The sequence below is a fragment of the Notolepis coatsorum genome, assembly GCF_963971535.1.
Source record: "Notolepis coatsorum genome assembly, contig: SCAFFOLD_416, whole genome shotgun sequence".
NCBI classification, from domain to species: Eukaryota; Metazoa; Chordata; class Actinopteri; order Aulopiformes; family Paralepididae; genus Notolepis; species Notolepis coatsorum.
The window spans coordinates 243-72,331 of record NW_028172352.1 but is presented as its reverse complement, the minus strand read 5'-3'; the positions used below and the strand labels follow the sequence as shown (position 1 = coordinate 72,331).

The window sequence follows — 72,089 nt, the reverse complement described above, 5'->3', positions numbered from 1 at the left end:
TGAACTGACGGCAGCAGCGCGAGGGTGAGTGATACTATAATGAATCGACTAGATCACAGAGAGCGCCAGTGAAGTAGAGAAACTTCTATAAAGGACACTTTCGTATTACAACCAGACGTTTGGACAATCCATTATTTGGAAAGTAGTTATTCTACACTTTGGTGTAGCGTATACAACTTGTATGGTCCGTTTTGTGACAGCGTCGCTGTCCATGGTGCTGAAGGTCGCATTTATACTAGTGTATCCATACCTGTCTGGAGTTTCTCCACCAGGTCGTTCCGGTTCATCTTCCTCAGGATGTGCGCGGTGATGACCAGAGCCCCCTCCAGGCTGTAGGTCTGGACCAGCAGGTCCACCGTGTCCATTACGTCCTTGGCCTCCTCCAGACGGCCATTGGGGATGGGCGGGTAGCCTTTTAGGTTATTCTGGTTCAGGCGCCACTTCAGCATCTTCATCTCATTCACCTTCAGCTCCATCAGAATGTCCAGGAGCCGCTGTTTACCCTGATCCATGGCTGCTCACTGAAGACAAAAGAGTAGGTCAGATGTTCTCATCCAAATATACTAGATGGCTGGGTCTGGTTTAGGGATGCACAGATACTGATACCCTGTACTGTGATGAGGGATTCACCAGGCCATAGCGCCCCACAGCAGAGAGCTGGGAGGAACAGGCAGCATAGCAATCAGCACCCATGGTGAATCAACCAGGAACTCATCAGGCCCCGTCAGCAGCCACACAAAAGGAGGCTTCTGACAGCACATGGAGAGGTTAGTCTGACTCACCTCAAGCAAGAGCTCACATGTCCTTTTTGCCCTAGACGGAGAAGACTGACGGCTGCCCACAGTGTGACGACTGCTGGGACAGCACTTTGAGCTACATGACATGTATGAAAGGTGCTTTATAAATACTTACTTACAACATGCCTGGACCGGCTGCCCCCCCCACTTTCCCTCACAGAATCCCTTGGGGTTCACCACGGGCCAGGCAAACCCCTCTAACCCTCTTCTCTCTCCCTATGGACAAGGAATATGGTGTTTTGACCCATAACTACAGTGTCTGTTGTCCCAAACGCGTCTATTCTTATCCTAACGGATTTCCAGTTCCGCGTTCGCGTTCTGCGATCTGATTGGCCACTGACGTACGCTAGTTTTGCCCCCCCCCCCTCGGTATGACGCCAAGCGGGTGTAGAAATAATGCGTGGAGAGCGAGCCGAGCCTCAACGCGCGAGCGCACACACGCACTTTGAAATGAATCATTCCAGCAAAGTAGGCTTCTATTATTCGAATTACTGTTTTAATGGGTATCACAGTAGTAAGTCCTACTGTAGAACATGACATATTAGCATGACATCTGATTTATTAATGCCAATACTAAAGATTAGGGACAAACGCAATTGGCAGAAATGTAAATCATGGATTAGTCACTCAGTTTTAACTGAATCTCATTTTGAAATCGCTACGCTGCCTATAGACACGACAGTGGCAGACAGCTTCGGAGGTGATTGCATTGCACCATGGTGATCCACTCAACAGGTAGCGATTTCAAAATGAGATTCGATTCAAATCGCTGCTGTCGGGACAAAAACCTCATAACTCCATTTTTTTAATTTTTTTTAATTATATAAATCAACTCCGTAGATCATCCTCCATATGTGTGTGTGGGTTTTACAAAGTTTAAACAATGGGAAAGCATTAAACCGATCATCTGTCTAAACCTCCTAACTCTATTCACCCTCAAATCTGTGTTAGTTTTTTTCATCTGCTGAAAAGTTGGGTTTTTGGAGTTGAGGTTTTGTCCCGACAGCAGCGAAATTTATTATATAATGTCATTATACAGCACAATACATACATATACATACACACGATCCAACCAGAGTGGATAAATTAATAAAAAAATAAAAATAAAAAAAAACTTTAACCCAGAGTGATTTGAACTTGTGACCATAGGATCCACAGCCAGCAGACTAACGAGGTGAGCTAAATGCATGGGCACCTGGGAGGTATAAGTGGGTGGGGCACCCAGCGTGCACTCTCTCTGGGCATGGGAAATGGTAGCAATGAGTCTGATACCGCAACCTGTAATGGAGAACTGTGAATAAAGACTTGCACTGAGAACTACCAACCTGCCTCGAGAGTGGTCTTATAACGTTGGAAACCACGAACGTTACAGTATCAATAGTTATTCTCCCTACCTGTGGAACAAATTACCTGCCGTCGTCAGGAGCGCCTGCTCTGTCGAAGCTTTTAAATCCTTGCTTAAGACCCATCTTTTCTCTCTCTCCTTCAACCTACCCTGATCTCACCTGGTCGGGGCCTGACCCTTAGATTAATCTGTCTAGTTTAGTTAGGATGTCTATTTGCTCCCTTGTCTGCTTTTCTGCAGACATAGGAGAACCTTTTAACATTTTATGTGCCACGGGTCCGGTGCCCCGGAACCCCGTTGCGTGCCAACACCCACTTCAATGATAGAGCTCTCATATCCGCTGTGTATAATATGGCTGTCGCTTATCAATGACTTGTTTGCAGTCAACATTGTCAAAACGGATAGTTTTCTTTAATCGGTTCATTTCCGTTTTATACCATTTTGAAAAACGCTCGTTTCTTGAACGTTTCAGAGAATTTCTGAAGATTCTGTGATAATCGCCCCTTTACTGGAATATACTGGAATACACAAAACGTTGTGATTTTTCGGCCTATTTATGAATCGTTTTCAAATAAACGCTAGATTATCGATAGTATATGTGTACTTATGCACGCTATAGAAGCGGGCTGAAAAATCGATTATCCATTTCCTGATCAGCACACACACACACACACACACGCACACACACACACACAGGGCCCACATTGATATATCTGTGAAAAAAGCTCTGATTATCCCAAGACTGGTAAAAATAGATTCCTTACCTCAGATCAGATGTTCTCCAAAAAGATTATTCCAATTCCTGTTCGCCATTCCAAATATCGATCGCGTTTATTGATCCAACGCTGGGTACTGGAAACACACATTCTCCGCTGTTCTGCGGCTCGGCAATGACTTCGATCGCCTCGGGTTACTTGTCTGACAAGTAAAATGTGGAAGCAGGACTTTTTTTCCCCCATGCGTTTCATTCAATCCAATCCAATCCAATCCGGAAAGACGATAGGGGGCGGTATTTTCCCAATGGAGCTCAGAGAGAGTTCCACTGGTAACGTGAGGCTAGATTGATGAAATATGAATGGAAATCGCTAATAAATTAAAAAAATACGATCAAAAACGAGATCTCTCGTGTCTCTGGCATGAACTAACGAGAAATCTCGTCGTTGGCACTCAAAGTGTTAACCTCTGTCTTCTTATTTCTTATTGTTACTATGATTCTACTGTCACCATGTATGCATATGCTCACTACATGTATTTATTGCTCCATCTCCGCCCACTACAAACATGGGAACTCTCTAACCCCCTCCTATTGTTAGGTTTTAGTGAGTTTTTCCTTACCTTCGCGTGGGGTATGTCTGGGAGTGTTGCATTTATTTAATATTCTTTGGACCTTATGGTGTTCTTGACTTATTGTGATGTTTCTTCTTGACTTGTTTAAAGAAGAAGTGTACGGCCCATGGGGACATTAACGTGTGTTGTCGGGCCTTACAAATAAATTTGATTTGATTTATGGTTGCCATGGTAACAATAATACACATCGCCCAGAGGAGAGCAGACCTCTAATGAACTGCAGACACTATTTCCTCAACTACTTTTCCAACTTGAGGAAAGTTGCTCTCCTCTGGATGACAGGGTTCTCTAAGAATGTGAACAACCAAACAAAAGAAATCGGATCTGAGCATTAACCCTTTCACTACCACACGACCTAATGTTAACCCTTTCACTACCACACTACAGGCGGTTAACAGTCTGTAGTGTGGTAGTGAAAGATTAACCGTCTGTAGTGTGGTAGTGAAAGGTTAACCTTCTGTAGTGTGGTAGTGAAAGCTTAACCTTCTGTAGTGTGGTAGTGAAAGGGTTAACCTTCTGTAGTGTGGCAGTGAAAGGTTAACCTTCTGTCCTCCCTCCTCACTCCCCCCCCACCCCCCCCTCCCTCATCTTTCTCTGCCGAAGACTTTGCGATCTTCTTTGAGGAAAAAGTGGAGAACATCCGCAGCTCCTTCTCCCAACCCCCACCCATTCCAAATGCTGAATCGAGAACCTCATCCTTCACTCTGTCATCTTTCTCTCCCATTACAGAAGCCGAGACCCTGACACTGGTAACGTCGAACCGTCCGACTACATGCCAGCTGGACCGGCTACCCTCCCCACTCCTCCAGACCATAGCACCAGACATCCTCCCATTCCTAACTGCAACCATCAACTCCTCACTGAACTCGGGGGTGGTCCCCACCTCCCTAAAACAAGCCAGAGTCACGCCCCTCATAGAAAAAACATCCCTGAACCCTACCGTCATAGGCAACTACCGTCCTGTCTCTCTTCTCTCCTTCCTTTCTAAAACACTTGAACGTGCTGTATCCAACCAACTTACTGCTTATCTCTTACAGAATGACCTCCTAGACCCTAATCAGTCAGGCTTCAGGACTGGTCACTCCACAGAGACAGCCCTCATTGCGGTCACAGAGGCACTTCACTTAGCAAAAGCGAAAGGCCTCTCCTCTGTCCTGATTCTCCTAGATCTATCTGCAGCCTTCGACACAGTCAACCACCAGATCCTCCTCGCGGCCCTCGCAGGAATGGGAGTGGCTGGCTCTGCGCTGACATGGCTGTCATCATACCTCAATGACCGCTCCTACAAAGTGTCATGGAGAGGGACCCTGTCGGCCACCCGCCCCCTGCGGACGGGTGTCCCCCAGGGCTCGGTTTTAGGACCCCTTCTCTTCTCCCTCTACACTAAATCACTGGGTAACATTATCACGTCTCATGGCTTCTCCTACCATTGTTATGCCGACGATACTCAACTCTTCCTCTCCTTCCCTCCCTCAGATATCCACGTCTCTGAGCGGATCTCGGCCTGTCTGTCCGACATCTCCGCCTGGATGACGACCAACCACCTCAAACTGAACCTAAGCAAAACAGAATTGCTCCACCTGCCGGCCAAATCCTCCGCCCTGACCGACCTTTCCATCACAGTCGAGAATGCAGCTGTGACCGCGTCCCTGACCGCCAAGAACCTTGGTGTTGTCCTCGACGACCAGTTGAACTTCTCTGCTCACATCGCAGAGACAACCAGAACCTGCCGATTCCTCCTGAGCAACGTCAGAAGGATCCGCCCCTTCCTGACAAAAGAAGCCACCCAACTCCTTGTCCAATCAACAGTCATCTCCCGCCTCGACTACTGCAACGCACTGCTCGCTGGCCTCCCGGCCACTGCCACTAAGCCTCTTCAACTCATTCAGAACGCAGCGGCCCGCCTGATCTCAAACCTACCGAAGTCGGCCCATGTCACCCCACTTCTTAGGGACCTGCACTGGCTCCCCATTGCTGCACGAATCCGCTTCAAGGCCCTCGACCTAACATACCGTGCGGCAAAGGGAACTGCTCCCGCCTACCTCCGGTCAATGGTCTCCAACTACACACCCTCAAGACCCCTACGCTCTGCATCTTCTGGCCGCCTCAGACCTACTCCTATCCAAGCTCCGGGAGGGTCATCAAAGAGAAGTCGCCTATTCTCAGTCCTTGCCCCACAATGGTGGAATGAACTACCCACCCCAGTTAGGACAGCCGAAACATGTCCAATCTTTCGCCGTCGACTAAAGACGCACTTCTTCAACCATTATCTGAATAAAAATAAAAAATAAAAATAAAATCTAACCCTAACTAACCGTACTGTCATGCACTTGTCCTAATAAACTAACCTACACTGTAGCACTCAACACTTTGATGAACATTGTTGCTCAGCTGATAGAGTTGTGCCCTTCCTGATGGCTTGTCGTACAGAACATGTAAGTCACTTTGGATAAAAGCGTCAGCTAAATGACTAAATGTAAATGTAGTGTGGTAGTGAAAGGTTAACCTTCTGTAGTGTGGTAGTGAAAGGTTATAACCTTCTGTCGTGTGGTTGTGAAAGGGTTAACCTTCTGTAGTGTGGTAGTGAAAGGTTAACCTTCTGTAGTGTGGTAGTAAAAGGTTAACCTTCTGTAGTGTCGTAGTGAAAGGTTAACCGTATGTACAGTAGTGTGGTAGTGAAAGGTTAACCTTCTGTAGTGTGGTAGTGAAAGGTTAACCTTCTGTAGTGTGGTAGTGAAAGGTTAACCTTCTGTAGTGTGGTAGTGAAAGGTTAACCTTCTGTAGTGTCATAGTGAAAGGTTAACCTTCTGTAGTGAAAGGTTAACCGTATGTAGTGTGGTAGTGAAAGGTTAACCGTCTGTAGTGTGGTAGTGATTGAAAGATTAACCGTAATGTAGTGTGGCAGTGAAAGGTTAAGTTTCTGTATTGTCGCAGTGAAAGGGTTAACCTTCTGTATTGTCGCAGTGAAAGGTTAACCTTCTGTATTGTCGCCGTGAAAGGGTTAACCTTCTGTAGTGTGGTAGTGAAAGGTTAACCTTCTGTAGTGTGGTAGTGAAAGGTTAACCTTCTGTAGTGTGGTAGTGAAAGGTTAACCTTCTGTAGTGTGGTAGTGAAAGGTTAACCGTCTGTCATGTGGTAGTGAAAGGTTAACCTTCTGTCATGTGGCAGTGAAAGGGTTAACATTCTGTATTGTCGCAGTGAAAGGTTAACGATAGGTTATGACTATAACCAAGTTCTGTCAATAGTGGTGACGCTCGGCGTCACTCATGCACTATCCTCGCATACGTGCACGCGCACTGAATAAAATTCCACAATGTACCTTTATCCCAGTATTCGTCTGACCACACCCCTCGTTAGCTTAGCTACATAAGCAGGTGTGTGGTCACCTGCTCTCCTCCTTCCCGAGCTTTCACCTGTGGTATAATATCTAATGTTCTCATGTAAATATAGTCCCCTCCCCTATATCCCCTTACCTGTGCCCCCCCCTCTCTGTGGAATAAGACACTCCCCTCCCCTGTGTCCCCATTACCTGTACCCCCCCCCCCCATCTGACCTATCAAATGGGACCACACCCCCCCCCTGTTAACTATATAGATCTCCTCCCGAGATCTATCCAGGTCTTCTTACCTGGGTAAATTCAGCTGATCACCTGGGGGGAAGCCCTCAGCCATTCTCTCTATGTAATCTATCTGTTTGGTTAATAAACCTTTGTTATTATCCAAACCTCGGTTGACTGAGACATTCTTCATCAGGATATCCACAAATATCCCACAATTGGCGTCTACGAACTTGTGACGGACTTTTGCGTCCTCCCGGCGTGCTGTATCATTCAACTATACAGAGAAAAGTGAGTATAATAGGATGGTCGACAAAATGTATGGAAAGGAATTGAAACCTTCCCGCTTTTCTCTGTGCCAGGTGAATATTACAGAATGTTGTCAAATATTGAGATCATGGCTGAGTGAGAATAATGTGCATTAATATATCTGATCTGTATTGAGAATCGTACCGGGGAAACGCGTGTACCTGGGTCCTTATCTGGACAGATGTTCTGAAAGGATGGGTTGTCTGTGCTATTCCCGGATTTGGCTGTTGCCAAACCGAAAGTTAGGGCACAAAATAATCGGTTGTTGGTTTGCTAACCCAAGTCTAGCTGATGCAGGCTAAAATATAGGCAACAAGGCAAGAAGCGTGGGCTTATTATGATGTGATATCCATGGAAAACGCTACTCTATTGGAACCTATTAATTACCAGAGTAGCGTCATAATATTCATTGTTTCAACCTCAAACTAAACCCACAATATCTTCCATTCCTGAAAACGATGTATTTGGATTGAATTCCAATTGATTATACAGATAGCGGGAAGATGACCTGTCTCGGGAGTACGTGAATGTACATTTAACGAGTCGCAGGTCGAAGGGACCGTGAGTGTGATTAAAAGGTATATATAATCTAATATATCGCTGGTAAATTTCGAAGTCAGGTTCGGTCGTTATGATTTTAATAACGATGTGTAGTTATATATCAAGGGTATGAATGCCTTGTCGCAACAGATGTTGGACGACTAAACGTACAGCGATCCAATACAGTCAGATATACACACACGTTAACTTATATGTATTAATGTTTGTTTGTCTGTTTTAAGTCTCGTTTGTATGTGCACAAGTATTATAGGACCCGTCGCGTTGCTTTATTGAGTCAAGAACCGGCTGCGGATAGCGCGACGAGCATTGAGAGACGAGTCACCGTTATACAAAGAATAACATTGAAGTGCAGTTCACGGGAACAAACTAGGATAGTAATTTCCGGATTCCGCAGAACACCGGCCCACGGGAACGGCCATTTGGGGAAGTATAGTTTTATCGTTTCAGTTTGTTTACGTTTCACATATGCACAGGCGCGTTCATTCGGTAACAAAACGCTGGTATAGGAATTCCAGGCTATTGAGAGCTCGTGGAAAAATACTGTATGAATTGCAAAGCGTTATTTCCGAGGCGAATGAGAACACACGAACGTCGCATGGAGCAATGACGTGACGCTATGCGCGCCGTGAAGTTATTATTTTATATTAAACTATCCATAAGCGAACGTAAAGTGTAATGTGCCCAAGGCCAAGGGTGCGTGAAATCCACGTGTAGTATATGTTTTATTTGTATATGTATGTGCGCGCTGCTATTGGAAAATGTTGAGTTGAGGTGGCGAGATGCGGGTTGCTGACGACACGTAACGGATCCAACCCAACACAACAGCTGTCCCCGGTGAGTATAAAAATCATAAATATAGATGCATTGATTGATTGAAAACTTTATTAACAGATTGCAGAATGGGTACAATACAGCACAGCTCAATACACAATTGTTAAGGGGATGCAGACGAGAGAGAGACTTTAGTCTTGTTTACATCAGGGTCCCCCATTTTCAATACCAGATTTGTTTACATCAGGGTCCCCCATTTTCAATTTATCAGAACATATTATGACATACATGACAGACAGATAGTCAGTACTGCTACATCTGTACATTTATGACATACCAGATTTGCAAATTCAGTACTTTTTGTGATACAAAAGGAGTCAAGAAAAGGGAGTCATTTGACGTAGAAACTGTACATATACACAACTATCAGTTAAAGCAAATTACAACTATCTCAGATCACTTGAGTGTTTATGTGCTTTAATTTACACATTATAAGTCACATAAAGCTAATTACAATGTCTGTTTCAGAATTATAATACATCTGTGGGCGTACCGGTCATACTGACCATGGGAGCTAAACAAACACTTCCGGTTCCCAATATATGGCAGTACAGGAATTGTAGTCCACATAAACAGCGTTAGATTAGACTTTATAAGCTTTCAATGTTGAAAACTTGGAACACAAACAACATAGATCATGTTTAAAAGTAAGATGTTTAGGTTATATTCACTTGAGTTAATGTGTTTATCTAAAGAACCAATGAAAGATAACTAGCCCTTTCCATTGTAAGACATTTTAAACATGATTCAAAATGTGTGGGTCCACATTCATATGCTTGTGTACATATGCGATATGATTGATAAATGATAACACTATCATTACATCCAAGAACGGGATGGATGAGATCTAGCTAATGTTTGTTGAGCACACAGACAGTCAAAGAGGATTCACCCAGGTTTTAGAAAAGAGTGGAAAATTAACATGTGTTTGTATTTACAGATCTGGCTCTGAGGCGAGATGCAAAACAGTGAATGACTACACCCAAATTGTATCACAAAAGACAGAAAATCCAACAATTTGCATGTCAACCGAGAGACAGTGCAGAGCTGAGAGACAATCGATTGACCATTTGGAACAAATCTACATCCAAAACACCCACATGTAAATTTCTTCAGAGTGGACACTTGGGAGACAAAGCAATGCAAATGCCTGCACTCGTGACCACAGACTTGATGAACTCACCTAGCGGTGGATGGCAACAGAGAACCACTTAATTAACATGAATTAGACACCGGTGATGAATTTGCAGTTATGAAAATCTACCTAACTCCCATACTAACAATAACTAACCAGTCGTTTTCATCATCTCTTTTCAAAAGACACATGAATTAGAGAAGTGCCCGAGATGAAAGATTAATGATGAAAACAACTACTTACAATCCCCTCCTTCTATTCTCTGTTTATAACCAATAACATGCATGACTTTCCTTAGACTATTCTTTTAACAACTAATACTTTCCATGACTGCAAAATTATCAACCACCAAAATTGCAGCACAATTATCTAAATGTACAAGATATCAACAACATTGATCATTTAGCTGACACTTTTATCCAAAGCGACTCACAGGTTCTGTACGACAGGACATCAGGCAAGGCACACCTCTATCAGCTGAGTAACAATGGTCATCAAAGTGTTGAGTGCTACAGTGTAGATTAGTTTATTAGGACAAATGCATGACAGTAAGGTTAGTTAAAACGTAGATGACAAAACGAATGATTGTTTTTCATGCAAAAATTAACTGGCTACCTAGATTTTATGTTTTTTCCCCATGCTATGCTATGATGAGCCATACTGAGATGTGAAGAACAACCGAGAAGTCATGGCGAGGTAAGTATCTTGAAGAAGCACACCATCGTACGCGGCCTGAGGTAAGATCAACTTAAATTTAAGACCATCAGAATATGAAGACAAGGAGCTATTTTATCTGATTCAAGACTTTGGCCATTCATTTACAAATTTTATTTAAAGTGTAATGCTGGAAGATCTAGTTAGATACAAGATCTGATAAAATTGTAGTGAATGTGACCTTCTTGACGTAAGGAATCACTGCTAATGCAATTGGCTTGCATTTCCTATTGTCAATTAAGTGATTTTATTTAAAATGAAATGAATTAATCCCAAAATGATTTTCCACTTTAGCAGAAAGGCGTTGAATCATTTATGTGAGGAGTTTTCTAAGGCAGTGTTTATCACCCTCAGATCACGAATTGGTGAGAGGACAGGACGAGTGAGACGATGCGCGACCTGAACCACGAAGCTGCGGACACAACCAATGACGATTCGGACAATAAGAAGAGATCTAAAGACGATAAAGGGCGAGAATGTCTCCTTCACTATCGCAGCAAGCGGGCAGCCAGAGAGACGGTATAGGATTACTAATGCTTTCACCAGCCAAGAAATAGGCCTGTCGCAGTACACCTACCCCATCGCCAAGCTGATGGATAAATATGTGCACCTGCGTCAACTACCTATCCCGCTCATAGACGGTGCCACCCCGACCCTGCTGATAGGCTCCGACCATGCAGACCTCATAGTCCCGATAGACCGGGTCCACACAGGGCCCAGAGGCTGTCCTGCAGCAGTCGAGACCCGCCTAGGATGGACATTACAAGGCCCCCTCGCTAAGTCTCTTAACCGAACAGCAGCCACTAGCTGCCTCCACTCCAGAGTGACAGAAGAAGACGCCACCCTCCTACAGCATGTCGAGAGGCTATGGACACTAGAGACAATGCCCTTTAAGAACGAAAAGAAAGACATTCGTTCCAAGGAAGACATTTACGCCATAGCACTCCTCGAGCAAGGGACAAAGAGAGTCAAAGTCAATGGAGTGATGAGATACGCAACTCCACTCTTGAGGCGAGAGGGTATGCCCACCTTCCACGCCCCAAAAGAAGCGACGGAGCGGTATCTATTGAACACAGAGCGGCGCCTAGCCAGAGACCCCGCTCAAGAGACTGTGTACCGCGCTGAGATTAACAAGCTAATCACAGCGGGACACATAAAGAAAATTGACAACCAGAGGCGACGACAACAACCGTGGGAGAACCATCCAACCCAGCCCACAGACATCCCCAAGAAAGTAGAGCAGGGGACCACGAAGGAGACTGACCAAGGAGACACTGACGAAGAGGAGATCAACCTTTTGACAGCCTCCACCCCGGCACTGCAGACCAAACCCATCACCTGCAGATGGGAACCAAGTCCCCGACCATCAAGGTGGATTCCCATGACAAGATTGTCATCCGTGTGAAAAAGAGCGTCCTACTGACTAGCCACTACGGGCCCTCGCCCTCCATCAAGTGGTACCGCAATGACGAGGAGAGGACAGCGAAACCAGCACAACACATTCAAAAACGCCCTGACCACCATGTCTCTGGGCCTGATGGGAGCCAAGCGTGAGCACAGTGGCGGATGTGTGGTGGTGATGGAGAACAACATAGGCTGCAGGAAAAGACCACTATAGTTGACTGCTACCGGTGACCCTTGACAAGGTACACAGGGAGCGGACGGCGACCTCCTGTAGGCCCCCTCTGAATGAACGACGACCAGTGAATGTTCCCGACTGCATCGTCAAGAAGAGACATCATCAGAGACCTGTAGACCAAGAGACTTCTGAACACACATTGTCCACATTGTTATGTATGTATTTAATTTTTACTGTGTTACTGTTTGGCCCTGCCACACAACAGACCGAGAACAGATGATCAACACGACACAGCAACTGTCAGATTCACAAACAAGAACTGTTTCACAGAGTTCATATGTATCTGGAAAATTATGGACTAAGAATATGATGAAATACAATCAGTAAGATTGCATTAACCAATTTTATAATAGCAATGAGAAATGATCAGAGAGTCACATTGCAAAATGCTATTGTTAAACAGGGCAGAACCAGTTGGGTTGTTCCAAGACACCAAGTTTGGTTACTGTATTACATCACATTTGAATTACTTAGGTTACAAAATTGTATTGTCAGACAAGAAAGAATCAGTTGTTTTATTCTTTCATAGAAGAGGACATGTAACGTTGTTTTGCACCTGTATGGTGAACCATTGATAGTATATGCACTAGAATTACATACAGAAGCGATGCATAAGACGTTTTATCTCCTCATTTATAGAGAAGAAATGGAGAAAATTGCCTGATTCTAAGTAAAGACCAACAAAACTGAGGCAATCACAGATGAAAGTGACACTCAAACTCAGGTTAAATACAACTGGATCCTAAGTAATTTAATCATGTTAGTTTTATTAACCACCAGGTTAACGGTTGTTAAAATGTTTTTGTACACATTAGCCTTATGTGCAAATCCTATTCCTAATAATTATGCACACGATTTTGTTTTTCACCCTGTGCACTCTGACCACACAGAGACAGTGCTCACATGTATGTAATAGTTGTATTACTATGCCTGTATGCACAACCATCACATTAGCTCCCCTGAATCACGACATGAACGACTGAAGGTATGCCAAGATATTTGCACAGCTATAGCTTCTAATGATTATGTTAATTGTTGTTTGATATCAGAGTTGAGGACCACTCATTGATATAGATATTTTGAGCGATTAATAAAAGAAAATGGTGATATCTATTCCCACATCTCTGATATCAAAATAACACAGACCGCAGTCCAGTCGATCATGTCATAAATCATGTATGTAAATAATTCTATTTTAAACTGTTATGCCAACAACCAGATCACATTGGCCAAAATTTTCATTATTTTAATTGTTTTCTATTTTCACTTTTACCTGTTCCAAACAATCCTGGTATATTATACATTAATCTCACCCACATTATAAGAAAGAAAAGTGAGTATTGTGGTATAATATCTAATGTTCTCATGTAAATATAGTCCCCTCCCCTATATCCCCTTACCTGTGCCCCCCCCTCTCTGTGGAATAAGACACTCCCCTCCCCTGTGTCCCCATTACCTGTACCCCCCCCCCCATCTGACCTATCAAATGGGACCACACCCCCCCCCTGTTAACTATATAGATCTCCTCCCGAGATCTATCCAGGTCTTCTTACCTGGGTAAATTCAGCTGATCACCTGGGGGGAAGCCCTCAGCCATTCTCTCTATGTAATCTATCTGTTTGGTTAATAAACCTTTGTTATTATCCAAACCTCGGTTGACTGAGACATTCTTCATCAGGATATCCACAAATATCCCACACACCACAAGGTGAGATCAAGGGCTGCAGCGGCGTCGGACGCCGAGCGTCACCACTATTGACAGAACTTGGTTATAGTCATAACCTATCGTTCTGTTTCATAGTGGCTCCGCTCGGCGTCACTCATGCACATAGGGAGGCCGAGCGAGAGCCACCGGCCGACAAATACACCCCGCTGAGGCCCCCCACAACCATCAGAACAGGGAGGACCGAGCCCCCCGACCCCCCCTAATGGAGGGCACCCCCCCTATTGGAGGTCCCCGGGAGGGCGACGGACCCGACCGTGCGAAGAGGCACTCAAGCAACCCAACGCACAGGGTGAGCAGACCGTGGCCTGACCCCACGACTACACACACGCACAACCCGCATGCCACCCGGGAACGAATGGAGGGAACAACCTCGTTACTGCCCCCAGAATCACGGGGTCAAGGGCAAACCCAACCCCGTGGCAAGGCCGTAGCAGCGGAGCGCGCAGGAAGGCCCAGACCCACCAAAAAGACTGGACCCTCTGGAACGGGAGCCCGGAGAAGTCCATGATGCCAGCATCAAGACCCCACCAGGTGGTCACTTAGTGACCCCGCCCCCCACATCGCCAGCGTATTCGGACAAAGGCCCCTCAGCCGAGTGGGCCCTGTCCCCCCAATAGTACACCGCCTGGCATACTGACCCTGCAGTACAGGCAGTCAGCACGGCCGTAAGAAACAAGGCTTCCCACGGAAGCAGGCAGCGCACCGGGGAAAAATCAGGCAACAGGCTGTTAACCCGAGCCTGGAGACTGCGGACGAGACAGGCGCCAGAGGGGTCAGCTGAACACAGCCGCCCCGGCGGAAGGGGCGTATGCTGGCGTTGTCGTCACCATGACAAACCTCCCTCAAAGCAAAGGCTGACACAATTGGCAGACGTCATGAACGTGCAGGGGCACACTCAACCGGGCAACCCGGGAGTTGACACTGCACCGACACACCAGAGAACCAACCACCCAGCCGTTACCCTATGCGGTGGTTGGTCCCATAACCCCTCAGGAAAAACTCAAAAACGTACCTGCGGCACTACCGCAGTACCCGTGTTCCAGTTTCCAACAGGGTTATCCCGGGCCTACGGGTCAACGAAAAACATTACTTCGGACCGGGCCCGGTGATACGGGGAGCACAGGGTCCCCTGAGGAGGTCAAAGACCACCCCAACAGGCCCCTCTTCGCCATGCGTAAGAGAAGAGCGCAAGAAATGGAAAACCAGCCCCAACACCCCGTACTTGGTATTCCCAGGAGGTCACCCAACCAAGTACTAACCAAGACCAACCTGCGTGGCGGCCGAGATCTGCCGAGATCGGGCGTGTACAGGTTGGCACGGCCGTAAGCCATTACGACAGTGTAGAATACAATGTACCCAACAAGGGTTCCATAGCGCTTAACCCTGTGACACCCGGACCGACCTGGCATTTTTTCCCCCTGAAAAAAACCCAAGTCCCTCAGGGTACCAGAACAGCAGATCTGCATCCCCGGCGGACAACGGGTTTAACTGATCCGGACCAGCGTGACCAGAACCAGTCCCGTGCCCTAACCACGCCGACATGCCAACTCCAGGAGAAGGGGCAGATATGCGTGTTGATCTTAAACATGAAAAGAAGGCGCCACCCAGACGTTCGGTGCGAACCTCGCCCGGCGGCCCACCCCCAGGGCGTGAGACCATTCTACGTATGTTCAGAACCATTCCGTTATCATCCCCTGATATGAACGAGAATCCGTCGACAACCACACAGGTCGTCGGAAGAGGAAAACCCCCATCCCAATTGCTTTATAAAAACGCTGTTTTAACCCCAAGCAACCAAGGCGCGCCAGTCAGTTGCTTAATGTCCAACAGAACATCCCGAGCTAGCACTATGTGTGCGTCGGGTATATCCACATCAATAATAGGCTATTTAGACCTTTTTATTGAATCCCTAAGGCGCCCAGGGGAACGACAAGAGGGGCGGGATGCAACCAACTCCAACTCTTTATAATAATAAAGAAGAAGCATCAACCGTATAAACCCAACTGCACAGCTGGGAGTAAAAACTGTTTATATTTTTACATCCAGTCACTCCTTTAGTTAGAGTATAGACCGAACTTTCCCAGAAGCCTTCCCACATGAGTCGTAGTTATGAAAAAGACATGTCAACTGTGAGTCACGTGACCAACTGACTCAAGTTTACACATAAATCGAGCGTAGCAGACCCGTGGGCCCTACGCTCTAACTCGAAACTTTAACACCACAAACCTTACGTAAAGATCTTAACTCACGGAAGCCGCCGCCATAGCAACGTATATGCTATGACGGGGGAAACCCTGTACACGACTCCTGTTTGTAATAGGAGTCGTGTCAGGACAACCTTCCCCCCCCCCCCCCCTCCCTAGACGTTGAACGGCTCGGCCCTGACTGGCTCAGCAGAATGAGAAAAAATCTCCTAAACCAACCAAGTGGAAAGGAGGGGTTTATTCGGCACCCCCTCACACAACCCTGTTTCCCTACACACCAAAACAACTGTAGCATTTTGAGACCTTCGGTAGAATGCTAATGTATAGCGTAAGCTAATACAATGCCCGCTACCCACAGACTGTGAACAGGATTTATAACAAAACAAGTCGTGTGTGTGTGAATCCTACACCCGCTTTCTATGTCGTACATAGGAAACGCTGACAGAGAGTAACGGCCAGGCCGTGGAACGTGTGTGTACGAGTATTACTGCAACTAACACAACAGTGTTGTGGAACACATTTACTTTGTTCAAGCAATGGAATATACCACCAGCTTCTACCTGCATGTGGAGAGTCAGGCTAATAGAACCTTTCTATGACTGAGTGTATGCTTGCAGACCTTGCTTAATCTCGTAACACAACATGACTCATCTCTCAATGTAATAATGCAGATTCACATTACGCAACACCATCATATGATTTGTTGAAGAAACACACAGTTTGTTTGGCCAATAATATAGTTCCCCTTTTTTTAGGGAACTTTTTATTTTTATGGCACAAAAACACAATCATGAGGGGGCCGGGGAGGGTGTAGAGGAGAGGGGACCACAGAGGGAAAAGTCACTTTAGCGGCGTCTGCTACCTCGAGTCGCTCGAGTTTTGCCACCCCGAGGAGCCCCGGAGGGACGGTAGTGAATCGGCTGCTGGTCTCGTCGTTCCCTACTGTCTCCTCCGGTCGTGGATGGGCCGGCAGTAGCAGAATCGCCGTCTCTCCTCCTGGCCTTCTTAGAGGGGCCAGCAGTGGCGGCGGAGGCAGTGGTAGGCACGGCGGAGGGAGCTCGACGTCGTGGAAGCCTTCTGACTCCACCGGCAAGAACAGGAGGCGGAAAATGGGGTTGGAGAACGGATCGCTCCTCTGCCATCTCTCTGCACGTTGAGGTAATCAGCTGCAGGGCCTTCCCGAATAGTCCAGCATCGGAGAGGTTGGCCGTCAGAAGAGGGGCTCTCTTCTTTTCTGGCACTCGAGCCTGCTCCAGCCAAAGGTGGCGCTGGGTCAGGGTGGCCAGGGCGCGCATCTTCCCCGAGGCTATGGCCTGCACCTGGGTAAGATGCAGGACAGCTCCTGCCGCCTGGGTGATCTGATCGCATTTTACCTCGGTCAGACCCGTGCCGCCCGTCATTATCCCCGATACAAATCTAACCAGGTGGGCGATGTTAGAAGCCGCAGCCAGTGATTGTGTACCAGCGATAAATGACTGGTCACCCCAATATGCCAATCGCCTAGCCGATCTTCCATGGAGAACCGGCTTGCATAATGGTTCCCACACCACATCCGGACAGAGGAGAGCGGCCATCGGCCTATCAAGCCGTGGCACGCCCTCTCTCATACCTTCGACCAACCCCGACACCCGCGTAACTGGTACGTAGGCGGGGGTAAGTCCCATGATGTGAGACACCGCCTGGCCCCGACGAACATAGGCCCCCATTGAGGGGAAAAATGGGTAGACAACGTCCACCCCTCTCACCGGGCGACGCTGCCAGAGATGACCTATGAGATCATCGGGGGCAGGTGCAGGCAATGGCTGCGGCAGCGGCACACCGTTTGCAGCGGCGGCTACCGCCATGAGCTCGGGAAACAAAGCCCGCAGTTCCCCCTGCTGACTTTCCTCCACCGAACCCGCATCCCTCACATGCAGCAGGCTTCGACTGGCTGAGGAGCCACAGTCTGATGTGGATGATAGCAGGGCATCCTGCCGATGAGGCCGAGGTGGTTCCCCGACATCCTCGAACAAGGCGCCCCAAGGAGACATTTCTCCCCCCTCCGGTGTTTCCTGGACGGGAGGGATACTCGCCTCCACAGGGCCTTCAAACAAGAATCCGTCCGACTCTTCCATGTAATCCTCAGTTTCCATCGGGGATGCAGAGACCGACGCATCCTCGCTGGTCTCCAGCAATTCCCCAAACCCAGGCCGTTCGCGTCTGCAGGACACCATCTTGCGACGTGAACGGGCAGACGCGAAAAGTTTGCGTCGCAAATCCTCCGGAACCAAAACAACCGGCCGCTCAACAACGGACGATTCCCTGGAACCAGAGGAACCAGAGTCGGGATCAGGCCACCGGCGGGGCGACAGCACCGATGCACCGGCTCCTCGGAGAGGCAAACTACCCATCGGCTGTCTCCTGGGCTGGGCTGGCAACCAAGAGAGTGGCAGCAGCCCCACACCAAGGCGCACGACAGAGGCGGGAATGGAGAACCGCTGGTGAAGAGTGGGTCTACTCTCCGAGGTAGACATTATGACTTAGCTTTTCTTTTTTAATAATTATGAGAGAAGAAAAAAATAAGCACAATGTAAACACGTCTCAACTTTCTTCAACTAGCAACACGTCAAGTGGGGATCGAAGGCACCTCCTTGTGGTGAAAGCGAAGAAGGAGGAGAGCAGGTGACCACAAGCTAACAAGCTAACGAGGGGTGTGGTCAGACGAATACTGGGATAAAGGTACATTGTGGAATTTTATTCAGTGCGCGTGCACGTATGCGAGGATAGTGCATGAGTGACGCCGAGCGGAGCCACTATGAAACAGAACCAAGTTTCAAGTTTCTTTAATAGTTGTCATACAGAAGTACAGAATACTTTTATACAAAATGCTTCTTTCTGTTACGCTCCAGAGACTGTGCTAGACAAAAGATAAGTATAAAATAAAATAAAATAGTATAGCATGTAAAAATAGAAGTCACGTACGTAGACAGTGTTCAGTATATACATATGTACAATGTTCGATGCAGAATAGAGTAACTGAGTTACCGTACAATATACAATATACTATGCAATATACTAATATACAATACTATATAGTTCAAAGCAGAAATGGGATGAGGTACAATTTACAGTAAGGTGTACTGAGTTATATATCGTATTTGCTTATCGCGTCCCGCTCTGAGCCTTATGAGATACCCCTTATCTCCTATGATACCTACTGTATCCTCAACGAACAACTACATGCACCCACACCTGTATGGGGCCCCGCCCCTATGGAGGCGTAGCCCATATAACCATGACTCTGTTCACCAAACACCCTTCCTCTATTTTCGTTCCAGCGTACTGGCTGCGTGCACCATACGTAACTAGCAGGATGAAAAAGATCAGAGTCATAATGTTGAAAGCTTACCGGAGGTTGCTGGCCCCTGGCATCTTCGACGCATGTTTTTGGCGACACGACGGGCCTATGTTGATGTTTCTCGTCTGATGACAGCAGATCGGGGTTCAGCTGTACAAGATTGGCTGTCGGGCCGGCTTGTACCCAGGTAGGCCCTGTGTCTTCAGGCATGGGTATTAGTGTTAGTAATGCTGGTTTGTTTTGTTACACAACCATGTTGTGTGTTGGCGCCGGGGGCAGGATGGTTTGGTGAACGTTCACTGCAGGGAACGGTTTCCAAGCTGTCTTGGGCGTGCTACTAAACATCTAATGCTATGCTACATGCTATCGCTAATGCCACATGCTATCACTACTGCTAACTGCTACGCTGTTCTAATGTCTCCGCCGTGAGATGTTGTCACTTCTCCCTCCTCTTGCCCGGTTCATCAATGAAGGTCAGTCGGTAGCTGTTTTGTTTTTTTTGCTGAGTCCTATTTACCTTTTTTCGGGTAAATGGGTTGACAACAGGGTAGGCCGTGGCTAGGTATCCTAGCCAGGTATGTTACCTTGTGTTCCGGCGGGGTCTATGGAACGGTGTCCCCATCTGGGGCGATGCGTGAGCTCGGCGGTGTAGCAGTAGAGCTATATTACTGCAGGATGGGACTTAACGGCGGGTTATGGCTCAGCTGGCTAGTTCCTATCCACATTGGCGTCGGGTAGTGGGGCTATGGGTCCAGCCGACATGGTAAACATGTTGCGTGTCTGTGCGCAGGCGGTTGTTGATCTGGGTCCCACATCGCCTCACGCTAGGCTGTAGTAGTATAGGGGCAGGGTCGCCTGGGAGAAATGTGAGGCCCTGTGCAAATGTAAACGTGAGGCCCCCCACCCCCTGAGGCGGCCCTGTGTAGCGGGCTATTGTTTCGTTCTGTCACTCTGCTATGAGAAGGTCTGTCTTGCTACAGTTTTCTCTCCTCGCAACCATTCATACTGACGGTCAATCGGTATACTGGGGGAGTAGTGCGGGGGGGGCTTTGTTTACCTTTTTTGGTAAATGGGCTAAGCTAGGGCTGGTGTGCTGTTGTGAATATTTTGAATGAAGGCGGGACTAGTTCACTCTGGTCCGCCTCCCCTTGTGTGTATGGGTTTGCTCATTCTACAGTATTTTGTGGTTTAGTTCTTTTATTCATTTAACCCTTTCATGGTGCACACCACAGTGGAGGTTGCTGTTTGCAACCACCACTGGTGCTCCGTGTTAACATCAGTCCTTTGTTTTTGACATATTGAAACAGTGCCCCGCCCGGCCGACGCCATGGGTGGGTCGGCCTGGCGAGTGGCTGGTGGGCTGTTAAAGCCTGTACCGCCACGGTATGGAATTGGCAGCGATTAGAACTGTGTTCGAATTGCTGTTTTATTTTTTTCTATTAAAAAATTTTTGTCTGGTGGCGGGGCCTTGATGGCCAGCCGACGTCGACACATCGCGCGAGGTTGTTGACGTTATTAGCTTTGACCCAGCCGCAAGCTATAACCGCTCAGGGTTCCCCTCTCCGCAGGGGATTTTGGTCTTCTGCTGGAGCGCGGGCGGTATTGTTCTAGGCCCTACACCGCCTCACACCGCGCAGCCAGAAGAAGAGAGAGCACGGCCTCGTCAGCGGCGATGACGAGGCCCTCGACAGGCGGCCATGTTTTCCCCCGCCGGAGGTATCCTGGGCGTTGATTCGACAGGTGTCCACAAGGCCGACAGCCTTGGCGGCCGAGGGATCGGCCATGTAGGATGGGTTCGGCTTGAACAAACAAGCCGTCACCGTCCTGCCGCGAGCAGCCCGCTCTCCGATCACTCCCTTCCCCAACACCAGCGGAAAAAGTGGGCTCTGATTGTTTCCTTTGGCTGCGGGCCGCGTGCCTTCGTTGATGCGCGGGCGGCCCCCCTTTCGCTTCTCATGGGGACAGGGGCTGACACCCAGTTGATGGCTGAGCCTGGGTCTGTCCGTGAGAATGTTGTGCTGTCAAGCGGCTCCCACACCTTGAGCTGTGTTGGTTGAGCCTGGTGTTACGTCTGTCAACTTAAGTGTTGTCAGCAGGGGGGCTCGAAACCTTTTGAGGCACACAGTGCGGGCTTCCCCAGCCTCGCCTTCGCCAGGCCAGGTATCATGTTGGTGCCTCCCACTCCTGAAATATTGGCAAGCGGTCGCAGCTCACATGATTTGGGGTGGTAGTAATATCACTGCAGGGCTACGGTGTGTAGGAACCCATGGGGGCCTTACACCTTGCATGTCCGGCTGCAGAACAACTCCTCAGCATGTTCTGGAGGGGTGTTCAGTGGGGGGGCTTTTTTCATCGGAAGCCCCCCGTATCAGGCCATGCTGCCCGGTCTGCGCTACGTTCAATGTGTTGGTGTTGAAAGCGGTCCTTCTGGTCCACAAATGGTGTTGATCAGGACGGACGATACGACGTCAGTGTCGTGTATCGACAGACAGGGAGGAGTACGCTTCCCCTGTCTGCACCAGGCGGCGGGCGGCTGGCTATGGGCGTCCTCCATCTGCGCGGCCTGAGGGCTCCCCACATCCCCGGTAGGGAGAATGTGGGTGCAGGTGTACTGTCGCGGGGCGGTCCTCATCCTGACGGGTGAGGATTACGTCTGGACATGGCCAGGCGGGTCTGGGACCGATGCCGTGCCGCCAGGGATTCTTCCCCATACATCTGTTAGGTCAGTTGTTGGGACGGGTACGTTGAGGGGCGCAGGTTCTTGATCCTGATGGTGTTACCATCTGGAATGCGCATGCTCCCTCCACTGTCGCGCTTACGCAGGCAGATGACGTATGTTCCAAGTGTGGTGTAAGGCGGGGGGCCGGGACTCAGTCTCCTGCCCCCTGGATGCTGTCCTTAGTTACCTCCAGTCTCTCCTTGATAGACTGTCGGCTTCGACGGTGAGGGTATATGCAGCAGCTATATCCTCCTATCATGAGGGGTTTGAGGGGATGTCTTGTTCAGCCACCCTCTTGTGAAGCGTTTCCTGCTTGGCGCTCGACGCGTTAAGCCGGTGCAACGCTCCTTGGCTCCGACTTGGGATCTTCAATTGGTCCTCGTCGGTTGTCCTTGGCCCCGTTTGAGCCGCTCGAGCAGGCGCCGTTGGGACAGCTGTCCTTCAAGACCGCGTTCCTACTGGCTGTCACTTCCGCTAAACGCGTAGGTGAGCTCTGTGCTCTCTCGGTACGTCCAGAGTGCCTGTCTTTTCGGACCGATTGCGGTGCCACTCTGCGACCTAATCCTGCTTTCGTGCCTAAGAATATCCGGAGTTCCTTCCGCTCCCGGGATATTGTGGTTCAGGCGTTTCGTCCTCCTCCTCACACTAGTGAGTTAGATGCGGGCCTTCACCTGTCATGTCCAGTCCGTGCTTGGGGATTTACCTCAGCCGTACTCAGGACTTCAGGGTTACCGACCAGCTTTTTGTCTGTTACGGTGGGGCTCGTGCTGGTAAGGCACAGTCGGAGCAGCGCCTGTCCCATTGGTTGTGCGAGGGCATTACCCTCTGCTACACGTTGGCTGGGCAGGATCCCCCTGGGGGCGTCAGGGCGCACTCCACTCGTGGGGTGGCTGCTTCTGCCGCTCTCCTGGGTGGGGCCTCGGTGGAGGACATCTGTGCTGCAGCTTCATGGTCCTCCCCGGGTCCCTTTGTAAGGTTTTACCTCATGGACATGACCGGGGGTTCTGTCTCCCAGGCGGTTCTGGGGTCTGTGGCCTTTCCTGCTTCCCGTCCTTGGTCGGGTAGCAGGAGTGTATGGGTATGGGCCACAGTGTGTTGAGTCACACGTGGTTCCGCCTGTACGGTGTGTTCAAGGGGTTCTGGTTCCCTCTTGTTCGCATTCAGGTGGAGTTGACTGCGCCCCCCCCTTCATTAGGAAGGATGGGGTGACAGGGCTCCCCGCACCCCTTGATGTGGGCTTACGGGTCCTCAGGGGGTACATCTGTCGGGTCTCGCGTCCGCTCTTCCCCATATCTCATAAGGCTCAGAGCGGGACGCGATAAGCAAATACGATATATAACGATAGGTTATGTAGATAACCTAGTTATATTAGTATTGGCTGAGCGTCCCGCTCTGCACGGCCCTGAGTTCCCTCTTGAGGGATCTTTTCCTGGAACGGGATTTGGCGAGGAAGGGTGTTTGGTGACCAGAGTCATGGTTATATGGGCTACGCCTCCATAGGGGCGGGGCCCCATACAGGTGTGGGTGCATGTAGTTGTTCGTTGAGGATAGGTATCATAGGAGATAAGGGGTATCTCATAAGGCTCAGAGCGGGACGCTCAGCCAATACTAATATAACTAGGTTATCTACATAACCTATCGGTATGGGTTGTAGTACAAATCTTTTACCAATAAATATAAAGTGTGTCTACGTGTTCTAAATTGTGGAGAGTGGGTGCTGCAGTGTGTTGTTTGTTTAAAGTGAGTGTGTGCATATGGATGTGTGTGTTGCGAGTGCATTTGATGGTTGTTGCTTAAGCATTACATCACGCGCAGGAGTGGTTTGTGAAAAATAAACCATACCTAGGGGTGGTCGTTAGACCCCCCTAGGCATGGTTTATTTTTCACAAATCACGACTGCAAGTGGTGTAATGCTTTTATACAACTGCCACATCCATCCAACCTTATTGCTATACAATAAACACACATTAATCGAAGATTTATTGAAAAAAACATCCACCACAAAAAGTAGTTCCCACAACAACAACAAAGAGAAATTGCCTCCATGTGGAAGCAGCTCGGAAGTGCATCCAACCAACTAACACATCCAACTGTCTTTCAACTAAGACATCCAACCAACTAACACATCCAACTGTCTTTCAACTAAGACATCCAACCAACTAACACATCCAACTGTCTTTCAACTAAGACATCCAACCAACTAACACATCCAACTGTCTTGAAACTAAGACATCCAACCAACTAACACATCCAACTGTCTTGCAACTAAGACATCCAACCAACTAACACATCCAACTTTTCTTTAGTTTGATTGATTGATTGATTGAAAATGTTATTACCAGATGCAGAATGGGTACAATACAGTACGGCTCAATACACACAATTGTTAAGGGGATGCAGACCTACTTTCTATAGAACTTCATTCTTAGATGCTTCTATAGAAAGTAGGTAAAACAAATTAAAAAGTTTTCTTTGCCCTATTTTAATTTTTTATTTTTTTTTAACCTACTTTAGAGGGCCTAAACTTAACCAGTTGGAAACCAGGCGTACAGTGTGTGTGTGTGGGGGGGTGCCAGACAGTGTGAGAGAGTGAGCTCTGCAGTCAGGGCAAGGAAGAAAAAAAAAAAAAAAAAATGCAAATAATCAATCAATCAATTCACGATTTTTCTTTTGTTCCACAATGACTCATGACCCATAGATTACACAATCCAATATTGTGTAAGAGACTAAGACATTCGCCGTGACAGAATCGGTTTTTATTTAGTCGTTATGACGCTATCAACATATCCATTTGTAAAGATTATTGTCCGCCATCTTGTTTTTTTTTTAAAGTCGCACGCGGAGTGATAGTGATTCGGTTGTGGGCGGGTCCTGGGACCAAGAACGTGGAATTGTGACAGATACATACGTGTAAATTGACTGTTTCAGCCAATCAGAATCGAGAAATTTCTCGATTCTGATTGGCTGAAACAGTCATTTTACACGTATGTATTCTTCACAATTCCACGCTCCTGGTCCCAGGACCCGCCCACAACCGAATTACAATCACTCCGCCGAAAAAACAAGATGGCAGACAATAATCTTTAACAAATGGATATGTTGATAGCGTCATAACTACTAAATATAAACAGATTCTGTCACGGCGAATGTCTTAGTTCTTTAAACTATGTTGGATGATGTAATTGATGGGTCATGAGTCATTGTGGAACAAAATAAAAATCGTGCGGATTGATTGATTTGCAATTTTTTTTTTATTATTATTTTCTTTCTTCCCCTTCCTTGCCAGAGCTCACTCTCTCACACTGTCTGGCTTCCAGACACACTCACTCGGTCGCATACACACCCACACACACACACACACACACAATGTCTTAGTTGCTTAAACAATGTTGGATGATGTAATTGATGGGTCATGAGTCATTGTAGAACAAAATAAAATCGCGCGAATTGATTGATTGATTAATTGCAATATTTTTTTTTTTTTTACCTACTTTCAATAGAAGCATCTAAGAATGAAGTTCTATAGAAAGTAGGTCTGCATCCCCTTAACAATTGTGTGTATTGAGCCGTACTGTATTGTACCCAGTCTGCATCTGGTAATACATTTTTCAATCAATCAATCAATCAATCAATCATTCCAATAACAACCACTAACTTCATAATTAAAAACTAAAGAAAAGTTGGATGTGTTAGTTGGTTGGATGACTTAGTTGAAAGGCAGTTGGATGTGTTAGTTGGTTGGATTTATACAACGGCATGCAAATATCTCGATTCTGATTGGCTGAAACAGTCAATTTACACGTATGTATCTGTCACAATTCCACACTCTTGGTCCCAGGACCCGCCCACAATCACTATCACTCCGTGTCTAAAAAAAACAAGATGGCGGACAATAATCTTTACAAATGGATATGTTGATAGGGTCATAACGACTAAATAATAACCGAATCTGTCACGGCGAATGTCTTAGTCTCTTACACAATGTTGGATTGTGTAATCTATGGGTCATGAGTCATTGTGGAACAAAAAAAAAATCGCGGATTGATTGATTGATTATTTGCCTTTTTTTTTTTTTTTTTTTGACTGCAGAGCTCACTCTCTCACACTGTCTGGCACACCCCCACCCACACACCCCCACCCACACACCCACACACACACACACACGTCTGCAACGGCGGGGGAGAGTCAGACTGAGAGAGAAGCAGCTGAGTGCTGCGCTGTTTTAAGTGAGCATGGCCTATTGAATTGATTGATTGCTAATTTTATTACTGTATGCCTGGTTTCCAACTGGTTAAGTTTAGGCCCTCTAAAGTAGGTTTAAAAAAATAAATAAAAAAATATGGCGAAGAAAACTTATTTTTTCCTATAGGGCAAAGAAAACGTTTTAATTTGTTTTACCTACTTTCTATAGAAGCATCTAAGAATGAAGTTCTATAGAAAGTAGGTCTGCATCCCCTTAACAATTGTGTTTATTGAGCCGTACTGTATTGTACCCATTCTGCATCTGGTAATACAAATTTCAATCAATCAATCATTCCAATAACAACCGCTAACTTCATAATTAAAAACTAAAGAAAAGTTGGATGTGTTAGTTGGTTGGATGTCTTAGTTGAAAGACAGTTGGATGTGTTAGTTGGTTGGATGTCTTAGTTGCAAGACAGTAGGATGTGTTAGTTCGTTGGATGTCTTAGTTGAAAGACAGTTGGATGTGTTAGTTGGTTGGATGTCTTAGTTGAAAGACAGTTGGATGTGTTAGTTGGTTGGATGTCTTAGTTGAAAGGCAGTTGGATGTGTTAGTTGGTTGGATGCACTTCCGAGCTGCTTCCACATGGAGGCAATTTCTCTTTTTTGTTGTTGTGGGAACTACTTTTTGTGGCGGATGTTTTTTTCAATAAATCTTCGATTAATGTGTGTTTATTGTATAGCAATAAGGTTGGATGAATGTGGCAGTTGTATAAAAGCATTACACCACTTGCAGTCGTGATTTGTGAAAAATAAACCATGCCTAGGGGGGTCTAACGACGGTCTAACGACCACCCCTAGGCATGGTTTATTTTTCACAAACCACTCCTGCGTGTGATGTAATTAAGCATTACATCACGCGCAGGAGTGGTTTGTGAACAATAAACCATGCCTAGGGGTGGTCGTTAGGCCCGAGGCGCAGCCGAGGGTAGTTAGACCCCCCTAGGCATGGTTTATTTTTCACAAATCACGACTGCAAGTGGTGTAATGCTTTTATACAACTGCCACATTCATCCAACCTTATTGCTATACAATAAACACATTAATTGAAGATTTATTGAAAAAACCATCCGCTAGAAAAAGTAGTTCCCAAAAAAGAAAAAAAGAGAAGTTGCCTCCATGTGGAAGTAGCTCGGAAGTGCATCCAACTGTTCTCAGTAGGACATCCAACCAACTAACACATCCAACTGTCTTTCAACTAAGACATCCAACCAACTAACACATCCAACCAACTAACACATCCAACTGTCTTTCAACTAAGACATCCAACCAACTAACACATCCAACCTTTCTTTAGTTTTTAATTATAAAGTTAGTGGTTGTTATTGGAATGATTGATTGAAAATTTTATTACCAGATGCAGAATGGGTACAATACAGTACGGCTCAATACACACAATTGTTAAGAGGATGCAGACCTACTTTCTATAGAACTTCATTCTTAGATGCTTCTACCTATATGTCCCTATGCCATAAATGTCATGTATGTTGTGTATGTCATAAATGTCTATATGAATTGAAAATGGGGGACCCTGATGGAAACAAGACAAATGTCTTTCTCAGGTCTGCATCCCCTTAACAATTGTATGTATTGAGCCGTACTGTATTGTACCCATTCTGCAATCTGTTAAATAAAGTTTTCATTCATTCATTCATTCATTCATTCATTCATTCTATAGAAAGTAGGTAAAACAAATTAAAGTTTTCTTTGCCCTATAGGGAAAAAAAAGTTTTCGCCCTATTTTTTTTATTTATTTTTTTAAACCTACTTTAGAGGGGCCTAAACTTAACCAGTTGGAAACCAGGCGTACAGTAATAAAATTAGCAATCAACCAATCAATCAATTCAATAGGCCATGCTCTCTCTCAGTCTGACTCTCCTCCGCCGTTGCAGACAGGTGTGTGTGTGTGTATGTGTGTGTGTGTGTGTGGGTGGGTGTGCCAGACAGTGTGAGAGTGAGCTCTGCTGCAGTCAGGGGGAAGGAAGAAAGAAATTAAAAAAAAAATTGCAAATAATCAATCAATCAATCCACGATTTTTCTTTTGTTCCACAATGATTTATGACCCATAGATTACACAATCCAACATTGTGTAAGAGACTAAGACATTCGCCGTGACAGAATCTGTTTATATTTAGTCGTTATGATGCTATCAACATATCCATTTGTAAAGATTATTGTCCCCTCTCGTCTCCTCCCCTCTCCGCTCCCTCTACAAAGTCGAACGGCGGAGTGATGTGATTCGGTTGTGGGCGGGTCCTGGGACCAGGAGCGTGGAATGTGACGGATACATACTTGTAAATGGACTGTTTCAGCCAATCAGAATCGAGAAATTTGCATGCCGTTGTATAATGCTTAATTATTGTTCGTTGAGCAACCTGATGGCCTGGGGATAGAAGCTTCTTCTGAGTCTTTCTGTGCTTGCCATGAGACTCCGGTATCGCTTGCCTGACCGCAGCAGTTCAAAGAGGCAGTATTCTGTATTGTTGCAGTGAAAGGGTTAACCTTTGGTAGTGTGGTAGTGAAAGGTTAACCTTCTGTCGTGTGGCAGTGAAAGGGCTAACCTTCTGTATTGTTGCAGTGAAAGGGTTAACCTTCTGTATTGTCGCAGTGAAAGGGTTAACATTCTGTATTGTCGCAGTGAAAGGGTTAACCTTCTGTATTGTCGCAGTGAAAGGGTTAACATTCTGTATTGTCGTAGTGAAAGGGTTAACATTCTGAATTGTCGCAGTGAAAGGGTTAACCTTCTGTCGTGTGGCAGTGAAAGGTGAAGTCGCTGGTGGAGTGAATGCAGATTTGAAATTGCAGTTCAAAGTGCTAGGCTCGCCCCGGTACAAGCTCTGTTTATGTCTCCGTCTCTCGTCTGTGCTATTTGTACGTAAAATGTCGTGTTTCAACACATACACTCGGGAAGAACTACTTTCCATCCGAGAAGGATTAATAATAATCCTCATCCTGCTCCCAGAGGAACCAAGCTCCTGACCTGATGGACTCACTAGACCAGGGGTCTCAAACTCACCTGCTGGCCGCTGGAGGTAGAGTCTGGGTGAGGCTGGGCTGCATCAAATATTACACAAAAAAAGGGTTTCAAGTATTAAAAAAAAAGTACAACTGATCCAATCTTCTCAATCTTTAGCAATAACATTCCAGAACATGAACGGTTCTTCAGAACATAGGCTTCTCTTACCTACTCCTTGCTGCCAGAGACTCGGCAGCGCTTCCTCTTACGTCTTCCAACCCCTGTGTGTCCTGTGAGGTTTGTCAGGTGCCAATCTGCCCTTTGCCTCATCATAAAACCTCACAAACACCAGCGACTAAGCATTCTCAGTGGTGTCAGTGGAAATGCACTGTGAATCTTTTTATTCTATCCCAAAGCTGTTTAATGAAATCACCAGCCAGTAATTCAGTTATTATGGTTGCTGTGCGATCTGAGGGGGATTTGCTTTTGTTTGCCTTCAAACATGGTCTCTCCACCACTTCAAATGTATATATGTGCATATGTAGGTATATAGTTGTATATATGTATAAAAGGAACTTTACAGGGTAACATAGTTTAGCAAATATTAATACGGTATTATTAAAAAATGTATTGTTAAACTAAGTTCATTTTCAATATAAGTCTAGTAATGTATGAATTAGTAAATAAAATAGTATGTTCTGATGAGTAGATAGGGGTGGGATTAAATAAGTGTATGCTTCTTCCCATTATATGTAAAAGACAAAAAAAAATACTTTGTTTGACTTTTTTGTTTGTTCTTTGTCTTTGTTTGTTTTTATATACATTTATTATTTGAACGGCTTAAGGCTATATATGTACTTGATGTTTGTTTGTTATGTTGTATATTTTAAATAAACTTCAATCAAATCAAATAGAATATTTTACATGTATGCATCAGAGAATGGCTTCTTGTGTTTAGCCAACACCCGTGGCACTGAGTGAGGACTTGGTTGCTTTTTCTCGTTGTGACATACAGTAGATTTAAACAATAATTCTGCTTGCAGCTTGATATGATGATTTCATTCCATTTATTTTTGTGGTTCTTAGCACTGCATTTTGAGCAAAGGTTGCATCAAAATAACTGCGTTTTGTTTCGTGGTGGCTTTTCAAATTGCCACTATTCACAAGAGCTATCGTTTCTTGGCATATTAGGCACATTGGTTTGGTGCTGGGAGGATGAACGCAGATTTTTCAGTCCATTCACTTTGAATTGCAGCGATTTTCACTGTCGACTTTTCTTTCACTGGCCATCTTTGAACATGCCATATTTTTCAACTACCTGCAGTGGCGGCCGGTGCTACGTCTAGTAGGGCGCGGGGGGAGTTGTTTCTATACAATTCACTTATGACATTTAGGTAACATTAATGAACAAAGGGACAGCTACAGTATGTAAATCGTAAACCTATTTTTTGATTCCAGTCGATCACAATGATCATGATCATACTACGGAGGGCTCACTGCATTGGAGAGAGGTAGAGAGGAGATCGATGATCTCTCTCTCGCTCTCTCTCACACAGCATTAAGTACCTCACATGGAATCCCAAGCAGATCAGACCTAGTATACAGTATATGAATAACTTCAGTACGAGTACAGCATATTTTGAATTGTTAAAAGAGCCAAGGCTGGCTTGCATAAATTAAACATATGACGTACCATCAGAAGAGTTGACATTCAGCTGGACTGCATCCAGCCATATAGCTTATAGTTGTTGTTGTTCTTACCGAACCAGCTAAACGACCGAGTATAGCCTTAACCCTTCGAGAAGCTTTGTGGTCCAGGCTTGAACTTTCCATAAAAGTGTCCATATAAATCCATTTAATTAGATCCAACACTGTCTGAATGTACAGTATCTTGTCATTATTATCAATTTCCGACAAACTAGCAGAGCGTATTTTCCTAGTAGCCCCTCGAGGTGATTCGGGACGCGATGTCACGTGCCACTCTCAGCCAATAGAGTGACTACTTCGAGCGCTAGAGGAAAGCGTCCTCGGATATCGTATTTGACGGCGCTGATTGGATTAAATGTAGTTGCATTTTTCCCTGTGAGTTGCGCACTGACGGTGGAGCTGAGGGATAGCGCCCATGAAAAGAGAGTGGAGGGGGCTAGGGGCAGAGCAAAGAATTCTTTCTTCTTCTTTCCACCAGGGGGGGGCGGCGCCCTAGCGCCCTCTATGGACCAGCCGCCACTGACTAGCTGCCTCCTGGCGAAACTAGGCTACTAGCTACAGTACCTGCAGATTAGACTTCCTGTAGATGCGCTGTCAACTCTCGCTCCGACTCGGACCTGTTGAAAGAGACGACGCGCATTCCGTGAAGACCCGCCCTACTCTGCCTCTGATTCGCAGACTGTGGGTGGGGGGAAATAACGCTGACAATGTGATTGGACCAAAGCAGAGTAGACAGACACAGACAGTGGAGCAGTGCAGCCGGACATGCAGAGCACTGCTTGCAGAGGAGATAGCGGAGAATTTTGAGGATACCTGCCACACCAAGTGGACCGGATATATTTTCCTTCCACTTGGTATCACTCCGGAATCACGTTTCTGTCATGAGCCTGCGCTATGGTAGCCTACAAGTGATAAAATATATAAAACATCCAACTCGCACAACGACGCGGCAAAAAAAAAAAAACACTAAACTTTGATGTCAAGTAGGGGGCCACAAAATATCATCCAGCGGGCCGCAATTGGCCCGCGGGCCGTGAGTTTGAGACCCCTGGTGTAGGGCATAGAGCCTGAGCAGAGCCAATCAAATACCGTGGTTCTCAATAGCAAGATTTAGTAGATATCTTTCTTAACCCTTTCACTGCCACACGACAAAGGGTTACCGGTAACCCTTTCACTATCCCACTACAGAAGGTTAACCCTTTAATATCACACTACAGACGGTTAGTATAGTGATAGTAAAGGGTTAACCTTGAATGAAAGAATGAATGAATGAAAACTTTATTAAACAGATTGCAGAATGGGTACAATACAGTACAGCTCAATACACACAATTGTTAAGGGGATGCAGACCAGAGAAAGACTTTAGTCTTGTTTACATCAGGGTCCCCCATTTTCAATTCACTACCTTCTGTAGTGTGGTAGTGAAACGGTTAAACATTTAATTCCAAAATGAGAATAAACACACATGAAAAAATGGCTCTCAAACCAACCTTTATTTAAAAACAACTAGATATAAACAGCACTACACTTTTTCAGATCCTCACTTCTGTACAAGAACAGACTTTTTTCTTTTAGTGTTGAACAAGTGTATAAAAGATGGTCCCAGTCAATCGTCAAAAAAGGGGGTCCGGTTGTTTCATTACAAAAGAAAAGCAAAGTTAAACTAAATGGACTTCCCACTGGTCACATGGAATCATGTTGCATGGAATTAATAAGCAATGGGCTAAAATAACAAGGCTCAATGACAAGACAAAATGCGTATAAAATACATCAGGACCTAGATAGATGGTCGAGCCTTCCTAATTCATTACAGGCCCGAGCATCCATAATTAAAAAGAAACATACTACCTAGGATACATTCAGTCAGCTCAATGCTTCCCCCTGCCTCCTCCTCCAATAGACCACTGGCGTAAGACTCAAACTATGATATCCAAATTAATTTGGAATAATAAACGCCCGGGAATCAAAATAACTACCACGCAACGTAGGAAACAGGATGATGGGGGCTTGGCAATCCCAGATTTTAAGTTATGTTTCTGGTTCTTCCCGCCCCTGATAAACTGGCTGGACCCTGACATGTCTGTGTCGTGGCGCTCCTTAGAAGCAGAAGCTTTTTTTTCATTCTTTCCAAAAGAAAAGAGGCCTAGAAGCGTGGCTAACGCTAATGGCACGCATACCAGAGGCTAACTGCCTACGAAAACAGGCACAGAGGCACTGAAAGAGGATTTCACCCGTCTAATGAACACACTAGACTAGACAAATATCAAGATGTATCCATCAGTGGACCAATTGCATGCTTTTGCAGAGGACAAGAAGCCTTCCGTCGACTCCTTCAGACATTAAGCACCCCCACAGCCCAAATGGAATGATAACAAATTTAAATATTTTTTCTTTTCTTTTTTTAAATATTATACTTTTTTTTTGTCGACCAATAGTCGACTAACGGCAAATTTTGGCCAATCCTAGTCGACCATCCAAATCCTTAGTCGGGGACAGCCCTAGGATGTAGTATACTCCACTATTCCTATATCAAAATGCCAGCTAAGATATGGACCAGTCATATCCCACGTGATTCAAACGTGGCGTAATGTGGAGGGGTCCTGTGCCGTTAAATGCCCGTGGCACCCCGACTCTCCAATCTTTCATAACCAGCAACTACTTGTTGGCCACAAACCTGTTAATATTCCTCAATGGGAGAAGAGGGGAGTTCATACTCTGGAGGATATTCATGATACAAACGGTCTTTGGGCGTTTCAGGACCTAAAAGAGTTTCACGATCTACCTGGCGAATCATTCTTCCTTTACCCTAACTAAGGTCGGCGCTCAGGGCCCACGATGCACCGTGGGCTCAGGCGTTGCACCCACACCCTTTTGTCGGGCTTATCGGCGACAGGACAAACACAAGAGGGTTTGTCTCAGATTTTTATATATACGTTTAATCAAATCCACATATTAAAAAAAAATTAACATTAGATACAGTCTGGCGAGGGGACATCCCAGAGTTAGACCCCGAGTTTTACTGGGACGACGTTTGGACAAATGCTATATTAGCCTCCCGCAACCCTAATCACCAACAAATAAATTTTAATTATATTCATAGGACGTATCTCACACCGAGGAAACTGTGGGCTGGTGGCCGACTCCCGGTGCACTTCATGCTCTCCGAGAGCCACCGGCACGTGTCTGCATGTGTTCTGGGAGTGCCCACCAGTGGCCCATTTCTTGGAATCTATAGCGGCTAGATTCTCGGGGCATCTGTAACATATCGATTCCACTCACGGCAGCAACATTACTTCTAAACGATATATCTCCACTACCAACATCCATGTGTAACGGTTTACACCGTTGTGAATCTGTAGCGGGCGACAGCGTAGACCGCTATACCAAGAGGTGGATTCACTTCTTCTTGGTCGATGCGTCTTAAGGGGAAGTGAGTTTAACTCGCAGTACCGCTTACTGCCACAGTCACTTCACAACACACGTCCATCGTGACTGTGGACATTACCCACGGACCTCCGTTACACTCGCCTCCCTAAACTCACGGCGCCGGCCGAGGTGGTTAAAAGCTCAATGTAGCGGCGGAGTGGGGGTGGGGTGTTGGTCCTGGGGGACGCGGCAGGGGGGGGGGGGGGGGGGTGTTGTTTGCAGTGTTTTTATTTTCTACTTGGTATATTTTGTATTTTGTATTTATTAGTTAAGTTTGAACCTGTATTTATTATTTCTTATCGTCTTGTCAGTATTATTATTATTATTGTTGATGTTTTGTTGTTAACTCGATCAGCACCACAGCGCTATGCGTGATGTGTTGTTAACAGGCATAGGATTACGTGGCGGTGTTTGCAGGGCTATAACTATATTCTATATTATAGCTATGGATACAATACTATGGCCCATTTGACATCGACTATCTATCGTTCAATATGTGTTAAAGAATTTTTTTTTTCATCCATACATTCCCATTTTATACCGTGGTGAATATGAGTAGTTTTAGAGTGATCCTGTCTAATCCCCGAAAACAACGCTATGCAGCAATACGTGTAATTCACAAACAACTTTGCCGTTTCTCGCCTGTACACGCTACTGTTTCGAAATCACATCTATATTATCGGTATTATGTTTCATCATGAATGCATGAAAGGATGGGGGGGGGGGGGGGGGGGTAGTTTTTTGTTGCTTTGATCGTCACTAACGGCACACGTTGTGGAGTAACGTTACACACATATCTTGTGATCGAAGTGAAGTCATGGTTGGATCACAGCAGGATTGATATCATATAGCCCTTACCTTCACTAGGATGTACCCCAAAAAGAATATTCCAATTATCTGATCGCGAGTCCAAGTATTGGTGTCGATCGTGTCGCCAACATAATCCGCCACACATCATGGACCGGGAGCATTTCACCCTTCTCAATCCGATCGGGACAACCGCTCCCCTTGCCCGACCAATAAAAATCCGACCAGAGACTTTTGATCGAGCACAGGCCAAGATATAATGTTTCAAAGGGTGCTCGATACTGCCACCTGGGTGGATGCGGCCGGTATTGCACTTTGGCATTCTCAGGATGATTCCCCAGGTTAACCCAGATGTCCGTGTGACTGAAATGAATGGAAATACAGAATAAAAGAAATAACAATGAAAACCCGACTAAACTCGGGTCTGGCACTGAACGGATGACGAGTTAACCCGACTATCATCGGGTCCGGCGCTGATTTAGTTAAAAGAAAATGGAAAAGACAAAAGATTTTTTTTGAAAAATAGACAAAATGCTTGAAATATCTCCCATTTATTTGGGAATGATAGCTAGACCTACAGTACAGAAGACTTAGAAATATACACATAGTCTTACCACAATACCTCCTTTTGGCAACAAAAAAAAGAAAGAAAATCCAGCTAACTTCTGTCTACATCAAAATAATCCCTTTAACACTGAAGGAATGTAGTGCCGGCTTGTCTCCCCATCACACCTGGGAAAAGGGACCAGTGCAAACACACATGGAGGAAAGAAAGAAAATTGACAATCTCTTACACAAGCATCACCAACTGATGTACAACATTGAATTTTACTTCAAATGGTCAGTTAATTAAAAGGAGCTGTAAGTGGTATTTTTTGGTTAAAATAAGTATTAAGTCGCTCTACTGTACGTGTTCCACCATCACTGATATAGAGTGTCTGGTCAGTAACATGGGTCTCCCAGTCCCTCCTGCTCTGCAGTAAACAGCCATCACTGATACAGAGTGTCTGGTCAGTAACATGGGTCTCCCAGTCCCTCCGCTCTGCAGTAAACAGTCATCACTGATAAGATGTCTGGTCAGTAACATGGGTCTCTCAGTCCCTCCACTCTGCAGTAAACAGTCATCACTGATATAGAGTGTCTGGTCAGTAACATGGGTCTCCCAGTCCCTCCGCTCTGCAGTAAACAGTCATCACTGATATAGAGTGTCTGGTCAGTAACATGGGTCTCCCAGTCCCTCCTGCTCTGCAGTAAACAGCCATCACTGATATAATTATAGTGTCTGGTCAGTAACATGGGTCTCCCAGTCCCTCCTGCTCTGCAGTAAACACTAAATACATTTCCTGGTATCCCTTCTCACTTGATCTAATCAGGAGAGAAAACCTTAGATTCTTTTTTTGTACTTATTTCAGTTAATCTTACCAGACCAGATTTGCACCATCAGATTAGTTTACTTGTTTCAAGCACACATTTGCTTAAAAGTAGTTTTTATTTCTCATTTTTGTAAATCTTTGCAGTATGGCGTTCTCTCTCCTGAGTGGATAAAGTGGGAAGGGATACCAGGAATGTATTTAGTGTTTACTGCAGAGCAGGAGGGACTGGGAGACCCATGTTACTGACCAGACACTCAGTGATGGCTGTTTACTGCAGAGTGGAGGGACTGAGAGACCCATGTTACTGACCAGACACTCAGTGATGGCTGTTTACTGCAGAGTGGAGGGACTGAGAGACCCATGTTACTGACCAGACACTCTATATCAGTGATGGCTGTTTACTGCAGAGTGGAGGGACTGAGAGACCCATGTTACTGACCAGACACTCTATATCAGTGATGGCTGTTTACTGCAGAGTGGAGGGACTGGGAGACCCATGTTACTGACCAGACACTCTATATCAGTGATGACTGTTTACTGCAGAGTGGAGGGACTGGGAGACCCATGTTACTGACCAGACACTATATATCAGTGATGGCTGTTTACTGCAGAGCAGGAGGGACTGGGAGACCCATGTTACTGACCAGACACTCAGTGATGGCTGTCAGAATGTAGAGCTAATATTTTAACACGTGGACCACTTATTCTAACAAATAAATACCACTTACAGCTCCTTTACCGATGCTGCTAATTATAAGTTATATAATATAAAGTCTCGCTCCTCAGACACGGTCGCCTGGTCTTTGTTCAACCAAGCGACTCCTCATTCGTCGAGATGATGCCGATATGTTGAGTTTTGGCCACAGAAGGTTGTGTTGTCGACACGCTGTGGGTGTTGTGAGTTAGCGGAGCGATTCACAGAAGGTTGTGTTGTGAGTTAGCTGAGCGATTCACAGAAGGTTGTGTTGTGAGTTAGCTGAGCGATTCACAGAAGGTTGTGTTGTGAGTTAGCGGAGCGATTCACAGAAGGTTGTGTTGTCGCTGTGGGAGTTGTGAGTTAGCGGAGCGATTCACAGAAGGTTGTGTTGTCGCTGTGGGAGTTGTGAGTTAGCGGAGCGATTCACAGAAGGTTGTGTTGTCGCTGTGGGAGTTGTGAGTTAGCCGAGTGATTCAAAACAGTATTTTGGCCTAACAGGTTGTGCTATGAGTGACGTGTGGCGAGATGCGCTGTAGAAATTCGAATAAGAGCAACATTCTCAACATTTGTTCGCACGTCAACGTGGCCCGTCGTGTTGAAAAGCTGTTAATTTAGACCAGTGGTTCTCATCTTTAAATGCTATTTAACTTGATTCGTGATTAGAGGACGTCTTTTTAACACCAGCACAGCCATGGAGAAAATTACACTAGTTCCCGCCGGGAACGGGTCAGATGACCCGGCAGCCTTTAGAATGGAGATGGGAGGGAGAGAAGGGAGGGAGGGGTCAATGAGGGAGGGAGGGAGGGAGGGAGAAGGAGAGTGATGGAGAGAGAGAGAGGGAAGGGAGGGGAGAGAGAGAGAGAGGGAGGGAGGGTCAATGAGGGAGGGAGGGAGGGAGGGAGAAAGGGAGTGATGGAGAGAGAGAGAGGAAGGGAGGGAGAGGAAGTGAGAAGGATGAAGAAGGAGGTATAGAGGAGGGAGGGAAAGAGAGGGAGAAAGAGAGGGAGAGAGAGGGAGGGAGGGAGGGAGAGAGGAAGGGAGGGAGAGGAAGTGAGAAGGATGAAGAAGGAGGAAAAGAGAGGGAGAGAGGAGAGAGAGAGGGAGGGAGAAGGAGAGAGGGAGGGAGGGGAGAAAGGGAGGGGGGGAGAAAGAGGGGGGAGAGAAAGGGAGAGAGAGAAAGGGAGAGAGAGAAAGGGAGGGAGAGAGAAAGGGAGGGAGGGTCAAGGAGGGAGGGAGGTGGCCGCTCAGCAGAAATAACGTTCTAATTCCATTTTCCTGAAGCCATTTTGAAATGTCAGAAACCGTGCTGCAGATAAAACGGGTCCTTTTAGGAAAAGTCATCGAGTGACGGAGCTGGAGCTCGACCGAGTGACGAGGAGACATCTGTTGAAAACGCCTGGGGGTCATGTGACCCCTTGTCGGCTGTGCTGGTGTTAAGGACTTCAAAATCCCATTACTTCATGGAGGAAAATGCATCTATACTACAGACCTTGCGGAAAGTGATTCATGTATTTTGCGATATCTCTTCGGGGTCGAGAGCCGGCTGGTTTAGAGCGTTCAGTTCCCCTTCGTCCTGACGGTCCATGATATAGTAGAGTTCCGTCGCCCCGTTTCCTTTTTTTATTAGGGCACGTCGTACCTGAGGTACCGTTAGAAATCCTTCAGGATGAAAAAAGGTGTGATAGCTTGTCCAGTTGCGTGGGGGCGTGTGCGTGTGTGTGTGTGTGCGTGCGTGTGTGTGTGTGTGCATGAGCTCCTAGAGGGCGTCGTCCTCGGTGAAGAGAGCGGCAAGGCTTCCGTTCTCAGTAGCCAGGAGGGCGTCCTTTTTCTCCGCCTTGGGCTTCTTGAAGAGAGACGGAAGATTCCGGATGTGGACTTCCTTCTTGAACTGCTGGCCCAGAGCTTTCTGTGGACGAGAGACAGAGAGAGAGAGAGAGAGAGAGAGAGAGAGAGAGAGAGAGAGAGAGAGAGAGAGAGAGAGAGAGAGAGAGAGAGAGAGAGAGAGAGAGAGAGAGAGAGAGAGAGAGAGAGAGAGAGAGAGAGAGAGAGAGAGAGAGAGAGAGAGAGAGAGAGAGAGAGAGAGAGATAGAGAGAGAGAGAGACTTTTGATGTTCTTTATTAAAACAGTCAGTAGACACAAAAATCTCACGGCATCTTCATAAAAACAACACACACACCCACACACTCACCCGCACACACACACACACACGCACAAACACCCCAACAAACCCCAAAAACATCCTTCAGCACATAAAAACCACTTGACATTCAAAAGCATATGTTCAGCCCCTCCTCCCCCACAGTACACATTGCATTCCCCAGTCCCCAAGCATTCACGAACGCATCAACATTATGTCTCAGTGAGAAATACATGAACTCTAATCTAAGGCGTGCAGAAATCATACCCCTCAGCATAGGCACCGATTCCGTAGGACCAACGCCCTTGATCATATTCCTACGGGTCAGCCAAATGGCTAACTTAGCCTGCCCGTAAACAAAGTTCAGTAAAACGCTCACAACCTTGTTACGTAATGAGAGAGAGGCAGAGAGAGAGAGAGAGAGAGAGAGAGACAGAGAGAGAGACAGAGAGAGACATATTCACAGACTCAAAATTCCAATTGGCTATACTAAAACTCCTTAACATTGTCCTTAGCTCCGGGATCTTCCCCAATATCTGGAACCAAGGACTCATAACACCGCTCCACAAAAAGGGAGACAAATATGACCCAAACAATTACCGTGGGATCTGTGTCAACAGCAACCTTGGAAAAATCCTCTGTATGATCATTAACCACAGACTCACACATTTCCTCACAAACAACAATACCTTGAGCAAATCACAGATTGGCTTCCTACCAAATCAGCGTACAACAGACCACATTCTCACCCTCAGCACCCTAATCGACAACCAAATAAATAAAAATAAAAGCAAAGTATACTCCTGTTTCGTTGACTTCCAAAAAGCATTTGACTCAATTTGGCACGAGGGTCTGCTGTACAAGCTGTTAGATAGTGGCATTGGAGGGAAAACCTACGACCTCATGAAGTCAATGTACACCAACAACACATGTGCTGTGAGGTCTGAGGGAAAACACACAGACTTCTTCCCTCAATGCCGTGGGGTTAGACAGGGGTGCAGTTTGAGTCCAACCCTCTTCAACATATACATAAATGAACTGGAAAAAACATTGGAACAAACTGCAGCACCTGGCATCCCCCTAGCAAACACAGAAGTCAAATGCCTACTGTTTGCAGATGACCTGGTGCTGCTGTCCCCAACAAAAGAAGGGCTACAGCAGCACCTTGACCTTCTGCACAAATTCTCCCAGACATGGGCACTGACAGTAAACCTAAACAAAACTAAAATTATGATATTCCAAAAAAGGCCCAGCCTACAACAACAAAAACACAAATTCCTCCTAGACACAATTTCCCTAGAACACACAAAAAACTACACATATCTCGGCCTAAACATCAGTGCTACAGGGAACTTCAACCAAGCTGTGAACGACCTGAGAGACAAAGCAAGAAGGGCTTTTTATGCCATAAAAAGGAACATCAAGTTAGACATTCCAATCAAAATCTGGCTCAAAATATTAGACTCCGTCATAGAACCGGTATATCCCAGAATGTATTTTTTATCCTCGACTACCTAAATGTTTATTGTGAGCGATCTGTAGCTGAATTTCCTCCTCTGGATCAATAAAGTACTAATCTATGCTATTCTAAAGGGGGAGACATTTTATTAGTCATTGAATTACTGGACAATCTTCGTGGGCGGGTGCCGTGAATTACAATAATATCACAAGGAGACCGTTACTTCCTGAGCCACCTGCGGCAGCAGCCATATCAACACATCCTGCGCCAAGAACGAGTTAACTCGTTATTAGGGATGCCCCGATCACGTTTTTTGCCACCGATACCGATCACCGATCGTCGTGAGCCATATCGGCCGATACCGATCCGATACCGATTGTTTTTGATTAAAAAGAAATTAAAAATGATTTTATATAATTTTTTTTTTTTTTATAAAATATATATATTATATAATTAGACTTGTACTTGTATTATCTGCGAGACATCGCCACCACGTTTAAGTCAAAATGCTCGCTATCTGCAAACAGCTCCACTGTCTGTGTGTACTCTAGTAGCCTCCAGCTCCAAAAAGGATTCTCCGGCGCTGCAGCGGGACCCTATTGGTAACGTTATGGTTCTTTGGTCATTTCACATTCAGCAAGCCCTCAGCTCGAATACGCATTAAATCAATGTTATAAGACATTGATATCAAGAGCTATCTGTAGCTACTGCTAGCCGGCTAGATGACGTTAAGACAGAACTTTAGTTCAATGGGACATTTCGTTTTGAACAGTAAACTAACGTCAGCTAACGCAAGCTAACGCAAGCTAACGGAGGTATGAACATGGACTACTAGACTTTCTGGATCATTTGTTGATATCAGGAGCTATCGGTAGCTAGCCGGCTAAATACCGTTAGACAATGCCTACTAAACGTGAATAGTTGACTGGGTAATTTTGTTTAAACAGTAACGATAGCTAGGTAGCTAACGTTAGCTCAGGTCGAATGCACTACAGACTCGAGCAGGGGAGCCTCCTCTCAGTCCTCAGTGTTTACAAACTCTACACGGGTGCGGGCGGGGCTAGGGAGGAGGAGCAGCGACAGTTTGCAGGTCCTGTGTGTCTGAGACAGACAGCGAGTGAGAGCTTCGCTTGATTGGTTTCCGCTATCGGCGAATATGACTCATTATCGGAATTCAAAGATTGCATATTTATACTGAGTATCGGCCGATAACGATCGGTGGCCGATCGATCGGGGCATCCCTACTCGTTATAGCCCGCCAATCGAATAACGCCAATAACGAGTATACTCGTTATTGTGATCGTTATTTCTTTTATTCGCTATTGCCATTCATAATTCATCCAGCAAGGCTCTGGGAAACTCTGGCACTCTTGTCTGATATTGCAACGGCCCGATACCACCGCCGCCTGGTGGATTTCGGGCGATGTTGCACTCACTCTCTACAGGAAGCTTGGGTCTGTGCGTCGGTGAATGTCTTCCGGGGCGGAGGTTTCTTGTAACGTGAATCCAGATACACACTCGAGTGCATTGAATCGACTTTCGAGACGCAAGAATCAATATGCTTTTTGAGTTTATGGCGTCGGGCAAACGGAAAAAGGATCTAGCAGATGGCAATCAAATAATTGGAATATCCTTCCTCCAGTATCATCGGCCAGAGGTAAGAGGAATCTAACGTTAATTTCAGCTTGATTGTCCATTTCTTTCATTGCAAACGATCTGATCAGTGTATGGGGTTGTACTAAAGAAAGCCGTTATTGACAATCAATTAAGCAGAAACGACCCCCCCCCCCCCATTTCCTTCATGCATGATGGAGCATAATATATACCGATCATATGCATTTGAAATTTTTATTAGTGTTGTCAAACATGTCGAAAAATCGATACATATCGATTCTGAATATTTAAAACGGTTTCAATACTCATTTCCCGCAATATCGATATTTAATTATTCATTAAAAAAATAAAATGTTGTATAAGGAAGTTGCATTGTTCATTTCAGTACCTGTAATAGTACAGTAGTCCACACACACACACACATGTGCATTCAGTTAACACTTTGATCGCCAGGCTTAAATTCATAATTTACCATCCTCCACCAGCCCTATTTAACATGGATAAGTTCCCCTTCTTTGCAGGGCTATAACTTTTTAAATTGTATTGCTAAATTGACATTACTATGGCCCATTCAACGTCCTATATCTATTGTTCAGGGTGTAGCAACATTATACTTTTTCATTCACATATTCATACTAAAATACGATCTAAAGTATAAGTATGTTTTTATCGTTTTCTGCAGCTTTCTCCAGAACGTGATTTATAGCCCCAAATGCATTATATTGATGATGAAATACAGTTTGATAGGAAATTTCAAATGGACGTGCTTCTAGAAGTTACTACTGATCATCTGATGTTGACCGGATGGGGGGGGGGTCGTTTATAATTCCGTGGCCAACGTTATATGATTCATCTAGTGTGGGTGATATGATCATTAGAGCAGTTAGTATCGAACACGTTAAAAAATAACGCTGAATCTTACCGTAGCTTCCTCATAGCGTTGGGCGATGAGCGTGGAACAGAAATGTTCCTATTATGGGATGTAGAAATATGCGATCCATTTCCAGGTTGTATAATAGTATATACGTCCAAATCATGTTGTTTATCGAGTTATTGGTAACGGATTGCTATCCGTTGTGTGTAGCTCGAGTCCTGGGACTATTACAGAGTGATCGGACCGAATTGAAATGAGCACCAGCTTCCATTTCCTGTTTCCGCTCTGGGCGATCCGCCGATCGGCCACCAGATGGCGCTCTTGAACCGTTGGAGAGTTGAGAGGGGCTCAACAGTAGATCTCAAGTCTCCGGGGGAGAAATATGATTTCGATCACAGATTTTTGAAATATTGATATCAAAGACGTGGTACGGCGTCTTTGGCAGAATGAGCATGGCGGAGAAAGACGTCCTACGGCGTTTTTGGCGATTAAAGTGTTAAGTTGGAATATGACTGTAATACAAACAGTTCAGTTTGTCAGGTACATGCAACACAGATTAGTGTTTACATCGGTCTGCTTGAGAAAATACCATGTTCTGCAATAAAAATTATTGAAGTGAGATGAACAGACTGAACTTTATTTCATTAGATAAAACATGTTGACAAAGTTTTACTTTGCAGTTGAAAAAAGGTAATAAATTAAATTTGATGCCAATCGATTAAGTATAATATGCATCGGGGCCTATAACTCGCGTTCTAGGAATTACCGCAGACCACTCTAAAAACACACTTACATTCACGACGGTATAAAACGACAATGTATGAATGGAAAAAATATAACGTTGCCACATCCTGAACGACAGCTACCCGATGTTGAATGGGCCATAGCCATGCAGATATAGCTATACTATTTAAAAAGTTATAGCCCTGCAAACAAGGTGAGCGACTCCATAGGCTTACAGTGGTGGCGTCAGAGCTATAAGATGCTCATATTGCAGCTGGCAGCTATCGTGTTAAGAGGAACACCGCCCTCTGGTGACGGAACGCGGTATTACCCCCACGGTGCCGGCGATGAGCTTCCTGAACTGGTCCTTCCGCTTCTTGTCGCCGACCTTCGTCGCCGTGGGGTCGAGCAGCCGGTGGTCGAACTGCTCCAGGGCCTCCGCGTTGATGTCGGGGATCTGAGCCATCACGGCTCCCAGCTCCGGGTAGCGCTTCCGCTGGGGGGGGGGGGGGGGGGGGGGGAGTTAGACGCTTAGCCCAAACGCTTTGATCCAAAGGAGTCAGCAGGACTAAGGGGCACATCTCTGGGAGCTAAGGGCCACATCTCTGGCAGCTAAGGGCCACATCTCTGGGAGCTAAGGGCACATCTCTGGGAGCTAAGGGCCACATCTCTGGGAGCTAAGGGCCACATCTCTGGGAGCTAAGGGCCACATCTCTGGCAGCTAAGGGCCACATCTCTGGCAGCTAAGGGCCACATCTCTGGCAGCTAAGGGCCACATCTCTGGGAGCTAAGGGCCACATCTCTGGCAGCTAAGGGCCACATCTCTGGCAGCTAAGGGCCACATCTCTGGCAGCTAAGGGCCACATCTCTGGGAGCTAAGGGCCACATCTCTGGGAGCTAAGGGCCACATCTCTGGGAGCTAAGGGCCACATCTCTGGCAGCTAAGGGCCACATCTCTGGCAGCTAAGGGCCACATCTCTGGCAGCTAAGGGCCACATCTCTGGCAGCTAAGGGCCACATCTCTGGCAGCTAAGGGCCACATCTCTGGCAGCTAAGGGCCACATCTCTGGAGGCTAAGGGCCACATCTCTGGCAGCTAAGGGCCACATCTCTGGGAGCTAAGGGCCACATCTCTGGGAGCTAAGGGCCACATCTCTGGGAGCTAAGGGCCACATCTCTGGGAGCTAAGGGCCACATCTCTGGGAGCTAAGGGCCACATCTCTGGGAGCTAAGGGCCACATCTCTGGCAGCTAAGGGCCACATCTCTGGGAGCTAAGGGCCACATCTCTGGGAGCTAAGGGCCACATCTCTGGCAGCTAAGGGCCACATCTCTGGCAGCTAAGGGCCACATCTCTGGGAGCTAAGGGTCACATCTCTGGCAGCTAAGGGCCACATCTCTGGGAGCTAAGGGCCACATCTCTGGCAGCTAAGGGCCACATCTCTGGGAGCTAAGGGTCACATCTCTGGCAGCTAAGGGCCACATCTCTGGGAGCTAAGGGCCACATCTCTGGGAGCTAAGGGCCACATCTCTGGGAGCTAAGGGCCACATCTCTGGGAGCTAAGGGCCACATCTCTGGGAGCTAAGGGCCACATCTCTGGGAGCTAAGGGCCACATCTCTGGCAGCTAAGGGCCACATCTCTGGGAACTAAGGGCCACATCTCTGGCAGCTAAGGGCCACATCTCTGGGAGCTAAGGGCCACATCTCTGGGAGCTAAGGGCCACATCTCTGGGAGCTAAGGGCCACATCTCTGGGAGCTAAGGGCCACATCTCTGGGAGCTAAGGGCCACATCTCTGGCAGCTAAGGGCCACATCTCTGGGAGCTAAGGGCCACATCTCTGGGAGCTAAGGGCCACATCTCTGGGAGCTAAGGGCCACATCTCTGGCAGCTAAGGGCCACATCTCTGGCAGCTAAGGGTCAGTAACATTGTTCGTCATTGTTATTACATTCCAAGTGTATAGTAGAAAAGACATAATATTAGCATGATAGATACCGTAAATCCTCTAATAGAGGAGGGACCTCCAATAAAGGAGGGGCCTCTCATAATGGCCGGGGGTGTTGATGCATTTTAGACAAACACAGGCCGGTCTCTAATTATAAGGTCGCAAAGAAAAGTATTTTTTTAAATGTTTCGTGCCGTGCGTGATATAGAATGAGATAAACTCTTGCCAATGCAAATCAAGTGCTGCCTCCCGCTACGCTGACTACCGTACATTAACGTTTCCCTCTGGTTAGCTTTAGCGCTAGCTAACGTTGTCATAATATCTAGATCTGTGGTGTCGGCTGGACGACGTCGACTTCGTTTTTGCAAACGTTAACGTTCGCCATCTATATGGCGTTGGCAGACGAGGCTGGCGTTGTCCAGTTGACACATTACAGACCATGATGCTATGATAACGTTAGTAGCTAAAGCTACTGCATGTCAACAACTCGATTCGACTGAGGAAGTCGAGAAGGTAGGTACCACACGCTAAACCGTCCCCGGACCCCGCAACCTAGTATAGACAGTTCCAACTTCAGTGTGTGAATTACGTTAATCCCACAATTACTCAACTGCACTCAATATTTAAATACCAATGCTAGTCTAAATAAATGTAGACAGACAATGTACGTATTAAATAAAAAAAAAAAATAATAATAATAATAATAATGCAATAAAAGTCTGAAAATGAAGGGATTATGTCCATGAGTGTCATCATTTTTTTTTTAAATTAAGGCCTGCCTCTTATATAAGCCTCTCTCTAATAAAGGCCTGGTGCTCTTTGCAGCTGAGGTCAATAGAAGACCCGTCCTATATTTGAGGATTTACAGTAGTAGTATTATAGTAGCATAGTACTGTGTGTGTGTGTGTGTGAGTGAGTAACGGCCTCACCAGGTTCTCGTAGATCAGCATGGCCAGCTGTGAGAGGGTGGAGTTGCAGACCTCGTGCTGCCCGTGCATCTGAAGGCCCCGCAGGACGCTGGTGTAGAACCACGACACCGCCTCCGGGAGCAGGTTGCCCACGACGACCTGGACGCACGCAGACAAACATGGAGGACCGTTCTGCATAGATCACAGCTGAGGAGGGACAGTTCTGCATAGATCACAGCTGAGGAGGACAGTTCTGCATAGATCACAGCTGAGGAGGACAGTTCTGCATAGATCACAGCTGAGGAGGACAGTTCTGCATAGATCACAGCTGAGGACAGTTCTGCATAGATCACAGCTGAGAGGACCGTTCTGCATAGATCACAGCTGAGGAGGACAGTTCTGCATAGATCACAGCTGAGGAGGACAGTTCTGCATAGATCACAGCTGAGGAGGACAGTTCTGCATAGATCACAGCTGAGGAGGACAGTTCTGCATAGATCACAGCTGAGGAGGACAGTTCTGCATAGATCACAGCTGAGGAGGACAGTTCTGCATAGATCACAGCTGAGGAGGACAGTTCTGCATAGATCACAGCTGAGGAGGACAGTTCTGCATAGATCACAGCTGAGGAGGACAGTTCTGCATAGATCACAGCTGAGGAGGACAGTTCTGCATAGATCACAGCTGAGGAGGACAGTTCTGCATAGATCACAGCGGAGGACCGTTCTGCATAGATCACAGCTGAGGAGGACAGTTCTGCATAGATCACAGCGGAGGACCGTTCTGCATAGATCACAGCTGAGGAGGGACCGTTCTGCATAGATCACAGCTGAGGAGGACCGTTCTGCATAGATCACAGCTGAGGAGGACCGTTCTGCATAGATCACAGCTGAGGGGGACAGTTCTGCATAGATCACAGCTGAGGAGGACCGTTCTGCATAGATCACAGCTGAGGAGGACAGTTCTGCATAGATCACAGCTGAGGAGGACAGTTCTGCATAGATCACAGCTGAGGGGGACAGTTCTGCATAGATCACAGCTGAGGAGGACAGTTCTGCATAGATCACAGCTGAGGGGGACAGTTCTGCATAGATCACAGCTGAGGAGGACAGTTCTGCATAGATCACAGCTGAGGAGGACAGTTCTGCATAGATCACAGCTGAGGAGGACAGTTCTGCATAGATCACAGCTGAGGAGGACAGTTCTGCATAGATCACAGCTGAGGGGGACAGTTCTGCATAGATCACAGCTGAGGGGGACAGTTCTGCATAGATCACAGCTGAGGAGGACAGTTCTGCATAGATCACAGCTGAGGAGGACAGTTCTGCATAGATCACAGCTGAGGAGGACCGTTCTGCATTTCCAGTCAGGGGAGGAAATTAGGCCATTTTACTTTAACTTCCACATTGTTGCGTTCTAAGCTCCTCCAATGAACACTCGTTTTCTAAAAAGGCTTTCAGAATCGGAAGGACTTCATATCTCCAAGCGCATCACTGGAGGGTGTTCTGGTGACGGCAGTAAGATTGTACTGGAGATGTGTTTGGATAGCAGCACGGGTGAAACGTGATGCAAGGCTCGCATCGCAAGTGTGCGTCACAGTCACGAAAGGGGCTAGCCGGCACGTAGCTTTAGTGCGATCCACCCGTCTTTGTCCATTACTGTGGTTAACTGGGAATCCGAAATGATCCCAAAACGGGAGACTTGAATGTTGTGGGAGCATCTTCTAGCTCTGGCTTGTCAGTTAGTATTGACTCGCCATACTAAAGGCTAATATGCTATGCTGAATTACAGCTCTCGTTCAGCGTGGGATGAACAAACAACATCCGGTTAGTTGTGCACGTTATATTAGGGCCGGGGGGATTTAAGTTCCGCAAAAAAAGGTTCCGTACCGTTGCAATCGCTCGGTGCACAGCGCGTACTGTACCGGAGGACCACATTGAGGCGGTACAGTACGTATTCGCGTACCGTTACACCCCTAGTGTATAACGTTAATTAATATGCAAGACTTTGTCTGTGATATGTGCGTTTTGTGCAATGACATGTCGAGAGGAGTATGGCTAATGAAAACAAGTATGGTTAAATGGAAATCGGCGTGGGTATAGGGCTGGGCGATATATCGAGTACACTCGATGTATCGCAGCTTGTTCTACGTGAGATGTAGTAAATTACTATATGTGAACATCGAGTATATGTTGTCACGTCGCGGCTGATATGAGACTTGCTTTAGTGCAGAGCGTTCCTCTCATTTCATTATAGACAGACCAGCGCGGACCTTAAATGACATGCAATTGTAATTTCATTACACAGACCAGCGCGGACCTTCAATGACATGCAATGGGCTAACGTTAGCTGCTAAGTTAAACCATAATAGGCTAAGCTAACTAGCGTTAGCTCTTAGCTGCTAGCGTTGGCTCAAAGCGGACTCCACGACACTAGTTCCATTAGTGAAAAAAGGGGGTGGGTTATATTGACGACGCTTGACAACAGAGGTTTAAAGATAACTTCATATTTATTGGTTATTCGTTTCTTGCATCCAGTTTCAATCTCCGTGTGTTCAACTTCCTGTGTTTACATTAGAGTGTGACATCATCGCCTACGGCCTCTCTCTCTCTCTCTCTCTCTCTCAATGATTTAAAGTGGCCAAACGTTACAGTATAAATACTAACTGGATAGTTGATGATATAAACATTTCATTTCATTATCTGAAATATTCTAAAATCATTAAGTCTGCTATAAGCCATTATCCCTTTGTAAGGCTTTGTGTGTGATTATTATTTTCTCACAGTAGTGTGTATATATATATATATATATATATGTGTGTGTGTGTGTGTTTGGCTAAAGTGGATAGAAAACACAGTACTGTGCAAAAGTCTTAGGCACCCAATAGTTTTTATATAAATTGTCTTAGATGTAAATATTTTTTTTTATTAGTGTGTCAGTAGACTACTCTTAGTACATTTTCATTTAATTATTTTTTAAAGCATCTTCATGGTGCTTATTATAATCATCATATTGGCGTGACTGTATGCATCAAAGGGTTAAATCAAGCATTTAGCTTTAGAGGAAATGTCAAAATATCGCGATATATATCGTGTATCGTGATATGGCCAAAAAAAATCGCGATATCATTTAGAGGCCATATCGCCCAGCCCTACGTGGGTATGATTTGAGCTTCACGCGTGTGCTCTTCACAATGCACAAAAAAAAAATCGATCGCGCACATAATTCCCATCACATAATAATTGTGTCCCCCCCCCCCCCACTTCTCAACGTTTCACCCGTGCTGCTATCCAAACACATTTCCAGTACAATCGTCCTGCCGTCACCAGAACACCCTCCAGTGATGCACTTGGGATATGAAGTCCTTCCGATTCTGAAAGCCTTGAAGGTTGAACTAGTTTCATGACACAAATGTCGGAACCTATTGAATAACAACAAAAGGAAATGCATCGTCAAACTTAATGAGCTGCCTGTTACAGTAGAGGTGGTTTAATGAGCTACCTGTTACAGCAGAGGTGGTTTAATGAGCTACCTGTTACAGCAGAGGTGGTTTAATGAGCTACCTGTTACAGCAGAGGTGGTTTAAAGAGCTACCTGTTACAGCAGAGGTGGTTTAATGAGCTACCTGTTACAGCAGAGGTGGTTTAATGAGCTACCTGTTACAGCAGAGGTGGTTTAATGAGCTACCTGTTACAGCAGAGGTGGTTTAATGAGCTGCCTGTTACAGCAGAGGTGGTTTAATGAGCTACCTGTTACAGCAGGTGGTTTAAAGAGCTACCTGTTACAGCAGAGGTGGTTTAATGAGCTACCTGTTACAGCAGGTGGTTTAAAGAGCTACCTGTTACAGCAGGTGGTTTAATGAGCTACCTGTTACAGCAGAGGTGGTTTAATGAGCTACCTGTTACAGCAGGTGGTTTAAAGAGCTACCTGTTACAGCAGGTGGTTTAATGAGCTACCTGTTACAGCAGAGGTGGTTTAATGAGCTACCTGTTACAGCAGAGGTGGTTTAATGAGCTACCTGTTACAGCAGGTGGTTTAAAGAGCTACCTGTTACAGCAGGTGGTTTAATGAGCTACCTGTTACAGCAGAGGTGGTTTAATGAGCTGCCTGTTACAGCAGGTGGTTTAAAGAGCTACCTGTTACAGCAGGTGGTTTAATGAGCTACCTGTTACAGCAGGTGGTTTAATGAGCTACCTGTTACAGCAGAGGTGGTTTAATGAGCTACCTGTTACAGCAGAGGTGGTTTAAAGAGCTACCTGTTACAGCAGAGGTGGTTTAATGAGCTACCTGTTACAGCAGATGTGGTTTAATGAGCTACCTGTTACAGCAGAGGTGGTTTAAAGAGCTACCTGTTACAGCAGAGGTGGTTTAATGAGCTACCTGTTACAGCAGAGGTGGTTTAAAGAGCTACCTGTTACAGCAGGTGGTTTAATGAGCTACCTGTTACAGCAGGTGGTTTAAAGAGCTACCTGTTACAGCAGGTGGTTTAATGAGCTACCTGTTACAGCAGGTGGTTTAAAGAGCTACCTGTTACAGCAGGTGGTTTAATGAGCTACCTGTTACAGCAGGTGGTTTAATGAGCTACCTGTTACAGTAGAGGTGGTTTAATGAGCTACCTGTTACAGCAGAGGTGGTTTAATGAGCTACCTGTTACAGCAGAGGTGGTTTAATGAGCTACCTGTTACAGCAGAGGTGGTTTAATGAGCTACCTGTTACAGCAGAGGTGGTTTAATGAGCTACCTGTTACAGCAGAGGTGGTTTAATGAGCTACCTGTTACAGCAGAGGTGGTTTAATGAGCTACCTGTTACAGCAGAGGTGGTTTAATGAGCTACCTGTTACAGCAGGTGGTTAAAAGAGCTACCTGTTACAGCAGGTGGTTAAAAGAGCTACCTGTTACAGCAGGTGGTTTAATGAGCTACCTGTTACAGCAGGTGGTTTAATGAGCTACCTGTTACAGCAGAGGTGGTTTAAAGAGCTACCTGTTACAGCAGGTGGTTTAAAGAGCTACCTGTTACAGCAGGTGGTTTAATGAGCTACCTGTTACAGCAGGTGGTTTAATGAGCTACCTGTTACAGTAGAGGTGGTTTAAAGAGCTACCTGTTACAGCAGGTGGTTTAAAGAGCTACCTGTTACAGCAGGTGGTTTAATGAGCTACCTGTTACAGCAGGTGGTTTAATGAGCTACCTGTTACAGCAGGTGGTTTAATGAGCTACCTGTTACAGCAGGTGGTTTAATGAGCTACCTGTTACAGCAGGTGGTTTAATGAGCTACCTGTTACAGCAGGTGGTTTAAAGAGCTACCTGTTACAGCAGGTGGTTTAAAGAGCTACCTGTTACAGCAGGTGGTTTAAAGAGCTACCTGTTACAGTAGGTGGTTTAAAGAGCTACCTGTTACAGTAGAGGTGGTTTAATGAGCTACCTGTTACAGCAGGTGGTTTAATGAGCTACCTGTTACAGTAGGTGGTTTAATGAGCTACCTGTTACAGCAGGTGGTTTAATGAGCTACCTGTTACAGCAGGTGGTTTAATGAGCTACCTGTTACAGCAGGTGGTTTAATGAGCTACCTGTTACAGTAGAGGTGGTTTAATGAGCTACCTGTTACAGCAGGTGGTTTAAAGAGCTACCTGTTACAGCAGGTGGTTTAATGAGCTACCTGTTACAGTAGAGGTGGTTTAATGAGCTACCTGTTACAGCAGGTGGTTTAAAGAGCTACCTGTTACAGCAGGTGGTTTAATGAGCTACCTGTCGCAGCAGAAGTGGTTAAAAGAGCTACCTGTCGCAGCAGAGGTGGTTAAAAGAGCTACCTGTCGCAGCAGAGTCCAGCAGACCATGGAGGCGGTGCGGTGACAGTTGTTGGTGTCCTTCCACGACAGGGAGGTGAAGGCGATGGTCAACAGGTTCATATAAATCTCCTGGAAGACACACAAGACACACAGACCTGGAAAAACAGCCCACACTTTGGTACGTTGTCATGTTGTGAACGGTGCTATAGATAACATTCAGCCACTAGATGTCGCACTAGAGCACCAGCGTGTCATGTATCCAGTCGGTGTGTTCCACATGGGGACATGGGGAGGGGATACATGCCTGCAATGTAAATAACAACATTCATTTTGGATCTGCTAACATCTTTTCAATTATAAATGAATAAATTATATTTCTGGGGAGGGAGAATCAATACTTTTATTCTGCACCTTTCTAAAACCTCTGGATGTATTATAATGTATTATTATTATCATAATTTCTTTTTCATCTATAGCACCTTTAATGTCCAAAAATCTGATCTATCCCTTTAACCTCTTGAGCCCTCTTTAAATGGAAGATTGCTCCACTGTCATATTCCCAGTGTCCGAAATATTGTGTCTATTACTAGGCTTGCTTAAATTGTGATGAAACAAAGGACAATATGAATTATGATTTTTCTTTGCATCTTTGACAGTGAATAACACCATGCTAAAAATGACCAGGCAGACATGAAAAACTGCCACTGAGCTCTCCTTCAGTACCTTCTTGCGATCATGTGTACAAAAAAAATCGAAGGAAATTAATAAAGGGAAGATGATTAAACAGAAGGTTTTGTAGATACAGTACTGAATTCTGCCATCCTGACCCATGAAATTTGAAATATTATTATAGAATATAGCATAGCAGGCCTATAAATGACCTCATTATAGCCATGTTGCACATCTATGGATCGGGCCAAATCTACTCATTCCAATGACAGTTCAATTTGGATTTAGTATCACCAGGCGTGCATGAAGAACCGAGAATGAAATCTACTGTATGTACAGTCAGCTTTTTATTCTTGCGACAGGTCCGCCATTTTGAAACGGATTTCAACACGGATGGTTGCTAAATGTTCACAGAAGGTAGACACACTAACTGCACCCCAATCTATGCCAATAACGTTCAGTTTTGTGGTATATAATCCCGAGAAATAAGAGAAATTAAAAACAATAATCAGGAAGTAATTTGCTTCTAGAAGGCTGGAGCACTCTAGGAGATGTAGTTCTTTGAAATGTCAACGCTCATTGAAAGCCCTGTATTTCCTTAATCATAATGACTACAGTAAAATGGCCGCTCGGATTTATTTCCGGTCAAAATTCGCTAGCTATTGAATACAATTCCTAAACTCATATTTAATTAATAACACTTTAACCTATTGGTAAACAAACGTATTGCTGAAAATATACACTATGACTGCTGTTGTGACATGGTTACGGTCTTTACACGCAACATTATGTCAAAACATGCTGTATAGTTGCTAAAGCATTTAATTTCTCATCAATATGCCACATCCAGTTCCTAGTTCTGCAACACTTTAACACTACACCATATTGTATCTATTTATTACCCTCTTAACACTTTGAGTGCCAACGACGATAATTGTCGTTATTTCATGCCTACCGTTGAGTGCCAACTGACGACAAATGTCGTTTTTCTATTTTTTTTTATATTATCGATTTCCATAAATTGTTCATCAATCTAGCCTCACGTTACCAGTGGGGATCCTTCTCAGCTCGAACAGGGAAAATACCGCCCCCTATCGTCTCTCCGGATGGTATTGCACCCATTTGGAATGGACTGAATGAAATTGATGGAAAAAAGAAAGTCCGGATTCCACATTTCACTTGTCACGCATGTAATACGAGCCGATTGCAGTCTTCCCCGACCAGCAGAACAGCGTGGATTATCTCTTTCCAGTACCCAGCGTTGGATCAATAAACGCGATCGATATTTGGAATGGCGATCAGGAATTGGAATAATCTTTTTGGAGAACATCTGATCGGAGGTAAGGAATCTATTTGACCAGTCTTGGGATAATCAGAGCTATTTTCACCTATCAGCGTGTGCCATATGTGTGTGTGTGCGTGTGTGTGTGTGAGTGTGTGTGTGTGAGTGTGTGTGTGTGTGTGCGTGTGTGCGCTGATCAGGAAATGGATAATCGATTTTCCAGCCCGCTTCTATAGCGTGCATAAGTACACATATTAGGGCTGGGCGATAAAACGATAACGATAACTATCGCGATAAATTATTTCCTCGAAATAAACATGAAACGTGGTCGCAAAGTTTCGATATATCGATTTTCCAAGCTTGGCTCCGTTCAGCCTCGGCTCAGCTCACTCACTAACAACAACCAGCGTTACGTGATGACGTGTTTACGCACAACAGCTAACAACCAATCAGTGAAGGAGATGGCCGAGAGCGAAGTATACCCGGAAGGAGGTAGGACTCACTCACTCAACAACAAGGCTTCCTAGGCTAATTAGCTTGCACGGCACTGTTTTATATATTTACGTGCCGAGTATGTGTGTGTTTTGAATTCTGAGGCCACGTTTATGGTAGTGTGGGATATACAGTGGACGTCGTTTCAATATATTGTGGCGGAAGAGAGTATTTTAGTGTCATATTTAGCACATTGTCATGGAATACATCGCTTAGAACCAACAGGCTGGCTAGGATAACTAGCTTGCACGGCACTGTTTTATATATTTACGTGCCGAGTATGTGTGTGTTTTGAATTCTGAGGCCACGTTTATGGTAGTGTGGGATATACAGTGGACGTCGTTTCAATATATTGTGGCGGAAGAGAGTATTTTAGTGTCATATTTAGCACATTGTCATGGAATACATCGCTTAGAACCAACAGGCTGGCTAGGATAACTAGCTTGCACGGCACTGTTTTATATATTTACGTGCCGAGTATGTGTGTGTTTTGAATTCTGAGGCCACGTTTATGGTAGTGTGGGATATACAGTGGACGTCGTTTCAATATATTGTGGCGGAAGAGAGTATTTTAGTGTCATATTTAGCACATTGTCATGGAATACATCGCTTAGAACCAACAGGCTGGCTAGGATAACTAGCTTGCACGGCACTGTTTTATATATTTACGTGCCGAGTATGTGTGTGTTTTGAATTCTGAGGCCACGTTTATGGTAGTGTGGGGTATACAGTGGACGTCGTTTCAATATATTGTGGCGGAAGAGAGTATTTTAGTGTCATATTTATTGTCATGAGATACTCCGCTTGTCGGCTAACGTGCGCAGACTGATGACGACATCAACTCGACTTGAGACATTCGCAGCAGCATAAGAAGTTAATTAAACTTGACGGACATTATATCAACGATAATTATCGATATCGAATTATATGAAAATAATTTTATAATTTTATCGCGATAGCGTTTTTGGTCATATCGCCCAGCCCTAACACATATACCAGGGCTATTCAACTGGCGGCCCGCGGGCCAGATCCGGCCCGCGGGATGATTCTGACCGGCCCGCCAAAGATTACATGATAATAAATTTTTTTTTCTTTTTCTTTTTTTTTTCTTTTTTTTTTTTTCATGTCAACGTTAACACGCACAATTGAGCCAAAAGTCACTCAATTAATGACAGATTTCATTGATAAATTGAGGGAAAACTTTGCAAGTCGATTTGATGAATTTGACATGTCCAGAGAATTGATGCATTTTGTGAGCAACCCATTTGCCAATGTAGCTGCTATTTCCACAAAAGGACAAGAGTTCCTTGCATCACTTCACATTGATGAAGGTCTCCTGCAACTTGAAATAATTGACATGCAAGCATCATCTGCTCTGAAGCAGGCACTTGAGAATGAATCCACCACAACATTTTGGATAAAGTGTATTCATGTCAAGACATTCCCCAAAATAAAAACGCTGGCAATATCTGTGCTAACAATGTTTGGCTCAACATACACCTGTGAATCCAGTTTCTCTCACATGAATGCCATTAAAACAAGCAACGTGCCTCCTTGACAAATGAGCATTTGCATCACTGTTTGCGGGTAGCCCTCACTTCCTATGAACCCTCTTTCTCTGCCATTGCCCAGTCAAAGAAGTGCAATCGCTCTCATTAGATGTGTGTATGTAGGCTAGGCCTGTCTGCCCCCCACCCCCCCCCCCCTGATGTCTGAGAGTTAAGAGTCGACAATAAGTGCTAATAAGATGCTGTGATTTGCTGTTGTTGCACAGACATGAAGCACTTTTTCATAAGCTCAGCTGCACTATAAATGTGTTTTTTTGTTCAAGTGTTGATGTTAGAATGTTCAGATGCACATCATGCACTTGTTTGTTTTTTATTTTATTTTTATATTGAAATGTTGAAGAGGAGATGTTGCAGTTGTTGCACAGTCATAAATGAAGCACTTTCTGCAGGAGATGTTGCAGATGTGGCACATAAATGAAGCACTTTTTTTGAAAAGTATACTACTTTTGCAATGTAGTTAAATAAAAGTTGTGAAAATGTGGTTGCGTGTTGTGTCAAGTGTACATATATTCATAGCACAGGGAGGCGCCGTGGCAGTCCGGCCCCTGGCCCCTTGGGTTTCTGACAATGTGGCCCCCTGAACAATTTAGTTGAATAGCCCTGACATATACTATCGATAATCTAGCGTTTATTTGAAAACGATTCATAAATAGGCCGGAAAATGACAACGTGTTTTGTGTATTACAGTAAAGGGCGATTCATGTGGAATCTTTCTTTTTTTCTGAAAGGTTCAAAAATACGAGTGTTTTTTCAAAATGGTATAAAACGGAAATGAACCGATTAAAAAAACAATCCGTTTCGACAATGTTGACCGCAAACAAGTCATTGATAAGTGACGGTCGTATTAGACACATAGCCATCATTTAAGATATAGTTCATGCGTTCACAAATGTGATCGCTCTGTCATTGAATAGAGCGTTGGCACTCAGCGGGGAATCTAGGACGCCCCCTGCTGGCACTGAAAGTGTTAACATGCACCCGTGACTGAGCTCAGAGTTCTGGACCCGTGACTGACCTCAAGAGTTCTGGACCCGTGACTGACCTCAAGAGTTCTGGACCCGTGACTGACCTCAAGAGTTCTGGACCCGTGACTGACCTCAAGAGTTCTGGACCCGTGACTGAGCTCAGAGTTCTGGAGCTGTGACTGAGCTCAGAGTTCTGGACCCGTGACTGACCTCAAGAGTTCTGGACCCGTGACTGACCTCAAGAGTTCTGGACCCGTGACTGAGCTCAGAGTTCTGGACCCGTGACTGAGCTCAGAGTTCTGGACCCGTGACTGAGCTCAGAGTTCTGGACCCGTGACTGAGCTCAGAGTTCTGGACCCGTGACTGAGCGCTCTGGACCCATGACTGACCTCGTGTTTCAGCAGACACTTCCCCAGCTCCGTCAGCTCGCCGGTGGCCTGGGCGCTGTACGCTTGTATGCCGTGACAAAGAGATGACCGTGACAAGAAGTTGCTCTTGACTTGAGTCGTCTGGGCCGAGTCGGTCATCATCGCCTCCATGTCGTCAGCTCCTGAGACAACAAGGCCATCGGTTAGACACGGGGTCGCCGCCGTACACGAGTTACCTGTTGAACACTGCAGATTGATTAACTGAAGTTCATTTCAAATATCGCTGCTGTCGGGACAAAACCTCATAACTCCATTTAAAAAAAAAAAAATTTATTATATAAATCAACTCCGTAGATCATCCTCCATATGTGTGTGTGGGTTTTACAAAGTTTAAACAATGGGAAAGCATTAAACCGATCATCAGTCTAAACCTCCTAACTCTATTCACCCTCAAATCTGTGAAACACGTCCAATCTTTCGCCGTCGACTAAAGACGCACTTCTTCAACCATTATCTGAATTAAAAAAAAAAAAAATCTAACCCTAACTAACCATACTGTCATGCACTTGTCCTAATAAACTAACCTACACTGTAGCACTCAACACTTTGACTAACATTGTTACTCAGCTGATAGAGTTGTGCCCTTCCTGATGGCTTGTCGTACAGAACTTGTAAGTCGCTTTGGATAAAAGCGTTCAGCTAAATGACTAAATGTAAATGTAAATGTAAATCTGTGTTAGTTTTTTTCATCTGCTGAAAAGTTGGGTTTTTGGAGTTATGAGGTTTTGTCCCGACAGCAGCGATATGCAACATAACAAAACAAACATCAAGTACAGATATAGCCTTAAGCCATTCAAATAATACATGTATATAAAAAATTACAAAACAAAAAAAGTCAAACTAATTATTTTCTTTTTTTTTGTCATTTACATATTTGAAAAGGAGTGGGAATAAGCATACGCTTATTTAATCCCACCCCTATTTACTCATCAGAACATACTATATTTACTACGGCTGTCAGTTTATCGCGTTAATTAGATTAATTAATTACACAGCAAATTATCGCGTTATGAAAATTAACTCAAAATTAATTACCAAAAAATTAAATTTTATTTTTGATCTCATTCATTCCATAAGATTGTAGAATACACATTTACAGACTTTTTTTTAATATGGTCCATTTGCATGTTCTTGGTATCTGATTCTAGGGACATCTATGGATCTCAGGGAATGTATTCCCAGTGTCAGAAATACTGTGTCCGTTACGAGGCTTGAGGAAATTGTAATGAACCAAATGAGAATATCAATAAAAATCTTTTTATCTTTGACTGTGAATAACACCATGCTCAAATTGACCAGACCTAAAAAAAATCTAAGCAAATTAATAGATGGAAGATGATTAAACAGAAGGTTTTGTAGATACAGTACTGAATTCTGCCATCCGGACACATGCCATTTGAAATATGATTATAGAATATAGAATATCAGGCATAAAATGGTTATGCGATTAAAAGGTGATTAATTAGATTAATTAATTACAAATCCTGTAATTAATTAGATACATTTTTTTAATCGCCTGACAGCACTAATATTTACTCATTCATACATTACTAGACTTATATTGAAAAAAATTTACTTAGTTAACAATACATTTTTATCTATCTCCAGGGCAAGCCAATTTGTGGCAGTGAATTTATTTTCTGAATTTGAGATACTTTCACAGGCCAGGAAATGGTAAAAGGTGTATTTATACAGCAGCTTTTATCCAAAGACCTTTACAACTTGTTCCTCGCATTTTTACCCGTTCACTCATATATTCACACACCGACGGTGGAGGCAAACATGCAAGGTGCAGAGTCTTGCTCAAAGACACTTCAACACGACGCCCGGGAGGAGTGGGAATCGAACCGGGAACCTCCGGATTGCCAGACGACTGCTCTACCTCTACTGTCGAACCCCGGACTGGAAAATATACGATTTATTTTCTATATTGCCGCTTTCCAACCCTGCGCAGGAAGGAACCGTTTCCCCTCGTCCCTTACCCTCATAGATATATCTATAGAACACTAGATAGCTTAAGGCGGAGTCACCAGCGTCACTGAACCGCCGCCATCTTGCGTAGGTCAGCCTTGAGTGAGAGTGAGTGAGCTGCACAGACAAAAATACTCATAACTCGCTGAAATATTGACGGATTTACAAACGGGTTGGTTTGCTATAAACATCAAAGATGTAGGTATGATACTACATACTTATAAAAAAATGTTTTTTTTTTTACAAACCGCTTGAATCATAGCCACGTTAATAATGCTTGTAATAAACCAAACCGTTTGTAAATCCGTCAATATTTCAGCGAGTTATGAGTATTTTTGTCTGTGCAGCTCACTCACTCTCACTCAAGGCTGACCTACGCAAGATGGCGGCGGTTCAGTGACGTCGCTCTCCATTGGCCGGCAGCGCGGGCAAGCTATCTAGTGTTCTATAGATATCTATGTTTACCCCAACCCTGCGCAGGAAGGTCTCGACTCTTACCGTCCGTTTCTTTCTCCGTTTCTTCCTTGGTCCCTGCTGCTGCCTCAGCCACTTTTCTGGAAATACAGCTCGCAGCTGAGGAGGGAACACATGGAGCATTAGCACCTAATAACTCACCTGCTCTGGGAGCAGCACCTAATAACTCACCTGCTCTGGGAGCATTAGCACCTAATAACTCACCTGCTCTGGGAGCATTAGCACCTAATAACTCACCTGCTCTGGGAGCAGCACCTAATAACTCACCTGCTCTGGGAGCATTAGCACCTAATAACTCACCTGCTCTGGGAGCATTAGCACCTAATAACTCACCTGCTCTGGGAGCAGCACCTAATAACTCACCTGCTCTGGGAGCATTAGCACCTAATAACTCACCTGCTCTGGGAGCATTAGCACCTAATAACTCACCTGCTCTGGGAGCAGCACCTAATAACTCACCTGCTCTGGGAGCAGCACCTAATAACTCACCTGCTCTGGGAGCAGCACCTAATAACTCACCTGCTCTGGGAGCATTAGCACCTAATAACACACCTGCTCTGGGAGCATTAGCACCTAATAACTCACCTGCTCTGGGAGCATTAGCACCTAATAACTCACCTGCTCTGGGAGCATTAGCACCTAATAACTCACCTGCTCTGGGAGCATTAGCACCTAATAACTCACCTGCTCTGGGAGCATTAGCACCTAATAACTCACCTGCTCTGGGAGCATTAGCACCTAATAACTCACCTGCTCTGGGAGCATTAGCACCTAATAACTCACCTGCTCTGGGAGCATTAGCACCTAATAACTCACCTGCTCTGGGAGCAGCACCTAATAACTCACCTGCTCTGGGAGCAGCACCTAATAACACACCTGCTCTGGGAGCATTAGCACCTAATAACTCACCTGCTCTGGGAGCATTAGCACCTAATAACTCACCTGCTCTGGGAGCATTAGCACCTAATAACTCACCTGCTCTGGGAGCAGCACCTAATAACACACCTGCTCTGGGAGCATTAGCACCTAATAACTCACCTGCTCTGGGAGCATTAGCACCTAATAACTCACCTGCTCTGGGAGCATTAGCACCTAATAACTCACCTGCTCTGGGAGCATTAGCACCTAATAACTCACCTGCTCTGGGAGCATTAGCACCTAATAACTCACCTGCTCTGGGAGCATTAGCACCTAATAACTCACCTGCTCTGGGAGCATTAGCACCTAATAACTCACCTGCTCTGGGAGCATTAGCACCTAATAACACACCTGCTCTGGGAGCATTAGCACCTAATAACTCACCTGCTCTGGGAGCATTAGCACCTAATAACTCACCTGCTCTGGGAGCATTAGCACCTAATAACACACCTGCTCTGGGAGCATTAGCACCTAATAACTCACCTGCTCTGGGAGCAGCACCTAATAACTCACCTGCTCTGGGAGCAGCACCTAATAACTCACCTGCTCTGGGAGCAGCACCTAATAACACACCTGCTCTGGGAGCATTAGCACCTAATAACTCACCTGCTCTGGGAGCATTAGCACCTAATAACTCACCTGCTCTGGGAGCATTAGCACCTAATAACACACCTGCTCTGGGAGCATTAGCACCTAATAACACACCTGCTCTGGGAGCATTAGCACCTAATAACTCACCTGCTCTGGGAGCAGCACCTAATAACACACCTGCTCTGGGAGCATTAGCACCTAATAACTCACCTGCTCTGGGAGCAGCACCTAATAACTCACCTGCTCTGGGAGCATTAGCACCTAATAACTCACCTGCTCTGGGAGCAGCACCTAATAACTCACCTGCTCTGGGAGCATTAGCACCTAATAACTCACCTGCTCTGGGAGCATTAGCACCTAATAACTCACCTGCTCTGGGAGCATTAGCACCTAATAACTCACCTGCTCTGGGAGCATTAGCACCTAATAACACACCTGCTCTGGGAGCATTAGCACCTAATAACACACCTGCTCTGGGAGCATTAGCACCTAATAACACACCTGCTCTGGGAGCAGCACCTAATAACTCACCTGCTCTGGGAGCATTAGCACCTAATAACTCACCTGCTCTGGGAGCAGCACCTAATAACTCACCTGCTCTGGGAGCATTAGCACCTAATAACTCACCTGCTCTGGGAGCATTAGCACCTAATAACACACCTGCTCTGGGAGCATTAGCACCTAATAACTCACCTGCTCTGGGAGCAGCACCTAATAACTCACCTGCTCTGGGAGCATTAGCACCTAATAACTCACCTGCTCTGGGAGCATTAGCACCTAATAACTCACCTGCTCTGGGAGCATTAGCACCTAATAACTCACCTGCTCTGGGAGCAGCACCTAATAACACACCTGCTCTGGGAGCATTAGCACCTAATAACTCACCTGCTCTGGGAGCATTAGCACCTAATAACTCACCTGCTCTGGGAGCATTAGCACCTAATAACTCACCTGCTCTGGGAGCATTAGCACCTAATAACTCACCTGCTCTGGGAGCATTAGCACCTAATAACACACCTGCTCTGGGAGCATTAGCACCTAATAACTCACCTGCTCTGGGAGCAGCACCTAATAACTCACCTGCTCTGGGAGCATTAGCACCTAATAACTCACCTGCTCTGGGAGCATTAGCACCTAATAACTCACCTGCTCTGGGAGCATTAGCACCTAATAACTCACCTGCTCTGGGAGCAGCACCTAATAACTCACCTGCTCTGGGAGCATTAGCACCTAATAACTCACCTGCTCTGGGAGCATTAGCACCTAATAACTCACCTGCTCTGGGAGCATTAGCACCTAATAACTCACCTGCTCTGGGAGCAGCACCTAATAACTCACCTGCTCTGGGAGCATTAGCACCTAATAACTCACCTGCTCTGGGAGCAGCACCTAATAACTCACCTGCTCTGGGAGCATTAGCACCTAATAACACACCTGCTCTGGGAGCAGCACCTAATAACTCACCTGCTCTGGGAGCATTAGCACCTAATAACTCACCTGCTCTGAGAGCATTAGCACCTAATAACTCACCTGCTCTGGGAGCAGCACCTAATAAACCAAAATTAAGAGGCTAGATCTATGATGAACTTTGTGCTCAAAACACATAATCGACTAGACACTAGACACTAGAGCAGACATTTGAGCCATCAAAGAGATTAAGCAAAAGTGGTTACCTGTGTTGAACTATAGTTTATTTTTTAGAAAAAGAAAAAATTAATAGACTGGATTACTATTACGACTACTACCACTGCCAATACTACTGATACACATCCCTATTGGCTAACTTTATATTTAAAAAAATATATATATATTAATCAAAATATTATATAAATAATCAAATTGACGGAAATCCATCTCAAGACGGAACACTTTAATGCCTGCAGAGCAGATAGAGAGAGAGACAGAGACAGACAGAGAGAGACAGAGAGAGAGAGAGAGCGAGAAGAGAGAGAAAGGAGAGAGAGGGATAGGGAGAAAGAGAGAGGGAGAGGGAGGGAGAGGGAGGGAGAGAGGGAGAGGGAGGGATAGAGAGGGAGAGAGAGACAGACAGAGAGACAGAGAGAGAGAGACATAATAATAATAATAATAATTATAAAATAATAATTTAGGACCTGCTCCGAGGTCATCAATTGGCACACATGCGATGCATGCATGCGATTCGTCTCTGCGATTAACCCATCCCGTCGCCCTTCCCCCCCAAGGGCAGCCGGGAGCAGACAGGCGTCAACGTGAGCCGCGCCAGGGGACCAATCCAAGTGCTCCTGTCCGTCTTCGTCAAGGACGCCACAGCGTTAGCGATCTTGTTGTTGTGCATGTTTTTCCATTGGGTTTATCTTATCGGGGGGGAAACCCTTGCGAGCACAGAGGGGGAGAACATGCAAACTCCACACAGAAAGGCCCGGGAGATACCCCACCTGGGTACCTGGCATCATGGAAACCTGGTCCCCAAGCGGGAATCGAACCCTGGACCTTCTTGCTGTGAGGCGACAGTGTTAACCACTACACCACCGTGCCGCATGAGACGGAGAGAGAGACAGACAGACTTACTGAGTAGATCCAGCATCTCCCTGGTCCCCAGCCTCACCAGCTGTTCCTCCAACATCTCCTGAGTGACCTGGCTCTCTTCAAACATCACCATCTCCTCCTCCCCTTCCTCACCACTACACACACACACACACACACACACACACACACACACACACACACACACACACACACACACACACACACACACACACACACACACACACACACACACACACACACACACACACACACACACACACACACACACACACACACACACACACACACACACACACACACACACACACACACACACACACACACACACACACAAATTACTCGTGACTCAGACTTCAGAACGCACAGCGGTGGATGGCCACGGAGGATTTTCGCGACACAGTTTACTAAAAACCTAGGGCTGACCTTCGAATTTTTTTTGGAATTCAAAGCTTCGGGGTCGATATTCGATTTTAATTCGAAGCTTCGAGATTAAAAAAAACGAATACATTTTTTTAAATTTTTTTTTATGTTGTGGGAATTGTACAGCACTTTGTTCAACTTTGCCAGTGCTGTAAAGTTTAAACCTTTTAAAATCTTAGACAAACAAAACACTTTGCTTTCATGAAATATTGTAAGCCGTCATTTGAGGCTTTATATAAAAGCAGCACAATGAACACAAATCTGTCAGTGCAGAGTCCGACCTCGTCTTAAATAACAAACAGCATTGCTTGTTGTAGTTAACAAAGAGAGGCAGAGTTGATTTTGCAAAAAAAAAAATTAAAAAAATCATATATATATATTTTAGTAATCGAATTTTATTTTCATATTCGTATCCCATGCCCATCGAACGAAGCTTCGAAGTATTTAAGACAGCCCTACTAAAACCTCTCTCATTTCTGAACAGATTGTTATAGAATTTGGACCTGTACTACATAAGACTTCAGGCTATGGAACCGCAGTGTTTTCCAGCTCATAGCTCTATGCTGGAATAATGGAATCTGGAATCTGGCAACCACTAAAGAGAAATGTGAGTACACAAGTTCAAAGTTCAACTCAAGTTCAAACCTCTGTTATCCTTTTTTTTGCATTAGTAACTTCAGAATGTTATCTTTCAAAAGTAAAGAGACCAGGCTCATGCACGCGCTATAAAGTATAAAGCAAAGCGTTGCAAAAAGAGTATGCAGTCCTCAAGTTCAAGTAAAGAAAATTGCCACTTTTCTGCCTGCCTGTTAAGAGATCGTAAGTTAATATCAAACCGTGTTTAGAACATTTTAGAATTAGTTAAATACATGCTTTCAATTTTTTTAAGTAGCGAGTGACTTTTATTTTAAAAGAAATTGCCACATATGCAGCTCGCCCGCTTAAAGTCGACACAAATGTGTTTTAATATGTCTAGGCCTCTACATTTATTTTTAATTTTTTTTGTATTGATCTTTTTCCCCTTCCTTTTTCCTCCGATTTTCTCCCATCCCAATGTTAGTCGTTATGCCAATTCCCAATCCCCTTCCTGGTCGCTGCGCACTTACCCCCCACAGTCAGATCATCTGGGAGAGTGGAGGCTACCACGTGCTTCCTCCGACACACGTCTAGCCAATCAACCGCTTCTTTTCACCTGGCAGCGCGGACTCTCACTGAGAGGGTGTAACGTGTGGAAGGATCACACTACCCCCCTTAGATCCTATCCTCGCTTAGCAGGCGCCCCGACCGAACTGTAGGAGTCGCTGTTTACAACGACCCGGACCCACCCCGCCAGCTTCTCCCACCCTCTAATACTGCCAATTGTATTCGTGTGAACGGCCAGCCAAGCTGGTGACAACCCCGGAGCTGTGAGCTGGATTCGAACAGGCGAATCCAGCGTCTCCGGGGTTGGTGACGAACACAATCTCCGCTACGCCACCTGACCGCCCTAGGCCTCTACATTTCTATGTTTCATATGCCATGCAATATGTCGCTGCTGCGGAAATAAACCTTTTGATTGGGGAAACAAATACATTTGTTATTGTTTGGTAAATTGGGTATTCTTTGTTACAATTAATCAATGAATTGATCGTTAACATTATCAATGATCGAGTAAGGAACGTGCTTACAATTTGCAACCCTAGTTGACAATGATGCATCCGTTTCTAAGCTCGGGCAAGCGCTACCGGAGTCTCATGGCCGGTACAGAGAGACTCAGAAGGAGCTTCTATCCCCAGGGCCATCAGGATGCTCAACGACTATGTTAACATCAACCCATCCATCTACACTCATTGCACACACATCCACATGCACACACTCACTTTAAACACTCACCTTAACACTCACTTTAGACACTTTAATAAATAGATAAATATGATTTAGTGTTAAAGAGATTTGCACTACATCCATACCTCATTTTGCATCTTGCCTTTTTTTTATAACGGTTGTGTACCTCATTGTCTGCATTTTTTTATAACGGTTGTGTACCTCATTGTCTGCATTTTTACTTCATTGTACTTAGGTTGTATATTGTATAGTGTTAGGACTTATATATCCTCATCTTACTTTTTTTACTGTATGAAGCACATTTTCAGGGGGCTCATACAGAACCAAGCATTTCACTGTAATGTATATGTACTTTATACGTGACAAACAAAAGTAAACTTGAACTTGAAGCTGGCCCCAAGCTTTCATTGCAAAAAACAAATATATATTTATATAAGGTGACTTACTTTATGGCGCTCCTCTGGTTGATGATCTGCCACTTGACGCTGAGTCTCTGAAGAAACAGAAGGAACACAGAGGTTTTTAGTGACTCACGGTTCAGATAAATGTAGTGGAGTAAAAGTATAAAGTTCCCAAAAAAAAAATAAGTACAAGTAGCTAGACAATGTACTTGAGTAAAAATACTTAGTTACTTTCCACCACTGGGGACAGACAGGTATTCATGAATACAAGGTTAAAAGAACACGCCAACATTTTGGAAAATTAGCGTACCGTCTTCTCCAGAGAGAGAGACGAGAAGATAGATACCAGTTTCCTCTCTCTGTGCGTTCAGTAGAAAGCTATCTGGCTGCACGTTAGCCTAGCTTAGCACAATGAATGGAAGCGGACAGTGACGGGTAGCCTTCGGGAGAGGTGTCACTGTCCGCTAATTTCCCAAAATGTTGGCGTGTTCCTTTAACTCATTCAGCGCCAGCCATTAGACGGGCCCGTTGTAGCTAGGCCAATGCTTTAAAAGATAGGAGTGTGTCACCTTGTCTGCAAGGCTATATTATATTCTATATTATAGCTATGGATACAATACTATGGCCCATTTGACATCGACTATCTATCGTTCAATATGTGAAAAAGAATTCATTTTTTCATCCATACGTTCCTGTGTTATACCGTGGTGAATATAAGTATGGTTTTACAGTGGTCTGGGGTAATTCCCGAAAGGCTGAAGAATAGCCTTATACGTGTATTATACTATAACCGTTGCCGTTTCTCACCTGGACACGCTACTATTCTTTTTTTTATCCACTTTTTCTCCCATTTTCTATTTTTCTCCCATCCCAATTTCATATTTCCAATTCTCCCCTCCCCGGTCTCGAACGTTGTTAGACCATGCCTCCCACTGGTCGGCTGCAATGTGGACGAAGCCTTGCATCACGTGTACCCTCCGGTACACGAGGAGGCAGCTGTCGCATCTTTTCACCTGAACAGCACGATCTCTCAGTGGCGAGGAGTAACGCGTGGGAGGCTCACGCTGCCCCCGATACTTCCTGATTCTGCTGTACAGGCAAACCAACCGACCTGTAGGAGTCGCTGTCCACAACGTCCAATCCCCACCCACCGGCTTTCCCACCCTCTAACACTGCCCAATTGTGTTAGTACGACGGCCGGCCAAGCCGGTAGCAACGCAGAGAGCTGGGCTCGATACCAGCATATCCTGCGTTAGTGGCGAGCGCCTTGCCCACTGCGCCACTCAGCCGCCCTGACACACTACTATTCTCAAATCAAATCTATCTAATAGGTATTATGTTTCGGACAATTAGGAACCGGTTGCCAATCGATTCCGATTCTCGATTCCCATCATACTACACTACACGTATGAACTCGACATAGCATTAACGTTACTCCGTTTCCATGAAGTGTTTAATTAGCAGCAATCTGTTCTGTTGTTGAAAATGTAACGTTAAGGTAGGTATCCGACGCACTTCCGGCGAGGACAGGAAGCAGTCATGAAATCATTGTAGTCATTTTGTAGTCTTATTAACTAAAAGATTTTAACAAAATAAAAAGCAGCAGCACTATTGCATAACTGAGTCATGTTTGCTATGTATTTCTTTCTTTAGGGGAGTAGGACATTTGTTTCACAGTTTTAGCATGATGTTTTATAGATGGCCAGGTTAAACACAGGTTTTTGTTTTTAAGAGGGGGGGGGGTTTGATTTGATTGAAGTTTATTTCAAATATGCAACACAACAAGCAAACATCAAGTACAGATATAGCCTTAAGCCGTTCAAATAATAAATTGTAATTTTTTTTTTTAAATATATTTAAATAATAATCTAAAAGAACCGATAAGAGTATCGATAAAGTACTGAACCGTTGGGGCGGCTACGTGGCGTAGTGGGCAAGGCACTCGCCACGAAATGCTGGAGACGCTGGGCTCGTCAGTTCGAGCCCAGCGCTCCACATTTGCTTTCAGTTTAGCTGGTCGTCCGTACTAATACACATTGGCCGTATTAGGGGGTGGGAAACTGATGGGTGGGGATCGGGCGTTGTGGACAGCGACTCCTACAGGTCGGTTGGTGCGCCTGCGCAGTAGAATCAGGAAGTGTCGGGGGCAGCGTGAGCCTCGCACGCGTTACTCCTCGCCACTGAGAGATCGAGCTGCGCAGGTGAAAAGATGCGACTGCTGTTACCTCAAGTACCGGAGGGGACTTGTGCTATGTATGACTTAGTCCACATTGCAGCCGGCTTGTGGGAGGCAAGAAACAGCGTCCGTGACAGGGGAGGGTTGAATTGGATGATACGAAATTGGGATGGGAGAAAATATAGAAAATGGGAGAAAAAGTGTATATATAAAAAAAAGTACTGAACCGTTAAGCAGTATCGATAAGAGTAGTAGTATCGATAAAATCCTAACGATACCCATCCCTAGGCACCAGTATCGATTCACAGGAGAAAATAAATGAGATTCGGGCCACTTTCGTCTGCAGTGTGAACGCAGCCTGCAATAAAAACATTTCTATTTCAAAAAGCCTTTGATTGATAGCTATTTCTTGTGATACATTTTTTTCTTGTGTTGTTTTACTTTTCTGTTTATACTAGGTTTTTAACTGTTTATTTAACAAATATACTATGTTTTAACCGTGTAGCACTCAACGAAAAGTGCACCAGGGTTAGGGTTCCCACAGACATTGCAAAATGAAAATCAAGGACTTTCAAGTACTTTTCTAAGCACTATTTTCCATTTTAAATGGGCATTTAAAAGGATACAATTCACTTTTAAATGCTGTTTTTTATAGAAAAAAAAGTCTGATACAATAGTTATGGCTTAAAACGAATTTCCAACAATTAGTTACACTTTAGATAAAAAAATAAGTATTTCTTGATTCAGAACTATTTTATCATGGATGAACAAAACTTTCAATGCGAACGGTTGATTTGAATTTCAAGGACTTTGCACCTTGTTAATTTTTTTTGCTGTTTTCAAGGAATTCCAGGCCTTGAAAATCAAGCACTTGAGGGACCTTGTGCAAACCCTGCTAGTCAACGAAAAGTGCACTACAAATACAATTTATTATTATATTATTATTATTATTACAGTATGTGGTGAAAATAAACGCTGCTTGGGAACATCATGAATGGTGCAGAGCAGAGCTCCTTTTAATGAGCCTCATTTCCATCAAGAACAATAGAGAAGGGGCGACCGGGTAGCGCAGCGGACTAAGCGTCTGTCTACCACCGCAGAAACACTGGTCGTTGTAAACAGCGACTCCTACAGGTCGGTCAGGGCGCCTGCACACAGCGAGGGAGGGAACTGGTGAAGGTAGTGTGATCCTCCCACGCGTTACACTTCACCCAGTGAGAGTCCTCGCTGTGCAGGTGAAAAGAGGCTGCTGGCTGTCTCCTATGTATCGGAGGAAGCATGTGATAGACTTCAGGGCTCCCTAGACCGGCAAGTAGGGGGCAAATGCGCGCAACGACCAGGAAGGGGAGGGGGGAATTGGCATAATGACTAACTTGGGATGGGAGGAAAAAACAGAAAAAATAGAAGAAAAAGTAGATAAAAAAAAATGAACAATAGAGAAGGATTAGGCTTCTGACCTGCAGCATGTAGGCGAACAGAGGGCCCAGCAGGGGGCAGCACTGACCTGCAGCATGTAGGCGAACAGAGGGCCCAGCAGGGGGCAGACTAGCTGGTCATAGTACTCCTTAGGACAGAAAATCACCAGCTGCTTCAGAAACACCCGTGCACAGGTTAAGGAGAACACACACACACACACACAGTCTTTGTCCATTTTAGACAAAGACAGAAAAGTCTATAATAATAATAATAATAATAATAATAATATATTCGATTTGGAAGCCAGGAAGCCGCTAGTCTAGTGCAGTGGTTCCCAAAGTCGGGGTCGCGACCCAAAGGTGGGCCGCGAGCAGCCACGGGTGGGCCGCGAGATGATTTAAAAAAAAATAAAAAAAAAAAAAAAAAAAAAAAAAAAAAAATTATTTTTATTTTTTATTTTTTATTTTTTTATTATTATTTTTGTCAGGCCACTGAACTTAGAAGCAGACCAGGACAGTGTTTCTAGTTGTATTCTAAAATTCTATTCTATTGTATTCTAAAATGTGACTATATGGTTTTATATTAACTTAATAAATAAACAAAAACGAAAAATCTACTTATTTCAATGAACATTTCAAACTAAATAACAGATTATGCACATAAAACGCTGAAAACAACCGAAGCAACAATAGTATTTTAATGAGGCTATTATTATTATCATTATTATTTTGCAACAAGTTAGCCCTCTCATAAATAGCACATATAAATGAATAACTAACTTGAACTAACTTAATAGGATTGAAGTGATATTTGGCTTAAAAAATCGGTCGCATGGCAAAAAAAAAAAAAAAAAAAAGCCCGACGATGTGCATTGGGCCGCGGCTCTCTGATGCCTTATTTTCTGGGCCCTGGTCTGAAAAGTTTGGGAACCCCTGGTCTAGTGTGCCATTGGTCAAAATTCATCATTGGCAATGATTAAAGGGATAGCCCCCCGTTTTTTGAGAAGCTAATTTTCGCCTTCCAATATCTCTGAAGACACTGGTGGACTCCATGTGACAAATCAAATGAGGACGACACCTTTAAGGTCACCTTCTTTACA

The 72,089-nt window shown here is 45.2% G+C and overlaps 1 protein-coding gene across 1 annotated transcript; it reads right to left on the bottom strand.

Annotated features, from left to right (window-relative positions):
- Nucleotides 1–38,565: 38,565 nt before the first annotated feature.
- On the bottom strand, nt 38,566–71,225 carry LOC311248073 (exportin-5-like; the record flags this gene model as incomplete). The annotated part of the gene is made up of 9 exons (XM_084339029.1): nt 38,566–39,334; nt 44,568–44,732; nt 47,108–47,245; nt 52,891–52,998; nt 58,235–58,395; nt 60,743–60,817; nt 64,775–64,887; nt 67,444–67,490; nt 71,079–71,225. 9 exons carry the CDS (start codon nt 71,223–71,225, stop codon nt 39,185–39,187), a joined length of 1,104 nt encoding a protein of 367 aa, XP_084195155.1. The 3' UTR covers nt 38,566–39,184.
- Between the last annotated feature and the right edge of the window lie 864 nt (nt 71,226–72,089).